Source organism: Ixodes scapularis, unplaced genomic scaffold, assembly GCF_016920785.2.
Source record: "Ixodes scapularis isolate PalLabHiFi unplaced genomic scaffold, ASM1692078v2 PGA_scaffold3__209_contigs__length_174095766, whole genome shotgun sequence".
Taxonomy (NCBI): Eukaryota; Metazoa; Arthropoda; class Arachnida; order Ixodida; family Ixodidae; genus Ixodes; species Ixodes scapularis.
Window position 1 is genome coordinate 119748685 of NW_024609868.1, and position 71105 is coordinate 119819789.

At 47.9% G+C, this 71105-nt stretch overlaps 1 protein-coding gene across 1 annotated transcript; it reads right to left on the reverse strand.

Moving 5' to 3' along the window:
* Window positions 1–28045: 28045 nt before the first annotated feature.
* On the reverse strand, window positions 28046–53939 carry LOC8034425 (PR domain zinc finger protein 8). The gene is made up of 3 exons (XM_029974617.3): window positions 53778–53939; window positions 34142–34394; window positions 28046–29536 (listed from the first exon to the last, which is right to left on the reverse strand). Exons 1-3 carry the CDS (start codon window positions 53937–53939, stop codon window positions 28632–28634), a joined length of 1320 nt encoding a protein of 439 aa, XP_029830477.3. The 3' UTR covers window positions 28046–28631.
* Window positions 53940–71105: the final 17166 nt, after the last annotated feature.

Below are 71105 nucleotides of genomic sequence, written 5' to 3' on the forward strand. Positions count from 1 at the left end.
AAAAGAATGTTTAAAAACATGTTGCATCATTTGCTTGGTACAAAAGTTCTGAGCGGTCAAAGTGGCGGTTGCGAGGCGTCTGGACTCCGCCGTTTTTCGCTTCAGCCCGGTAAGTTTCTTTTTTTTTTTTTTTTTTTGAGAAGTATTTTTTTGCCACAAGTAAAAAAATTATGTGTTGTAGCTTGCTGTAATAAAAACATATTTCCAGTTTTTTTTTAATTTTTTTTCTTGTGGTTGTTTACGTGCACTCATGAAAGTTTACGCTCCTTAATCGCGCTTGGACTTCGCATGTCTCGTTTATTAAAACTGCAGGAAACTGCAGAACGACGCCTCGGGTACAATGCTACAGGGCGCTTATGTTATGGCGAAGCCAAGGAGGAGGTTCCTTTACGTTTGCCAAGCGGTATACGTGATTCGCGGTCGCTGTCGCAGTCAGGAGCTAGTAAGACATTTGAGCTCACGTTTGCCGCGGGGCAAACGTACACCCCCCCCCCTTGGCTTGGCTCCGCCGTAACACAAGCGCCCCGTACCTTTGTACCCAAGGAGTCGTGCCTTTGTTCTCTACAATTCTAATAAACGAGTAAACGAAACTCGGGTATACTTCAGCCTAACTCCGGCTCGAACAGTTGTTCATGCGCTTCTTTCCTTACGTCTAAAAACGTAACGACGACCTAAATATGACGGCTCGTCAACGCCTCCCCTTGAAGAATATTTGGAGAATCCACAACTCTGGGCGCATCAAGGTGGATTTCTGCGACAGTTCAGCTAGACTCTTTTTGAATGCGCGGTGGCAGAGTTGGTGTCGGCGCGTCAGTGTCACTTGGACGTTTGTGTGTTTGTGCGTGTATGCCCATGGGAAGGGCACAGATGCAGAGCTTCACTGCGCGTGAACTTTGACTCTGCCGGGTTCGTGGCAACTGGTGTTGGTCGTCAGCGGGGGATCTCCTCGGTCGCTCGCAACAGAATTGTTAAACCTTTAAGCTTCAGTTGGTTTGGCGGCGCAGACGAAGCAACGGGAGAGCCGACAGACGTCGCCGTTGTGCACTCAATGCACGCAGCACATAGCTCAGAGGTTTTTGCGCCGATTACCTCCGCGTTCACAAGAAGAAGATACATTCCAACAGAAATTTTCACAGTGTGAAGCGTTTAGATGTTGAATTACTGCGGACGCTGCATGCTACTATACTTGCCCCCTTCTGTTCCTGATCTATATTAATGATCTCCACCTTAATATAGCTTCGTCTGTGCGCCTGTTCGCCGACGATTGTGTCAATTACCGACCCATTCTTTCATACCACGATCATCATGCTCTCCAGGAAGACCTTGAGTCTGTAATCCATTGGTGTGAAAAATGGCAGATGACGTTAAACTTCAGTAAATGTAGATCCCTATCATTTTCCCGCAGTTCGCGTGCCACACCATTTTCGCATTACCTCACTAACACTCAAGTAATAGCATGCTCATCTTATGAATACCTGGTTGTTCATCTCACCTCTGGTTAAAGATTAAAACAGCGCAAGGACACGGACAAGAACAAGAAGGTAGACAAACAAGGCGCTGACTTACAACTGAATTCATAATGGAACAGCGCGAATTTTTGCAAGGACAGAAGAAGGAACTGGACAGGACGAGCGCTGACTAACAACTGAAAGGTTTATTCTCAGGAAACCACGAAGAAAAACACATAACACGACTCTCTAATCACGATGGAAGTGCGCATGCGCCTCACAAAATTGGGTGCTATCAGTTACACAATGTTACATGCGTCATCCCCGATCTAAAAATTCGACCTCATTGTCCAGCAAAATCAAGGAAGCCTGACTCACGCAGGCTGACCCCTCCTTCTTTATTCTATGAGCTTCAACAATCTCTCGAGCTTTTTGGTCCCGGTGTTTATACAAAACAACGGATTTTTCCAGTAACGGAGTGCAGGCGCAGTCCCTGCAGTGTAACGCCAAGCGGGAGCTTGCCGTACCTGTTAAAGAACGACGGTGTTCCCGCAGGCGAATGTTGAGGCACCGCCCCGTTTGTCCGATGTATACCTTCCCGCAGGTGAAGGGTATCTTGTATACTACACCCAAGGTGCATGGCACGAACTCAATGCGGTGTTTTATGCCGCACGGGCTCTCCCCCTGTTTCTCTTCCTTGTTAACGCGCTTTTCCACTGCAGAGCAAATACTGCTTAGCTTGTTACGTGCCGAGAACACAACATCTACCCCGAACTTCGAGGCTGCTCTCTTAAAGCCGTGTGACATGTGGTGCACATACGGGATGACTGTGACCTGCTTTTTTACTTTTGTTGCTACTTTTCCCCGCGCCTCACCCTTAATGTTTTTCACTGTTGCTTCCGCCGCCGAGGCGATAACCGATTCCGGGAAACCGGCGTCTTCTAGTCTACCTACCTGGGCGGCAAGGCTTTGTCCCACTCTGTGGTAGCAAGACTTTGTTACTGCGGACAGGATACATGATTTTGCAATGCCTCTTTTGACGAGCTTGGAATGCCCCGATCTAAAATCAAGGAGATCAAGGCTAAAATCAAGGCTAAAAAGATTTTTAGATATGTCGAAGATTATTTAGTTTTCGTCGACAAAGGTAACTTTAGTCGGACCCTTGATTTCGCGCTAAAAACGTTCAAGGAGCAGGGTTTGGGCCTGAGGTTCACTTTTGAGACCCCAAAAGACCAGACAATCCAGTTTTTGGATCTGAGCGTAGATCTGAGCCAGAGCCACGTTTGTTGGTGGCATCATCCCAGGACCACCAAGAATCTCCTTGATTTTAGATCGGGGCATTCCAAGCTCGTCAAAAGAGGCATTGCAAAATCATGTATCCTGTCCGCAGTAACAAAGTCTTGCTACCACAGAGTGGGACAAAGCCTTGCCGCCCAGGTAGGTAGACTAGAAGACGCCGGTTTCCCGGAATCGGTTATCGCCTCGGCGGCGGAAGCAACAGTGAAAAACATTAAGGGTGAGGCGCGGGGAAAAGTAGCAACAAAAGTAAAAAAGCAGGTCACAGTCATCCCGTATGTGCACCACATGTCACACGGCTTTAAGAGAGCAGCCTCGAAGTTCGGGGTAGATGTTGTGTTCTCGGCACGTAACAAGCTAAGCAGTATTTGCTCTGCAGTGGAAAAGCGCGTTAACAAGGAAGAGAAACAGGGGGAGAGCCCGTCCGGCATAAAACAACGCATTGAGTTCGTGCCATGCACCTTGGGTGTAGTATACAAGATACCCTTCACCTGCGGGAAGGTATACATCGGACAAACGGGGCGGTGCCTCAACATTCGCCTGCGGGAACACCGTAGTTCTTTAACAGGTACGGCAAGCTCCCACTTGGCGTTACACTGCAGGGACTGCGCCTGCACCCCGTTACTGGAAAAAGCCGTTGTTTTGTATAAACACCGGGACCAAAAAGCTCGAGAGATTGTTGAAGCTCATAGAATAAAGAAGGAGGGGTCAGCCTGCGTGAGTCAGGCTTCCTTGATTTTGCTGGACAATGAGGTCGAATTTTTAGATCGGGGATGACGCATGTAACATTGTGTAACTGATAGCACCCAATTTTGTGAGGCGCATGCGCACTTCCATCGTGATTAGAGAGTCGTGTTATGTGTTTTTCTTCGTGGTTTCCTGAGAATAAACCTTTCAGTTGTTAGTCAGCGCTCGTCCTGTCCAGTTCCTTCTTCTGTCCTTGCAAAAATTCGCGCTGTTCCATTATGAATCCATACCAACTCGCCCAGTTATCCTGTTTACAACTGAAGTTTATTCGTTCCAACAGCGAGTATAAATACTGTATTGTCACAACAAACAAACATGAATAAAAAGCGTGACCTGGATGCCACGTGCTCACTAGCCATCGCTATGCACTGTCACTGTGTGTCTAAATAGGAACGTTCCTTATTTAGACACACAGTGACAGTGCATAGCGATGGCTAGTGAGCACGTGGCATCCAGGTCACGCAGTCCTACCTCGCAAATAATCTAGAATCCGTCCAAAACAGAGCCCTTTGTCTTATTTATAACAACTACTCCCCATATACCAGAATATCAGGATTACGCCCATCAGCTAACCTTCATTCACTTTCCCTTCGCCGCTGAGTGTGATACTCAGCGGCGAAGGGAAAGTGAATGAAGGTTAGCTGATGGGCGTAATCCTGATATTCTGGTATATGGGGAGTAGTTGTTTCGATGGAGGAGAGGAAGTCGTGATGACTTCCTCTCCTCCATCGAATTTTTTTATCGCAATAGCCGCCTCAAAATATTACTGCTATCCCCTTCCCATCGTATTTTCCCGCGTGTAGATCACCTATGTAAATTACGTCCAATTCGATCATCAACTGCTTCTCACCAGACTTCCACACTACCATTGGCCATCGAGCATTGGAATTCATTACCTCATAACATCGTTTCTATAAATAATACTACTAAATTTGTTGAAACCATTACCCTCTTCTTACCTAACCTACCTAGCTAGCTAGCTTAGTGTTATAATTGTGTTTGCTGTTCTATTTGTTTTTGTTATATTGCCACCCCCTTGTATAATCAGTATAATGCCCCACGGGCCCTCAAGGAAAATAAATGATGATGATGATGATCATTCCGTTCCATCGTCTCAATGGTCCGTGACCCGGGAGGGTCATGCTGTACTCTGGAGTTGTTGCCAGGCCGCCAGAGAGGTATAGGACGTGGTCGGCCGCATTCCTATTCCCCACTGAGTCTAGACGTGGCCTTACGGCCACTGGAGGTCCGCGTTTAGATAGAGGCTGTTACGAAGATGAAGGGATGCACTACGAGCGAGCGCTGGCTGCTAAGTTCGTCAATGGAGCAATCAAAATCGAAACCATGCCACTGTTCTCGATGGCCGAAGAGATCCCGTAATGCAACGCGCGCAGTGTTGAGTGCAGGGATGTTTGGGAGTAGTCCATTTAGCTTTGATTCGCCGGCAATAGGTCAAAATTTGGGTAACCGAAAGGCGACCTTAAGTTTGAGGAACATATACATGCAATTACATAAAATATCTATAGTAACGCAAGTTCACAAGAACGCTTATTATGACCACAAAGCGACGTTAAAAAGTCCAAGTTAATCATTTGAAAATAAAGTTGAGGGACCGTCCTTATTTCGAGTTTTCGCCCGTAAGTAGCGTACCGAATGGTTTTGACAAGACTGAGAGCCTTCTGCTCTTTATTTGCTTCGCTGCGGCGGGCCAGGCGTGCCGCATCACTTTTCGGAAGGTTTATTCCAGCCACTCCAGGGACGTCTAGCTCAACGAAGTCATTGGCACATCCAGTTGTTTCACGTTCTGTCGACCTGCGGTTGTACAACGAGACTCGATGCTTGAGCGGCCTCCCGTGCCGCTACACGCACCTGGCAGTCCCCGCATTCCTTCGCAGCACGTATGGCCCACTACCTCGATGCCAAGAAAAAGGAACGGAATGCTGTAAGTTTATTAAAAAATGAAAGACGTTTACAATCGTCAGTAATGCGAAATTAGAGCGCAGCTCTAGAGGAGGAGGAGGGGAGGGTACGGAGAGGAGGGTATGCCTCTCCTCCCCCTTCGTACCCTCCCCTCTTCCTCTCCTTCTCGCCTCCCATTTAGCGGCAAATTGTCACTAAATTTCCAGCTAAATTTAGAGGGGAAACTTTTCCGCTAAATTTAGCGACAAATTTAGCTAGAATTTCCCCGCTAAATTTAGCGGGTTACGTTTGCCCGCTAAATTTAGCGGGAAAATTGATGTCGCATGACCTCAACACAAATTCAGTTTCACCGCTAAATTTAGTGGGGAAACTGTGACGGTCCCATAATGCAACGCGCGCGGTTGCGCCGACGCCGACGCCGCTCAGCCTGAAAACGGGCGCCTAAAGGCCGGTTCACACATACAGCGGGGCGCTAAGTTAGCGCTACGTCAGCGCTCGATGGAGCACTATGTGGCGCTTCCTAGCGCGTGATGTAGCGCTCAGCACAAGGAGCGCTCTCACGCTCCTTGTGCCGGGCTTACTGCTACGGAATAGCGCGTGCACGGCGATCCCTTTGTTTTTCCTTTGGCATTGAAAGAAGAGGAAGTAAAAAAGCCGCTTTCCAAGCAAAGGGTCGGGCAGGCGATCCAGAGTCGTGGACTCTAAGCGACTAATTGATTGAGTGCGACCTCATCGCTTTCTATTCGATATGTGGGACCTTGGTTTCAAAGACACACAGTTTAAAATAATCGCCTTCGAAAGAGTTTTGTCTCGGTTCCTCAGCCTGAACAAGGTTCGCCGGGTATACCCGTCGGTATCTCGGTGGCGAAAGATTTCGCTTAAGCCATCCACACACATATGCACTAATCGCGTATGTAAGCACATTTGAGGGTGTGGCATTTCTATTTCAGTGTCTCACATGTCCGCCATGGTGCTGTTGATGCGCACCCAATGGACCTTTTCCGAGAAGCGTTCTGCGCACGCGCTAGCGCCCGATGCCAAGCGGCGGAAGTCGGAACGAAAAATCGAGGAAATTCGGAATGAGCTTGTGGATAAGCGAGTAGAACAGGTAATTGCAGCATATATATAATTGGGTTGCACAAAAAAAGAAAGTGGACGGAAGGAAAAAACACAACGATTGGGTGGACGCCACGGATGCCTATCTTTAAGCTCGCGTTGGGCACGCGCCGCAGCGCGGAGAGCGAAGAAACTGGTAGCGTAGCTCCCGGTATCGGTTGGTAGCGCAGGTAGGTCACTTCCTCGATTTTTAGTTCGTGCAGCCACCGCCTGGTGCCGTCGGTATGTGGAAAAGGTCCATTACAGGAACCGGAACCGCAGTGCACGCGCTAATCCGCAACACCGCGGTACAAAAAGCGCTACCGAAGCGCTAACACGGCGCTACTGAAGCGCTAACAAGGCGCTAATAGAGCGCTAACAAGGCGCTACTGGAGCGCTAACAAGGCGGTAATGGAGCGCTAACAATGCGCTACTGGAGCGCTATTCACGCGCTATATTAGAGCGAAGTCACGCGCTAGGAAGCGCTACATGAGCGCTCACGTAGCGCTAACTTAGCGCTCCGCTGTTGAAGAGGCCTTAAGACATTTGGTCATGCCACGCATGGACGGAATCTCATAATGAGGACGGGTTTTTCAATGTTACGTATTTAAGACATTTAAAAGGCGTATACCCAAGGCAGAGCCTTGGGGCCATTACCACTTAACCAGTCTATTACTGATACTTTAATGTTGAACGAATTTCCTTACTTGTACTTTATGCTGATGATACAAGTTTCTTTTCAGAGCACAGCTCTTAAGCCTGGTTCAGACAGTTGCGTTTGACTGCGTTTGACTGCGTTGCGGCTGCGAGAAACCAGGACATCCCTGCTGCTTATATCGCGTGCCAAGATGATTCCTTGAATTGGATTCCACGCCACATATGGGGCCCCGGACTAGGGGCTCCACCCGAGAGTTTGTCACACGTCGCTACAATAAAAGTTTATTCACTCACTCACGCCTCATACGAAGCACAGATGTGCCGGTGACTTGCTTTCGGTTCTCGACGCAACGCAGTCAAACGCACTAAAACGCAAGAGTCTGAACCGGCCTTTAGGTGCCCGTTTCCCCGTTTCGCGGCGTCGCCGTTGCCGTAGGCGTTTGCGTAGGCGTTTGCGTCGGCGTCGCCGTCGGCGTAACTGCCCCGCTCTATTTAGCGGGAAATTGAATTGGTGTTGAGGTCACGTTAGGTAAATTTTCCCGCTAAATCTAGCGGAGAAACTAATTCGTACATGGGTGACCCCACATGACTTCGTATCACGTTAGAATCAAAGCTGAGTTGGATGGCCACAATTCACGGTTGTCACGGGGTCATCATCAACGCCCGTTTTGGTACACGCACGTACCGAATGTTAAAACAAGTCATTTTTACATAATATATAATCAAATATAATATGGCCTGAGCTCTCACTTTGAGATACGCAACAGCGATTTTTTTTTTTGCAAACATAAGATGGGCCAGAAAATGTCTGAGATGTGAAGAGGCCTACAGAAGCCAGAGAAGCCAAATCAGCGCTGTCAGCTAAAGTCCCTGGATAAAATGCACGCTTGGCGTTTCTCACAATTACCGACAACTACGGTTTGCGAACGCGAAATATACGTAGCACGACAAAACGAGCGAGAGCATAGCCTCCTTTATACTCATAAAGCCTGACAGTTCGATGACATAGCCATGGAGCTCCCGGTCGCAGATTTAGAGCGCGAGGATCTGGTAGCGCAGATCATCTCTCGGGAGTGCGGTAGTGAGCGCACAGCTTTTGAGCGGCGAGGACCTGTAACACACTGTTTGCTATGGCTCGAGAGAAACCGATGCGACTGGCTGCTGATGTCGAGGTTACGGCGATTGCGGCCGCCGAGGGCTGTGGCGGAGGCTACGCCACAGTCCTCGGCGTTGTCTGGGTAGTTGTGTGCCCTATGGCGCATGGACCGGTGAAAACTCCAAGCAGGGGATACTGACCTTTCGACGGTGTTCCCGTGTATCAATATCTGTAATACATAATCAATCAGCCCCGGCAGTTTGCCCCACAATTTTGACCGTTACGGGTGGAATCAGCTGAACAATGAGAGAAGGAGAAACAGAAAAGACAACCTACCGCTGGACTACCAACTATTTTAATAAATCGTCCTCCTCTTCTACTAGTTCTTATGCGTACCCATTCCTTTTAGAGCGCAGCTCTTAGGGGCCCGTTTCCGGCTTGAACGACGTCGCCGTCGGCGTCGCCGCCGCCGTCGGCGTAACCGCGAGGTCGCGTGACTCCCCAAGGTCACGTGACCGCCTGAGGTCACGTGGCCCCCTGAGGTCACGTGACCCCCTAAGGTCATGTGGCCCCCCTGAGGTCACGTGACCCCCTGGGGCCACGTGACCCCCCTGGTCATGTGGACCCCCTAAAGTCATGTGACCCCCTGAACTCACTTGACCCCCTTAGGTCACGTGACCGCCTGAGGTCACGTTGTTCCCCTGAGGTCACGTGACCCCCTGAGGTCACGTGACCACCTTCCCCGAGGTCACGTGACCCCCCTGACGTCACACGACCCCCCTGAGGTCACGTGACCTAAAGGAGTCACCTATCCCTCAGTACGCTCCCATCCTCCTCCTCAAGAGCTGTGCTCCAACCGGCGTTACAGGGAATTGTAAATGGCTTTTTACTAATACTATTAGAGGGTCACGATGACGATGCGGATGCCGGTGACGTCATCGGGGACGTCACTGATGACGCCATCAGTGATGATGCCGATGACGATCCGGATGCCGGTGACGTCATCAGTGACGTCACTGATGACGCCATCAGTGGCGATGACGTCGACGGGGGGTTACGTGACCTCGGGGGGGGGGGGGGTATCCCCAGCTCACGCCTGAGGTCACGTGACCCCCAGGCGATTTCGGGGAGGGGGTCACGAAACCCCCGAGGTCACGTGACCCCCGTTCCTTTTTTAATCCTGAATCGTGCTGCCCTCTTGCTTCTATTTATACTGAGCCGTGAGGGTGCCCTGCAGAAGGAGCTTTTCTTGTTGTTGCAGGGTTATTGAGGCTCATTGTTCAGCTCATTGTACAGTAATGTAAAATAACCAACTATACTTCGTTTCAGCTTCGGTCCGAGCGCGGCCGATGTTATGAGCCGAAGGGCCAATCAAACAGCGAAACAGGCACAACGTCATGGCGTGCTCTCTGCAGTTGATAGGACCAGCCTATATTCGCCGTGTCTCTGTGCGTGCTCCTCCGCCGACCACTCCTATCAGGCACAGAGAGAACGCCATGACGCTGCGCTTTTTGCGCTGTTTGATTGGCCCTTCGGCTCATAACATCGGCCGCGCTCGGACCGAAGCTGAAACGGAGTATAGCTCAACTCATCCCTGTAGTAATTTTAAGCGCAAACAAGACAGACGAAACCGAAGCGGAGGAACGGGGAAGGGGTGGCGTTCCATTTACCCTCGGCATCAGGAGAAAAAAAAATGAAAGCCGTTTACAACTCCCTGTAACGCCGAATTAGATACTGATGATGTCACTGATGGCGTCATCAGTGATGATGACGATGATGATGCGGATGCCGGTGACGTCATCAGTGACGTCACTGATGACATCATCAGTGATGAGGATGACGATACGGATGCCGGTGACGTCATCGGTGACGTCACTAATGACGTCATCAGTGGCGATGACGATGCGGATGCCGGTGACGTCATCAGTGACGTCACAGATGACGTCATTAGTGGCGATGACGTCAAGCGGGGTCACGTGACTTCGGGGGGAGGGGGTCACGTGACCTTGGTAACCATCGTGACCCTCGTAACCCTTGTGAGGGGAACTCTCGTGACACCGTGAGGGTAACTCTCGTGACCCTCGTGATGGTAACTCTCATAACCCTCGTGAGGGTAACTCATAACCCTCGTGAGGGTAACCCTTTTGAGGGCAACTAACCTTCGTAACCCTCGTGAGGGTTACGAGGGTTAGTAACCCTCGTAGCCCCCGTGATCCTCGTGAGGGTAACCCTCGGGAGAGTAACCCTCGTAACCCTCACGAGGGTTACGAGGGTTACTCGCGGTTACGCCGACGGGGGGAGGGGGTCACGTGACCTTGGGGGGGGGGTGTCACGTGACTTAGGGGGGAGGGGGTCACGTGACCTCGGGGAGGGGGAGTCACGTAACCTCGAGGGAGGGGGGTCACGTGACCTCGGGGGGTCACGCGACTTGGGGAGTCACGTCACCCTGGGGTAGGGGTCACGCGGCCTTGGGGGTCACGTGACCTTGGGGTGACCTTGGGGGTCACGTGACCTTGGAGTGACCTTGGCTACGCCGACGGCGACGCCGCTCAGGCCGGAAACGGACGCCTAAGAGGTGCGCTCTAAAAGTATAGTGTGTTTCGGCGTCTCGCCGCAGCAGGGCGCCCGTTACATGACTCTCAACTTATCCGTCACCATGCTGCTCTACCTTTTTACTTCTGGCGGCCGCGTCATGTGACTTTCTGAGAAACTGTGTCTGTATAGAGGAGGCTATGGCGAGAGCCACACCGCAGTTTTTTTTTCAAATGCCGCTCCATAGCCGCGCACTTTAGTGTGCTGCGCCACCATTTGCTTCCAAGCGTCGCACGAGGCACGGGCTCGTGCATTGGCGTATTTGATGATCTGATGTCACTTGCAGGACAAATAAACACGTCAAAGGTGTGACTCTTCGGTGTGACCTAGGGACTCGCGGTGCGCGAGGTAACGTGGCACGTTCTTACCGCTAGATTGGCTGCATAGGTCGTGGCATCGGCCGCGCGGTCACTAATCGCGACGAGCGGCGGCGAGACACAGCATGTTGCCATGACAACATTACGTCATACATGCGTCGCCTCTCATTGGCTCTATTTTTCTGAGGGGGTGCAGCAGACAGAAATCGCGCACAGAACAAGCGGGATCCCTTCTGAACAAGGGAGTTTGGGCTTAAGTCATCTTTTTGTCCGCTAGCTAGTATCCTGTTCCTTTGCTTGAGAAATGTGAACCATGCTTTTTTGAAGACTTTGATACAATTGTGCCTGGCTAAAAGTTAAAACTATTTGATTGGTTAACTGACCAGGCGTTTGAGAGCAGGCCCTGGGGCTTTTTGAAGGAGGTGGTCGATACATTCGCCTTTCTCGAGGTTCGCTTTTCATTAGAAGATTTGTTTAGTGCCTCGCGGAAAGCATTGTCAGTAAGTGTTACGGAAAGCCTTTTTCCGATACCGATTTATCGCACCCTTTTTACCCTCGACCCAATCAGTGATGTGTTTAAGAGAGTGAAATGAATGGGCGTACCTCCATCAACGAAGATATTTTTCTTTAAAGGCCGACGACCAGACACGAGATTCTGCAAGGCAAAAGATCCTCCTCACACTGGTGGAGGAGGAAACACGCAACGGTGGACAGGGTAGAAGGGGGGAGAGGAGGGAGCAGGGGAAAAGTGGAAGGCGCCAACTGGTCGACGGTCTTTAAGTTACACGCGTTCACGTTACCTGTTAAGACGTATCGACAAGAAAAAGGAATATTTGTCCCCTGGACAGTAAGCCGTCGATTATGTAATAAACCGGAAACCATCCATCATTATTTTTTTTGTATACACGAACTCATCTCTGTTACGTCACGGCGCGGTGGTGGCGCGTCGGTCACACTTCCGGTCTGGGGCTGTGGGCAGAAGTCCCCATGCCAGACGTGTATTCCTGCGTTGTTTTGAAAGGAACCAGACAAAAACCTGTCTTTTCGTCAAAACGCCGCGACTGGGGCCGTACCAAAAGTGTGGAGAAAGGTTTGAAGGTTAGTTTGCACGAGCTCGGTTCGTCCGAGAATCTGGATATGTGCCGTGAAAAGGGAAAAGCAGACGCCGTCGGACTACGATTGCTTGGGCGGGAAGCACTTTGAATTGAATTCACGGATACTTCTGGTCATCAGATTTATTTGTTTTGTTCCAACATGAACGGCAGAAAACCGTCAAGTTGTGCGAACCACGTGCGGGCTATGTTCAGTGCGTCTTCAATTTCAAACGGCGGCCGGATCGTTCGAACTGTTGTCTGTTCTTTCAAACGTTTCTGCTTGTCGTCTGCTCTCTTAGACGACGCCGGCCCGTAGACCAAACGTTGGCGCGGTACTTGCGATAAGAAGTAAGTGCAGGCCTCAAAAGACAAAAGTTTGAAGGTTGGTAAGCAGGCTTGATGTAAACAGTAGATACAAGGAGATGTTGATCATTGCTACCAGTGACCATCACCGAGTTGTTATGCCTAATTCACATGGTCCGATTCTGCTTGCGATTTTCAGTATCAACGTCGACCATCTCAGCTACGGTTTACGCTTTTGCAGCCCGAGCGGCGTCGCGACTGAAAATTGCGAACGAAATCTCATCAAGCGAATCAGGTTGTAGCGTACATACTGCCGCGTCCACGCGGAATGAATCGCCACATGTCACATTATTCACGTGAAGTTTTGCGGTGTAACGAGCCTCAATAATTTCTCTGAGGCCGCTCAGGTAGTTAGACATCGCCAGGAAGACGTATAATCAACAACTCGAACGCGAAAAAGGGCAGGGGACTCACACGGACGCCGACCACATCGCATTCCAATGGTTTGTTTATGGGCGACGGCGAGCTTCTTGCCCACACCCCCATCGCGCATGCGCGGCGCCGGTGGCGTCCGCTAGGGGCGCTCCGGTTTGTTTGTAAACATTGGAACCCACCTCACCAAGTACCTGACGGAGACGTTTGCTCCTGAGGAGGTGTCCACACCACAAGGCCGACTTGCCCCGGATCAATCGGACTCCAACCAAGAGGGGGACATCGGCCGAGTGATGGTTGTGCGTGCACTGGCACGCTTGAAAGGGGCTACTTCCCAGGGATTGGACGGGGTCCCGGCGAGCGTTCTCAAGTCCTTGGGAAAAGATGCAGTGGAGCAGCTGGCGGATATTTTTGGAGCAATCTTAAGGGGAGAGGAACCTGTGCCCCAAGACTGGAGGGTCGGCCGCGTGGTTCTGATCCCGAAGAGAGGGGGCGACAAACAGTTCCTCAAGGATTATCGGCCCCTGACCGTGACCTCTACGGTATACCGCACCTTCGCCCACATTATCAAGGAACATATGGCAGCATGGGCTGAAGAGAACGAACTGCTCACCGAATTTCAGGGCGGATTTCGGAGGGGTCGAAGGTTGGAAGACAACCTGTTCACCCTCACGCAGTGTATTGAAATTGCCCGAAAACAGGAAAGAAGACTGCTGTGCTGCTTTCTAGATGTGGCAAAAGCATATGACAGTGTGCCGCACGCTCAACTCGTGCGACGTTTGGAGGAGCTCCACCTTCCTCATCGGTGGCTATCTGTCATACGGCGCCTATACTCACGCAATACAGTAATGACGCAACTGAAGGGAGTCGACTCAGAGCAAGTCACAGTGACGAGGGGTCTCCGACAGGGGTGCCCACTCTCCCCGCTTCTTTATATCCTGTATGTGTCAGGGTTGGAGGAACGCCTGATCCAGTCGGAGGTGGGTTTTTCCCTGACACACATGGAAGGAGGCGCAGAGGTGAGGTGGATGCTGCCGGGCCTCACCTATGCGGACGATATTGTATTGACGGCGGAGACGGTGGAGGACCTGCAGCGTTTAATATGTATATGTGAGACGGAGGCGGCTACGTTGGGCCTTCGTTTCAACTCCAAAAAGTCGGCAGTCCTTCAATTAGCCGGGTCCGATGAGGCTAAATTAAACGGTCTGGTGCTGAACGGCGAGCAAGCACAGGTACAGGAGTCGTACAAATACCTGGGAGTTGTACTGGCCAACAAGCCGGAGTACTGGTCCGATCATTACACCCACCTCCGACAGGCAGCCGTGCGAGGTACGAATGTACTCCGAAAACGTAATCTTTGGAGTTGCAATCGTTTTCTCGTGACTCGCGAACTCTGGAAGGCGGTTGTGGTGCCTGGACTAACCTTCGCCAACGCGGTTCTTTGTGTCCCTGGCACAGTGCGGGAAGTAATGGAACGTCGTCAACGAGAGGTCGGGAGGCAGGCTCTGGGCTGTCACGGAATGGTGGCCACCGAAGCGGTCCAGGGAGATCTTGGGTGGTCGTCGTTTGAGGCCAGGGAGGCGACCAGCAAGATAACCTACGACAGTCGTCTCCGTCTCATGGACCGCGGCCGGTGGGCCAAGAGACTCTTCGTCTACACGTATCTCACGGGAATACAGACTGGCTGGAGGAAGCGGCTGTATCAGTTAGAGAAGAAATACGGCTTCTTTTCAACCCCTGTAACTATTACATCAGACAGGAAGTGGGAAATGGAGATTCGAAACAGGGTGAGAGAGGAGGAGTCAGCTCGGTGGGCAGAAACGGCGAAGTCCAAGTCGACGCTATATATGTACAATCGATATAAGCACAACATTTCGGCAGAGACTAGGCTATACGACAACAGCCTGGGCAGCCGGCTCCTCTTTGAGTCACGCGCAGGAGGGCTGCGAACGCAGATGTATCGCCGTCGCTTCGACCAGACGGTGGAATCTGCAGCATGCCGTGTGTGTGGTCAGGCGGATGAGACAATTGAACACATTGTGCTGTCGTGCACCGGTCTGCAACCAGTTCAACCGGCGGAGTGTGGACAGGCAACCCGGGAGCTCGCACTGGCAGAGGCACTCGGCTTTAGGTCTGCTTCCAGCTCAGTGGCAGACTCTGCGGGTGGGACTAACGGCAACAACAACACCGACGCTACACCGAGAACCAACGGAGGGTGGCGTGAGCAGGTGGAAGCCACGAAGCGAAGATTAGAGAACTGGTGGATGCTAGTTCACCAACGGGGATAACCGAATTCCCACTGGCTAGGTTCCAAACTCTACGGGACCGCCCGATTCAAAAGGGAACAGCCTCAAACCATCATCATCATCATCATCATCAAACATGAATTGGTGTATATGGCAATGACGCGTTTCCTTCGCTTTCTTCCTTTTTCAGTAAATGAAATAGGTCCACACAATATGTTCGCGTTAATTGAACTTCATATTTTATGGAAATGCAGAATGATTGACTTACGCGCAGAAAAACCTCGCACAACATAGTCCCTACGTTTAGAACAAGTAGCGAAAGTAAGAAGTGTCCATGCATCTGAATTAATAGGTTTGAGTCATATGTCTCCAACTCCCAGATTTCTAAAAAAATGCAAACCGACCGTGACTAAGTGATCTAAGATAATAATGCAAGATAAAAAAAACAAAAACTCAATGGTTATTAAATAGTTCTCTCCCCCCCCCCCAAAAAAAAAGAGAACGATAAGCGTTAAAAACAAAATCAGACCCAATGAGTCCATTATCTCTCTCTCTATATATATTTCACTTCGTTCATTTGTGCACATAAGAAACCGATTGCTTACATTGGTGTACTTATTTGCTATGCATATTTTTATGTATGAAATATACTGTATATATATTATATATATATATGTATATATATATATATATATATATATATATATATATATATATATATATATATATATATATATAAGATCGGTGGCCGGGCACGTGCCACCGTTCGGAACGGTCGCAAGTTTGATGAGCTCCCGAGGAGCGTCTGCAACGGCTTTCACCGGCTGTGGTTCATCTACTGAAATATCCCAGGATTCCTAGCGAGTGGTTCTGCCGTCTCTGCCCACAGGTACCGAAGATTTGAACTTTGTATTTGCGCATTGTGACACCTTCGGACGCCCATACAAGATAGACGATTTTCGAACACACATGAAACGCCATGGCCTTCTACGAGATTTGATTGGGGCTGGCCAGTACCAAATGAACCATGTTTGACTCTTCACGTTTAAATCTACGACTGCGAAGAGGAAGCTTCTTGCGGCAAAAGAACTGGTCGTGGAAAAAAAAAAACGTTGTTTGCTCATCGACCCTGACGAATGCGAGGTCCGACTGCGACTGCACTGGACACCGATTCACATAAGCGACGACGCAGTACGGAGGGCCCTGGAGCCTTACGGGAAGGTGAACGAAGTGTTCCGGGACACGTGGAGGGTGGAAGGATTCCAGAATGTTCAGACGGCAACGAGATTTGTTAAAATGAACCTCAAGGAGGGCACAACAAAAGATCACCTCCCGCACCAGCTGGTTATGTTCGGCTGCAAGGTCCTGGTCGTCGTTCCAGGGAGGGCACCACTCTGCCTCCGATGCAAGTGGACAGGCCACATTCGCAGAGAGTGCCGAGTTCCCCACTGCGGCAAGTGAAATCGTTATGGCCACGAGCAAGAGGACTGCATTCGAACATATGCCACCGTGATGCTGCCTGCTCCCGGGGAAGACAACTCGTAGTTCTTCGTCGATGAAGAATTAAGAAGCTGAGAAAGGCGAAGGCGACCTTCGACACCCAGTCACCGCCGGTGACCCAAAGGTTACAGACGGACGACAAGAACACCTAGAACGGAAGAATGACACCACCTTGCCAAGTTGTCCAACTGGTCGTGAGAGAGACCCTGCATGAGTGGACGACACTTTGTCGTCTGATTGTCAAGCTGGTTGGGAAAAAATCTATCCCGGAAGAACGACACCATCTCATCTAGTCCTCTGGCCGGTCGAGAGGGAGACCTATCACGGGAGAGCGACACCATCTTGCCAAGTTACCTGGGAGCTGACAACACTACGGCTGGGAGCATCAGTCCGGACGTCGACGGCGCTGCCTCGGACCCCCCAAAGGGCCAGTCAACGAAGCCAGCTTGCATGAGCGATCACCATTCGGACATCACGTCCGAAGACGACCTGAAAATGAATGACGGCGCTTACCCCTCAAAGAGGCATTTGGACCTCGTAGAGGAGGGGCCTGACTGGACTCCAGTTCACGGGAGAAAGAAACGGTGCAAGCCTCGCCCTCCTCCAGGCAATGGACAAGAGCGAACCTTGTAGAAGGTGGTTACTTTCTGGTTACATTCAAACTGCGAACGCTTTAGGTTATGTATTTCGTAGTCTCTCTTTACTAGTGCCAGTTGCAAAGTTACGCTTGATGTAACTTCCATGTGAGGTTGTTTATATGTCGCTTTCCGATGCATGATTCCTACTCCAATCCCAATTTACAATATTTCCGACTAAAATAACTGGCCCTTCCACTAGAGGTTTAACATTTGGAACCCTCAACATTAGAGGACTAAACTCTACTCAAAAACAGTACTAGCTGCTATGTTTGCTCCACGAGGAGCAATTAGACTTTTTGGCCTCACAAGAAACAAAAATGGCGGAGGAAGATCAGGTGACGAGGGCGTTACAGCCTTTTCTTACCTCATACGAGGTATGCGTAACGCATACAGTTCGCACTGCAGGTGGTTGTTTTTTATTCCCGAAAAAGTCTGCTCCCCTTTCAGACGTAAGTGTCATTACCGATGACCAAGGGCGTTTTATTTTGTGTGACTTTAATTTGATGGAAGAGCAGTGGAGAGTAATTTGCATCTATGCCCCTTGTAAGGTTAATGATCGGGAGGCGTTCTTCCGAGGGATTTCACAATACATTAAATCTGATCGGACCACTATACTTCTAGGCGACTTTAATTGCACTTGTGAAGCAAGAGAGAGAACTCCATTCACGCGCGTAAGTGATTCTATAGTGCAAATGTCCTGAGTGGAATAATCGCTGAGAATAATTTGGAGATGTTTTTTACATTTCAAAAAGTACAAAGAAAATTCAGTTCACACATTTTCAGAAATCCTCTTACACACGCCTTGACCACATTTATTTTTCTAGCGACATTGCTAATAACATTGAATCTTATCACGTAAAACCTGTGTTCTTTAGGGACCACTGTCTCGTAAATGTTACAATTGGAGAAAACCAAACCCATAGTTCAAAGTTTAACTGGCGATTGTGGAAGTCGAACGCAGGCCTACTTAAAGACGACATTTGAAACTGCAGTGGACGATATCCTTGATAAAATTGTTGAGCAAAGCGGGATGTGCCCCTTAGAACGGTGGGAATGGTTCAAAGAGGAGGTTAAAATGTCAGCAATCTAAATATCAAGCACGCTCTAAGTTTTACGCCAGGGCAGAAGAGCGAAAACTGCAGCACAATTTACAGGCCCTGAGTGAAGCAGAATGTACTAACCCTGGCCAAAAAGTAAAAGACATGGAAAATATCAAAGCACAACTCGAACACTTTCGGAAAGCGCGATATGAAGGTGCTGTGGTCCGGGCAAGAACCCAAAGGTTTCTTTGCGGCGAACAACCTACCAAGCAAGCTTTGATAGCTGAAAAAATATATGCAATGTCCGAAGAAATAACCTAAATCGAGAGGAATGGCACCATCACCGCGGATAGCACAAACATCGAGGAGGCGTTTGTAGGACATTACGGACGGATATTTTCACTCACTTCAGGAAGGCACGATTGTGAAATGAAAGACCTCCTGTCTCTTATGCTGAGGCTAGTCGACAACACGCGGGAATGGCTGGAGGAACCCATCAGCGAGAAAGAGCAATAATCGACCTGCCCGGGGGTAAAACGCCAGGCCCTGACGGACTTTGTTCATCTTTTTACAAAAAATTCAAAAAGTTGGCTCTGTCCCATTTCGCTCGCTGTCATCGAAGAATCTTATAAGAGAAAAATATTGCCGCTGTCTTTCATGAGAGCTCACACGGTTCTAATTCCAAAGTCTGAGGATATCGCCAAGTTACGTCGTCTAGAGGGCTATAGGCCAATAAGTCCCTGCAATGTAGATTATAAAATATTTGTAAAAATTCTCAATAGAAGGATGCAGTATGTAATATGCCAATTGGTAGGCGATTATCAAACATGCGGTATAAAGGGTAGAATAATACAAACAAATATTCACGTAGCCAGAAGCATTCTAGACTGTTGTACCGATAGAGAAGATCAGATCGCCATGCTACAGATTGACCTCGAGAAGGCATTCGACCGTGTGCACCATAAATTCCTCTGGGCCATTTTGCAACATGTTAACAATGGATACGTTTTATATGACGGAGTGCGAATGGCATATCAGAACTGTTCCACACGACTGAGAGTAAACCGCAACGTAACTGAGAGCATTCCCGTACTGTCCTCAGTGGGACAGGGTTGCCCCCTCTCACCATTGTTGTTCGCACTTTATTTGAAACCTGTCTGTTTGAGCGTTGCGAACAACGCGAATGTACAAGATTTTCTGTTCAACGCGCTCGAGGTCAAGGTATTGGCGTACGCCGACGATGTTGCAGTTTTCTGCAACGATAAAAGAAGTGTGACCAACGCTATCGCATTGGTTAAACACTTTTTCGACGTTAGTGGTGCGGCTGTAAATCTAGAAAAATGCTACTGTTTTTGGCACGGCTCATGGGCTACAAAGCCATTGGAGTTCGGAGGAATTAAATGGGGCTTGACGCCTACAAAATACCTTGGTGTACCACTCCAGCATATGCACAATCCTGGTGTTTACTGGTCCGAAGCAACAGCCGAACCGGAACGGAAAGTATCACGCTGGCCGAACCGTGACTTGTCAATTTTTGCGAGTGCAACGGCCTGTAACATCTTCCTTGTCGCCAAGCTCATGTATGTGCTTCAAGTGTTGCAATGCACTCAAAGTAGTATGCAAAAAATCCATAGAATATGTGCTATGTTTATCTGGAAATCAAGCTGGGAACCGATGAGAAGAGATAAGTTTTTCCGTACATCCCTTTGGGGAGACTGGGCCTTGCACACCTGTTTGTACGAAAACTTGTGTCACGATTCCTTTTTCTACGAGACATCGAACAGCCATTTATGCGCACTGTCATTCAAACAAAATTGGCGTGGCACTTGCCCAAGTTTCTGGTCTCAAGCTGCGTGGAGCAACCATCCAAAATAGGAGGTTTTCTCAAGGAGGCTGTCGATACGTACAATTTTTTGTCAGTTCGCTTTTCCAGGGACTTTTCGTCATCTGTAAATAGGAAGGGCCTGTCCAATGCCCTGTAGGACATTCTTTTGCAGAGCCCTTGTATCGCGCAGTGCACAGACAAAGCCCTTGCCAGGATGTTCTTTGTCGTGTTAAAAAAATGGCGATCCCGCCGCGTGCAAAAAGTTTCTTTAAACTTCACACCTCGACCTTCCCAGTGAAAGCATGGCTTCACGAGAAAGAATTTTTTGTTCCTTGGACCACCAACCGTCTACTGTGTAAAACGCCTCAGATCATAAAGAATGTATTTATTTTTGTTAGGACGCCCTGTTGTTTTGGGACGTGTTACAAAGGACATTTAAAAAATGACTTAGAAATAACGTCACAATCAATTCGTTTTCTTCCAATTACTTCTCATGAACTTGTGCCGTACGACCTCATAATGCTAGTTGGTCTATACAGTATTTGGTGCTCCAGGATGGCAGTTAGAAACGCAGACCTTAACCCACGGCCAGTTGAAGCATACTTCGTGTAATTTGTAACACAAATACGCTGTACCTACATGAATCAAGATGACCTGCCTCCGTGGGTAAAGAAATCTGAAAAAAAAACTATGTGGAAACTGCAAACGTTCTTAATGATATGTGCTAAGCAAATGTACATGTAGCCTGAACATGCGGTTGGTAAATAAAACTGTTATAAAAAAAAAAAAAAAGATCTGTGGCCGAGTGGTTTAGCGCACACCACCTCGGAGCACGTGGAGCGAAAGCTCGCGCTGCAGAACTTAGGATCCTGGGTTCAATCCCCACCCTACCCGTTTCGATCTGGCTGAGCATCGTACCGGCGTGCTCCCGTGTATCACTACTGCGTTGTACATGTTAAAGACCTCAGGCTAGCGGCGGTACTGCACTGGCTAAATTGCGCATATACAGCTGAGGGACACGTCGCTCGTTGAAGGCAGACTAACTTCAAGGCTGTATAAACATACCCACAAACAATTTTTTTTTTCCACAGAGACTATTTTGTTGGCAAAAAGGCAAAATCGATCTCGGCAAAATCGACTCCGGCTGTGTCGAGCAACTCGTGCCTCAAGTAACCGTCCGTTCAAGCTCGTGAAAACATCACCAACAAACAAGGCTTTGTCTTGGGGCGTTTGCCGCTGCTGTCGACATCTCGTTGAACCCACTAAAAATAAACCTCGCTGAAACTTCCCCGTCGAATTTATCGACGCAAGCACGGAAGTATCAAGACATTTAGGCTTCCAGTTAGGCTCTTAAATTTAAGATAGGAGACTCCTGTAGTACGTACTACCATTCGTTTTGTCACTTTTATCACATAAGTAATTTTAAGTTTAAAATTGCTTCAAAATGCGCTTAAAGCAGTCAAAATGGTCATAATTCTGAATTTTAATAAAAATCTCCAGCTCCCTCAGGGGAAAATCAAAGAATCGTATGACCTTCGGTATGTCTCCATTATGAACCTAAAAAAAAATCAACACTCTGGTGCATTCCCAAACTCAGGTTTGTGTCGCGAAATTTGCCCATTGAGTGACGAGCGGGTGATTCTGAACGCTGCTCACTTTTCTAGAATTTACTCTGCGCCTGCCATTGCGCGCAGAAAAATATCACGTGGTTCATAGGTTATTAATGTCAAGGAATAATTCTAAGCTGTATGTACTGAAAGTACAAAATTTCTTGAACTGCCCCTTTAAGGTGCAGTACTTCGTATTAAAACGTTATGCAATGTGACACGTGGCTAAGAAGTTATGAAGGACTTCCCTCTAGACACATCTTCATGGGGGAGGGGGGGGGGCATAATTTTCTCTGGATATCGTCGCGCATACAATCTGACATTGAAATTCCTTCGCGTCTTCTAGATTATTCTACAGTGTGTCTCAAATAGCGGCCAGGCCCTTTAGATTGGTCGCAAAAATCGGTTCCTTAACCTATCGAACTACGAATCTGTGCAGCGTTGCACACAGCTGGTTCATTTTTTTTTAAATGAAAATTTCAAAGAGTGAACTTATCTGAGGAAAAAGTAAAAGGATAAAAAAATTTGAACTCGTATGGAAGCGAAGGCAGCGGTCTTCGAACAATAGGGCGCCCTGTTGTTTGAAGACCGGTGGCTTCGCTGCGTTTCCATAAGAGTTACGCATTTTTCTTTTTTTACTTTTTCCTCAGGTAAGCCCGCTCTTTGCGAATATTATTAACAAAAAATGCAGCACAGGTGGGCAACGCTGCGAAATTCGTAGCGCGATAGGTTAAAGGGATATTGAACCAAAGAATTTAGTGTCCATAATAAGTGGCGCATGTTCTTTGCACGAGCCAGCAGCCGCCGGTGTGTGCGAGCACACGCAACGAAAATGACGTCAAAGACCTCCATTCGCGCTTAAGAGATGCATGGGCTTCGGGCCAAAGGAGAATAAAGACAGGCTTTTCATCTCCACAAGTGAAAGCTTCGTGCTTGTTAGACCAATTAATTGCTTACCTTTTACACCAGGCACCACTGTGTAGATGAAAAACTTGTCTTTGTTCTCCTTTGGCCCGAAGCCCGTACATTTCACTGCCATCTTAACCGCGAATGGAGGTCTTTGACGTCATTATTGTTGCGTGTGCTCGCGCACACCGGCGGCTTCTGGCTCGTGGAAAGAACGTGTGCCACTTATTATGGACACTAAACTCCTTGGTTCAGTATCCCTTTAAGAAACCGATTTTTGCCGCCAATTTAAAGAGCCTGACTGCAATGTAAGATACCCTATACTAATACGCATTTCCTACCCCACTACACAGCGCCATTCCTACGCTGCGGAGGGGAAGAGGGAGGTGGGGGCGTGTTAGGGGGTAAACCGCTTACGCTCCCGCCCTCTCGCAGCCCTCTGTCATTGGTCGTGTGCACCGTGACGTCAAAATAACAGCTGCGCTCCATTGTTGACGCTCTCCTGAATGGCCTCACTACCAACACCAACAGAACCACAGGCAAGGTACGTGCCAGCCTATCGCTTCGATATAAAAGGATGCCTTGCCTCTAAAAACCATACCAATAAAAGCTATGCCCCGTTTCGCACTAAGCTATTTTTGAAACTTGGTAATGTCAGACCTATAGTAGGTATGTGGTTTTGTTTTACGCTCTTGAAGTTCGGCATCCTTGCGTGCCTATTGTTAGTATTTGATATGTGTGTGTTTTTCTGTTTAATCTGTGTTGTGATATGTACCATCGGAAGTTGCTGTTGGTGGGCGTCAATAAATAAACATACACAAAAACGTTAAAAGTCAGACCGCAGCCAACTTTGTGATCTGTTATAGCCAATCAATCCGTGCCGAAAAAATGCATTGTCACGGCTCTCGTTGTTTTTTATGCGTGTGCTATTCCTGGCTAGCTTTGGCCACGGTCGGATGAAGAATGACACAGACGTCTACCGAAGCGGAGGAAAACGACCCCTTCGATGTACTACGCTTCGAGACAATGCGGTGGAAAAGGAGAACGACTCCTTTCGCTTCCCTATTCAAGCCCGATAGGGAACTGCGACGTCGTTAGCGCAGCCCATCCGTGCAGATCGATGAGAACGAATCGGAGCGAGCATTTGCTCTTGCGTCCATCACTCGGGGAGTAACTGGGGAGAAGCTAATAAGGCTGCTCTCACGCTCAGTCAATATTCGGAAAGAGTTTTCTATTTTTATTTTTGGTATAGATGCACTAGATGGACGACGAGAATGAAAATTATGCTGCATCAGCAATGTCTCTCTTCGTTTTCGCCCGCTGTGAACGGCTGCAGATTATATCTTTTTCTTGTTTCTCTCTCTCTCTCTGTTGAGATTGTTTCGTCGTGATTGTTTTGAAATGTTGAATTTTCTTTAATATTTGTCGACGCGATATCATTCTGATCTGGGCGTGTTCTTTTTATTGGGTTGGTGCGTAACGACTTTGTTCCGAAGTTCCTTCATCCGTAGAGTTCTATTCCAGGGAGAGTAAATGAAATTGTTATAGCAAAGCAAAAAAAAAAAAAAAAAATCGGTTTTGTTTTGCACGTTTTTTTTTCTCTCTCTCGAGGATGTGACAGTCACACTAGTCAGGAAATGTTATTACCCCTTCTTTAAAAAGTCGTTCCCCAAAGGAATAATGGTATTAGATGTTCCCAGAGCGCCTTACACATTAAAACAATAACGCGAAGAAATTCATCAAATCATAGCCTTCTATTTATTGACTAAGCCTGCGAAATCGACGCGAAAACAGAAAACCCCCCGGAGCCGTAAAAAAGGGAGAACAAAAGAGACCGCACATCCTTAGTGCCATGGAATGCGCTGCGGACATTCTGCGAAACTGGGCGTGTATAAGAAGACATGTTCACAAACGTGTTGGGGTTTGTGCCGCAGCTAATAGAAGGGAGTTTTAGGGAACCGTTTTTGCACATCCGATACGATACGAACTGCGCATGCGCTAGCGCAGAAGACTCCCATATTCGCAGTTTGTACCGGACGGCCCATCGCACCGTAAGGGATGTGCGAAAACGGTTGCCTAAAACTCCCTTATGATAGGATTCTATAGCGCATTATTAATAGAATTCTAGATCGCATTTATGTACCGATAACTTTATTAAAAAAAGCATTTGTCAATAGCAATTTGGTTGAAATTCGAATAACAGATATTCAGTGCTTACCTGCAAATCCGTGGTGTCACTGAGGATCACTCACACTGGTAATGCAACCGTTGCGAGAATTCGTTTACCTAATGGAACAGGTCAACAGACAAACTGGTACCAACAACAATGATATTTATTGACTTTCAACCCTACGACAAATAAAGTCACCAGACTGACCCGGTACTCTCTGTACCCCCTCCTTCGGGAATAGGGCGACATATTGCAGGCCTCTGACGCCGCTACGATAAAAGCACACTCCCACATTCGTTCTTCTCAAAGTGAGCGTTGAAACTATGGCAAAAGCGAGAGAACCAGCTTTCCAGCGTTGTCGAAAGGCAGGGGTAAAAGAATCTCTCATGATACCAACAGAACAAATGAACGCCAACAGTTGAAAGCCACTCGTTAACAAAGGTAGGATATTGAATCCGGACTGCGGAGTTTGTGGCTGGCTACAAGGGGCATCCCTCACACCAGAATTTACAGATATAATACACATACAGAGTACTATTCACGTAAAGGTACAAAAATTAACGCTGATTTTTGTGAAGTAATAATACCGTCAGGGTCTGCTAGTGCTTGCTTTGAGCTCTCAGTGACAACGGGTACGTCTTGTAGTAATTTTCGGTTCTTGGTTTATATCGGGGGTCGGCAGCCTGGCACCCGCGAGGTAGTTTCATACGGCCGCCGTCACGACAACAGAGCCCCTTTCCCCCCCCCCCCCCCCCCCCCCCCCCCCCCTGCCGCTTCCTCAGTGCTCACACAGACTCGAGGACTGCATGACACCAAATGGGGCTAGATAGGAACAAGGAGCACTTCCCATTGACAGTGTCCTCATAGTTCGGTAGAGAACGTCTTCGATCACCCCCCCCCCCCCCCCCCCCCCCAACACACACACAGTTCTCGACTTGCCGTCTGCACTCCCCCCCTCCCCCCTTTATCGGCATCGTGACGACTCGGCCCGCCGCTGCAAAAGGTTACCGACCCTTGGTGTACATGAATATGTTGCATGCAGTGAGGTAGACAAGACATATCCACCTTTTAGGCAGTTAAACAATGTGAAGTGTTTAATTTTATAGAAATTTTTATACTCTGATAATTATTTTCTCAAAACTGTTTCATAAATACCTTTTAAAAGTTCATGCCACTGAGCACAGACCAGCTTGCGAATGTCAGTCAAGTTTGGTGGCTAAAGAGAATCTGCCACGCCTCAGTGGAGAACTGAGGATTCGTTTCGACCACCTCCCCAGGTGGTCAAAAGGAATCCTCAGCCCTCCTTTGTTACCCGAATCTCGGTGACGTGGTGCCTTCTCCGCAATAAGCCTGCGTCTGATTGCGCACACCGCGGCCGGGATTCGAATCCGTCACCTAGGGACATGTAGGCCGGTGCTTTGCCTGGGAACAACCCAGCCGGCTATTGCTGGTAAAGGTGGAATATTACAAGCCAGAAACTGCGACAAAGGATGTTAACGTCACTGAAGTATATACTGCAGGTACCTTACTTCTCAACATATTATTAGTACAAACGTTTTTCGTTTGTCATAGGATATTCCTTTTGCATTTAAAAGGAGTTAGTGTAACATTGCTAGAGCAATGCTTAAAAATTTCACTAGGTGAGTTCCGCTGAAGTGCTTGAGCCCCTTGGCGCAAAATTTCTGCTCACAACAGTGCCCAGACAATTTTATGGTTGTTTTGGCGGCGTAAATCCACAGAATTAACATGCTGAAGATATAAGGATAATTTGCTAGGCCAATGGTTTGTACACTGCATCTGGACATTTGGTTTTGGTAAAAGGGGGCCATGTATTACCAAGTCGCAGTCAGAGTAACACCGATACCTTTAAGCTGATGGCAAGGATAGGAGCACTGTTTTCCTGACATAGAAAACCCACAACTTCCAAAATTGATATTGTTGGTCATATTACATTTTTTTGTAAAATCATTATTTTCGCCTATTGTACGTTGCGTCCACCCACTTCGGAAAACCGTCACATGTGCATGCATCCTAGTTAAAGCGGATACACATATAAATAAAAAGATTCAATATGTTATACAGGTGACTTATAAAATTAAATACAAAATTGCTTGCTTTCCAATAAGCACTAAGTACAACTTCAATTATAACGACTACTAGATATATATTACACAAAAAATTGAAAAAAAAGAAACCAAGGAATTTAAGTGGGTTGGAATATGGATCTAAGTTCAACGTTATTGAAGTCATTGAGGTATTGGAAATTTTCTTTCGTTCAATGCCGATTGTTCTCACATTCGATTTCAATGACAGTGACTCTGGAAGCATAATCATCGCTCACAATTTGAAATTTTTTTTCTGTTACTCTATTATTTTGACCCAGGAAATTATACATTTATCTATAATAAACTTTGATACTTTCGGACTGCCGCAGCGACTTTCGGCAAGTGAGAACACTGGAATCTATCCTATTTTTTCAAACTTGATTTTCTCTAACTTAACTGAGTTCACTTTTGTTAAATTTTTTATACCTGTACTTTCACTGCATGGTGTATTGGTGTTAACATTGTTCAATGTCTCGCATCGTCTTGTCATTTTTGTTGCAATCATTTCAACGATGTTACGCTGTGTCCCTCCTACCAAGGCCAAGACTGGGCCAGGTAGTGGTAATAAATGAATAATAAATAAACTTTACCAGATAAGATGTCGTAAAACTAACAATACGGTGGTTTATATAACACGAATATAACACTTCACCTTCCGTGCGATGCTTTCCTAGTCAGGCGATGCCACGACCAATGTTACTGGATCCAGGGAAAGTAGCGCCATTGCCTTCCCCGCCTGCTAGCCAGACACAAAAGGATACTAACATACAAACGACGAAACCTCGCAAGGTGAATAATTGATTGGTCTCAGTTGCCATGGAAACCGCCACTTTGGTTCATTCAAATCTTCGAAGCTTCGAAAGGGTCGTTCTTAACCAGTCGCACCGAAATTGCTATGGAGCAGCGTCGTACTGAAAGCGTTCCTCGCCAATATAAAGGTCCTAGGCGCTGTGCTTGAAATCCATTTATTAATCATGCTGATTTACATTGATCTGTGTAAATTATATTATTTTCTTTTCGTAGTTAAAGACAGATTTTTTGTTTTAATGCCGCCAAGCACCAGCGCCGCAAGTGGTGGCGAAGCGAAGATGTGCGCTTGTTTCGCCGGTGTCGGGATAACAAAATCCTGCTATTCCAGAAACGTCTCTATAAAGCTACCCGTCACCAGCGAATTTGATTCGGCTCACCAAGAATGAGGAGGTCAAAAAGAAACTTCTCATTTCATGAACCAAAATAACGGCCATGGGGAGTTTGAAGATATCGTCCCAAGATCCAGTGACATTAGCCACGACCACCGTTCTTCCCTTAAAAGCCCTTTCAATATGCAGAACGCGTGTATACGAAACATTGCCGACTGTTACTTCTCCCTTATTCGTGACGACGAAGTCCTTTGCACAAATACCTCGAAATGCGAGAGTAACCACGGAAAGCGCATGAAAAGGCTACTACATCTTACATTAGAACGTTAGCTGACCCGAGAACCCTTGTGGAAGGGGGAACGTCTTGTCACAGGCCCAGAAAGCAGGTACGCTGCAGTTTTTGTCAATACAACTTCACAACACACCACACGTCATGACGACTTGGAGAGCGACAGAAGTCACTGGTGCGAAGTCATGTGCCTGGTGAGGTGATGCCTCTCGCGGAAACTCTCGTGGCAAATGTGACAGCGCAGTTTGTCCTCCCGCCTTTTCTTAGCGGGATCAGTCTCACGCTTGTGGTGCGACCTCATGTGGTATACCAGGTCGCTAGTCATCCGGAAGCTGGTCTGACACTTGGCGCACCAGTTCTGCGATGGGAGCGAGAGTGCTGCTAGAGACGGCGGGAGATAAGGCAGCACGGGATAGCTACAGGACGTCGGAAGAAACCTCCTGGCCGCCGCAGCCGCAGCCGCGGCAGCGGCCGCTGCAGCGCTCGTCGCAGACGCCTTGTCGATGAGCTCTTCCTCGAGCTTTGAGTCCAAGAGCGATCCAAAGACAGGAAGCAACGGGAACTGACCGCAGATGGGACTTGAAGAGGGCAGTGAATAAGGGAAGGCGAACGGAAAGCCGCCGGCGATGGGAGACAATCCAGGAGACCTGTCCGTCTTGTCCACTTTCTTGAAGGCGCTCGAAGCCGGCGCGTTGTCTTCGTCCGACTTGCGCTTCTTGGTTGGCCGCTTGAAGGATAGGTCATCTGGCAGGGACGACGAGGACGAATAGTCGAGAGCGGGAGACTTGGAGGAGTCCAGAGACACCCGCGCGGGGTTGCCTTTGAGGTCCAGGCTGGTGTCCGTCAGCGAGGCGATGTCGAAGCCCTTCACCCTCCTGGGCTCCGGTGTCAGGGCCGGCTTTCTGTTGGACCCGGGCTCGGCGCTCAGGTCGGGGCTCAATTCGGGACTAGGAGGCAGCAGCGAGGCGGCGGCGTGGTGCCGCGCTGGGCAGCGGTACATGAGGTGGGAGATGACTGGATGCGGATGTGAAAACAGGTCGCTGCACAGCGGACAGCGGTAGGTCTTTTCTCCCGCTGAAAAACAAAAACAAAAACAAAAAAAAACACAATTAGTTATGTGCTTTTTTGCTTTGCTTTTCTCAGGCAGCACTGTGTAATCGTCTCAGCTGTGCAGTCGCTTCCGACATCACAAGCGAAAATAGGCAACATTTGCTACCATTCGCCAAAACACGTTGCTGCGATTCCTTCCCAAATCTGTAGTACCGGCGGCACAATTGGCTGCTTTCATTGACCATTTGGCAACAGTTAAATGGCATACGACTGTAATAACTAGGAAACAGTTGACTCACTGTTTAAAGTATGTTACCCCCTCTCTCTTCTTCCTCCCTATTTTTGCAATACACTAATTTCCACCGAATTCCAGTCATATGACCAAGCGAGCGTTTGAGCGAGATTTCCACCTAAGTGAAAACGTTATGAGCACGTGACTGGCCGCGAGCAGCCAAAACATTCCGTTTTGCTTCCGTTTGGAGGAATTGAATAGGGTATTTTGAAATACTAAGGTGCAACCTACAGTCACAGCCACAATTAATGCGAGGGTGGATGAACGATCCTCAACTTCTTCGTATACTGAGAGCATCATGAATCAATGGTCGTGATGACGTATGCGTTTTGCCAGTCAAGAGCGGCAGAGAGCGAGATACGATAATACTGAAAAAGCGCAGGCAAGCCGGTGAACTAACTACATAACGGAAAATCCGAGACTGGGAACAGACAAGAAATTACGTACGGGCCGAGTGAAGCCGAGTTTGTGTGATTGCCAGTTTTGTTATCTATTCCCAGTCTTCTTTTTTTTTTTTATTATGAAGCGAGATAAGGTGCGGAGGTTGACATGGCTGCCGCCCCATAACGTCGCCGGTACCAAACGGTCGACAATCCTGTGTTCATATTTATACGAATCGCTACTCTAATTTTGATCTGATTACGCGCATCGGTGAGCGAGCGCGTGCGTGGCCGAGACTATCTCACTTGTTCGTTAAGCAACTCGTTTCTCGGTTTATTTTTCTAGGAGATCGAGAGCACCTATTCATACGCACGTTCATCCCAACCAATTTGTCCCCTCACTTGCCGTCATTCCTTGTCTCGTCACATGGTGGTCAGCCAAATAGGCTTGTTGGATACCAGAAAGAGGTTGTTGACACAGTTTATTTTTCATCTGCCCGTTTTTCTTTAGACTACCTGTCTGTTGTGAGCAAGAAAACGCTAGCACGTGACTTGGTGATGAGCCTGTTCCCGACACCACTTTATAGAGCTGTCATTTGTCCCGGTGGCCACGATGTGTTAAAGCGGGTCAAGGGAATGTGTGTTCCTCCATCCGTTAAATCTTTCTTTTTTAAACTGCACACCAACACTCTGCCCGTTAAGGCATGGCTCAGGGAAAAAGGAATCTATGTGCCATGGTCGGTTGACTGTCTTGTATGTAAACAACCAGAAACCATCGAACACGTTTTTATTTTTTGCTGGGATGCAGTTTTTTTTGGGACGTCCTCCAACGCACACTGAAGAAACAGTTGTGCATTAGCCCATCCGGCATTCGCTTCTTGAACGTAACGAATGACAATGGTGTTCCATTTGATTTGGTTATGTTGCTTGGGTTGTGTAGCATATGGAGGTCGCGCATAGCGGTCCGCCACGCCGACCCCAATGCTAAAGAAGTGAGATATTACTTTTTCAGCCTCATTAGGCGAGTAGAAAGTGTTCTTTCAAACCGTGAGCCGAAGCCCGACTGGCTAGGCATTTGTGAGCCTCTCCTTAAGATGAGAGGTTTTTAATGTGCTCTACAAAAAGTGTTGTAGACCATTTTTAACGTTTTGACTGTTTAAATTTTGCCTCTGCAATAAAAAAAAAATAAAAAAAAAGCGCGTGCGTGGCCGAGTGGTTACCGCGCTTGAATTTTGTGCGGAGGCAAGGGTTCGATTCCTGGGAATTGTGCGTCTTTTATTTGTTCTTTCATTTTAATTTTCTAGTAAATTTAAGAACCCTGTTAGGCTTGTTCGAGGTACGAATGTTCGACGCGCCGAACTTTCTACTCCGATTGTTCTAGAAGCCAACGCGTGTACATAAGAAGATCCGCGCGCGAGCCGCAGTCAGTCTCGCTCCGGCGTTCGATCCGTCGGTTTCGCCGCCATCGACGCCTGCGACGCTAGCCTTTTTTTAATTTCGTTTTAGGCACAAGTTCGCGCCATGAAACGTTTAGTTTGCTTCAGTTTTTTCGTCTCATCAATTGTGACAAATTCATGACAATATTACGTGTAGTATAAACCCAACATAGCAGGTTCTGGAACACGCTCTAACAAATTTAAAGGCTCCTGTTGCGTGCAAAGTTGAGAATATTAACGATCCTGTTTCGATGAACTTAGGACAAATGTCCATCTGAATCGGCATAATTGAAAATAAGTATAAACCTACTTAAGACTTCTAGATTGTACGCTATAGCTCTAGGCAATACTGTCTGGTGAACGCCTCGATAATATTGTAAAAAGAAAAGAAATAATTAATCAAAGAGGCATTAGGTACGACAGCGCACTTTTCAAGTATCAACACAGAACGTTAATCGCACGCTCCACGCACGAGCGTCACCTCACCATCAGTTAGGTAGGTTACAGTATACATGCGAGATAGCGTTTCATAGAGGGAATCGAATGGCTGATAACATCAATGTACTACATTTTTTTCGTTGGTCTGCGTGTTCGTGATTTTATATTAAAATTCAGTCGCAATTCAGCGCTTGCAGTTGGTTTGCTTCTCCTAGTTCTCGTTCTAGCGCGCTGTTTTTTTTTCACTTTTAGCATTTTCAGATTGTTTAAACTTGTTAGATTAGTGGAAGGTCGGTTGTCGAAAATGAAGGAAATGGCAACTGGGCTTTGCTTTCTCTTCCAAAGTTGTTGGCGTTTTTTTTTGTTTTTTTTTTTTGTTTCTTGGTGGGGGGAGGGGGGAAGGGGGTTTGTTTGCGATTTTCGTGTGCTCAGCCTCTACCAGCTAGAAAACGAGGCCCGCGCGTTACGTCCCTATTGGTAAATTCCAGGCCCGCCCCAACCGGGGAACGCACTGAAGCTCGGCAAGGGTATACAGCAAGGCGGCAGACGCATGCATCTTGGTGTCGTCGTCTGCTAACAGTGCACGGCCGGCGCTGCGTGTACCCACTATTAGCGCCGAAATGTTTCGGTGGTGCCCCCTTACGGTTTTTATCCGTGACGTCACGACCAGGATTTGCCTCGCCCTGACGTCACGGGTTGTTACTCCGGCTACTTACCAACAGTTGCAATGGCAAGTTTAATGGTGCGTTTAAAGAAAAGAAAAACACTGTGGAAGCTAAGGGTCATCGCATTTCGAAACTAGCACCATCAAAGTTGACAGTCTGAAAATGCTCTAATGCCCATGGTTTGGCCAATCGTGGAAATCTGACCGCATGCGACGCTTTTGGTCGCGCACGTTGCTATACCATTCAGCTGACTCGCAGGGTGTCTAGCGACCGGGAAAACCAGGAAAATCGGAAATTGTCTGGGGAATTTTAATAGCCGGGAAACATCAGGGAGCTGTCAGGGAAATTGTCAAAAAGCGAGCCCAGTCAGGGAAAATAAGTCGGAAACACCATTGAGTGCATTGAGCAGACTTGAGAGCTTGGGGGCAGAAAAATAGGCTATAAATTCTGCTTAGAGCGTATCGCGGGCTCTGCTCACTCGATGTAGAGTGTGCTACCCGATGGAAAGGGAACAGCCGACAAATCCAATCCAAGCCTTGGATTGGATTGTAGTCGCAACACTAGGCTAGATCCAGTTAGAGCTACAAGATTTAGTAACAAATGGTAAAGCCGCAGACCCCAATCCACGCCTTAAGCCGAAACTTTCTGAAAGTGTGAATCTAGCGGCCATGCTGCCATCCGGTTATTGAAGTGCGCGGTTGAGCGTCGTGTTTTCATCGTGTTTCCGAAAGTGTCCTTTTCACTGACCATGTCGGCGGCAAGAAAGTGCTAATTTAATTGGGATTAGACGAACCAGAATATTTCGGAATATGTAAGCTGGATTAAGCCCGTGCAAAATGATCCTCCCAATGTTCAATGCCCTGTGTTGTAATGGTCTTATATATTTAACCGCCTTTACAGTGGTCAGAGAATTTCACCTGAAATTGTCAGGGAAAACCTGGAAGAGTCAGGGAATTCCAACATAATCATTTGCTAGACATCCTGGCTGAGACCAGAAGCTCCGCCTTCAGCGCGAGCTTTCTGCCCCCGCTAACGCAAGTGTAAACGCGCAGGCACGCGCGACCGAAGCACCGAGGAAGCCAGCGAACTCGCGCTGAAGGCGGAACTTGTAGTATCAGCTTAAGAGTGAACGGGGTATATAATAGTCATCGACGAGGTGAGAACGCCAGGGAAGAGCTCCAGCTGTCACGCCTCCAGCGCGAGCTTGCTACCTTCGACAACGCTTAGGCGTGTCGTGCTCCTCGAACGCCCAGCCAAAGCACGGCGGAGGGCATGAAACGCGTGATGAAGGACGAGCGTTCGAAAAAAGAAGCGCCCTGCCGTTCTCATTTAGTGATGACGTTAGACAAGGACAGGCTGCAATCCTCGTATTTTTTGATGGTATTGACTCGGCAGCATGTCAGACGTTGTCTTCTCACCGTGGCCGGTCCTCGAGGAAGGTGGGATGCTGGGCAGGCGCAGCAGGTCGGCCAGTTCCCTGCCGAACCAGGCGAGGAGCGGTTCTCCCGCCTGCAGACTCCGGGTGGCCCTGAGCTGGATCTGTCCTCCGTGGGCCACCACCTCCACGTTCTGCTCCTGGGAGTCACGGGCCGGAGGCAGCTGGCATAGCCAGCGGCCGCGCTCCTCTTCGCCCTCGCGAGGCTCGGAACCGCCGCGCCACGCCGTCAGAGCCTGCGCAGATTACGGAATGAAGAGCATTAAGCGGACATTTTCTTCTAAAATCAGGGCCGTTCGAGGTGAAAATGCACTTAGCGCGGGCCCCCAGGAAAGAAAGGCCGAGTCACTCAGCTGTGAACACCAGTAGAAAAAGACAGTAGCGCGCACAATGAACAGATCCATTCGCGGAAATAGGCAATGGCGCAAGAACCCCGATAAATAAAGAGTTTTAGTAGACCATGTTTATTTTCCGCTCCGCTCTGACGACGCTAAACTGCGCATGCGATGCCCGCTACGTCGGAATGAAGAGCGGAGGTTCAAAAACGCATTTTAGTAGACCGCTATTTTTTTTTCTTTAGCGTAAGAGTGTTTTGAACGCGTTCGGAAAAACCGTGTGCAGAGCCCAACAACTAGACGTTCATAATATAAACAAGGATAGCAAGACACCTGCACAATGAATCCTCAGTGTTCTCAAGAAAAAGGACTTTTACTAGCGAGATTAAGCTGGCGAGACATCGAATTTCTGATTGTTGGACATTGCAAACGTGGTAGAGAAATCTTTTATGAGGCAATCTCGTTTCCAGAAGAAGGACCTGGCTGCTCTGCAAGCGGGCCTCCAAATCCCAGCAACCGTCAAATTGACGCAGGGCGTTGCTGTACCCGGTGACGAGACGCTTTACATTGAACCGTCTGTTCAACCTTGAGTGAGTGTTTCGGCGGCTCTCGTCGGTGTTCTCCAGTTTTGTGAACTTCATCGTGAGTCACATCAACGAGAGATTCGGCCACCTGCTCGCTGACATGAACATAGGTGGTTGACCCTCGCGAAATTGGAGTTGTGCTCACAGGTGAGGCCCTGCATGGTTTGTGTAAATGTCGCGTTTCCATTATCTCTCTTTGGTAAAAAGTTACTCTTCTTGATACGCCGATAATATAGGTCTGTGACTTTTGTTCCGGCACGAAAAAAAACAAGGTGTACATGGTCAGTGCCAGGACAAGTCACGACGAGCGTGTTTGTAATCTGTGAGTCTTCTATTCTCTACTTTACGCTCTATTAGCGGCGAAATGTTTTGGTGGCGCCCTCCTATGGTTCCCCTTTGTGACGTCATTACCTTGCGAACAACAAGATCGATGGTGTTTGTAAATAGCACGGTGGAAGCCTGAAATCATTGCGCTCTCAAAGCAACACTGCCAACACCGTCGAAACTAAAGTTCTTTCATTCCTCTTATTTCCGTCGATGGCATACCCTTTCCGACGTCATAGTCAGCTTTTGGGCCAATCGTGGAAGGCCGACCACAGCGACGCTTTCGGTCGCGCACGTCGCCAATAGGAAGTATCGTCAAAACCGCGATAAGGGGGATCGGTGGCCGAGTCATTCCATTTTCGAACGCACGAGCGCAAGGAGGTGTAATCATGAGCTCCGAAGGAGCGGCGATAACGGCCCTCGCCGGCCGCGGTGATACTGTTTTTCCTGGCTCAAGTGAGTACAGGTTTTTGCTGCCCCAGCTTCCATCAGGTGATTCAATGAAGAAAGTGGTCGTCCTTCACTGCGACATGGCCGGAAGGCCATACAGGATTGAGGATTTCCGGCAACCGCTCGACGAACTAGGGGTCCTCAGGGAGGTGGCCGGAATTGGGGCGTACCAGATATCCCATGTCTGGCTGCTTGACCTGAGGACCGACGCGGCCAAGCTCAAGCTGGTGAACGCAGGGCGGCTCGCTGTCAAAGGACGCACCTGCATCGTCGTGGACCCTTCCAGGCAAGAGGTGCGCATCAAGTTGCACTGGGTGGCGTTCGACGTGTCGAACGACACCATTCGCAAGGCTTTCTCGGAGTACGGCGAGGTGAAGGACGTTGCGTCCGATCGCTGGAAGGTGCCGGGCTTCGAGGGAGCCGAGTCTACCACCCGGATAGTGCGGCTGGTACTCCGGGAGGGTGTCAACCTTGACCGCCTCCCCCATCAGCTGCGCTTAGGAGGCGGCTTGGTATTGGTCGTCGTGCCTGGGAGGGCCCCAGTATGCCTCCGGTGCCGTAGGACGGGGCATATCCGTCGAGACTGCCGGGCTCCCAGGTGCTCCGAGTGCCGCGCCTATGGCCACGAGCGTGACGACTGTGTCCGCTCCTACGCCCGAGCCGTGGGACGAGGAGTCAACGAAGACCACGTCGACGACATGATGGACGAGGAAGAGGCGGAGAGAGCGGCCGCTCCCGTGAAAACCCAGGCCGAACAAGCCAAGAGCGACGACGCTTCCGGCACTTCCTCTGAAGTGAGCAACCCCGTGCTGCCGGACAAGCCGTCGACTACGGCTCCTGCAGATCCACCTGCAGTCGAGCGCTCGACGGTACCTCCAACAGGGAGCGCCGGCGGCGAAGCTGGTGCTTCGCCATTGCCAGACGAGGTCTCCATCACACCAGAGATGGACGTCGAGCTGGGCACTGCGAAGCGTTGGTTCGAAGACGTCACGGACACGACTGGTCAGGAACTTCGGCTGCGTCAGCTCGAGCGCAGGTGGAGAATGGTGTCGGGCGGGAGCGGAGTGGATGGCCACCAGCGGTCCGGCGCAGACCGCGGAGGACCACGCGACAAACTGTCGCAGTGAACGGCAGTGTAGGCGGGTTGGCCCTCACTAACCCATGGTCTCCTTACAAAGTCCTGTCCGAATAGCGACCCTTAATGTCCGAGGCCTCTCAGATCGCAGGAGGCAGAGGCAACTCTGCCGTCTAGCCGTCGAACAGGACCTCGACATCATCGCTGTGCAGGAGACCAAGGTCGAGAGTGAGGACCAGACCAACTTCATGGTTAGACCTTTTTCAGCGCGTTACGAAGTGTGTGTTAGTCACGCGGTTGGGTCGTCGGCGGGCTGTTTGTTGTTAGTGCGCCAGAGTTTGGGTGCAACAGTCGAGGCGGTGACGACGTGTGATTCAGGGCGCTTTGTTGTATGTGATTTTTCTCTTTCATCGTATGATTGGAGGGTCATTTGTGTGTACCCCTCCAATAGGGTTGATGAGCGGCGGGAGTTTTTTGATTTCATGCATCAGTATTGCAAAAGTGATCGCCTTATTATTTTTCTTGGCGATTTCAATTGCGTCTGCTCTGCTGGGGACAAGTCCAGCTCAACGCCCTATCGCGATTTAAGCACCGAGAGCCTTCTGAGGTTAATCAACGAGTCCGGCTTTGATGACGTTGGGGAATGTTTGAGGAATGGCCGCGAAATCCAGTACACCCATTTCCAAGGGTCGAGTCACGCCCGTCTAGATCGAGCGTACGTTTCTTTAGATTTGATACCATTATGTTTTGAATATCGCGTGCACCCTGTTTCCTTTAGTGACCACTGTCTAGTTTCCTTTTGTATGCGTAGTAAATCCCAAGCCAGGAAAGCCTTCAGCTGGGAATTATGGAAATTGAACGCGAAACTGTTGGAGGATGACGTTTTCACTGCCCAAGTGCAGGCCGCGGTTGAAACACTGGAGAGCCAGAAAAAATTAGGGTATGGTGTGAGATGGGAGCTTTTTAAGCAGGAAATAAAAATGAAAGCGTTAGAGCGTGCAGGCGTACTTAAAAGCACTGAAAGAAGCAACGAAATGTTATTGCGTAATAATTTACGGATACTGCTAAAGGAAGAGACTAAAATGCTTGGGGCATACAAAGACGATATTTCTTGTGTGAAAGATAAACTCGAGATTCTAGATCGGGAACGATATTGTGGGGCGATTGTTAGAGCCAGAGCCGAAAGATGGTCAACAGGCGAAGCGCCAACTAAGCGTGCGCTGAGCCTTGAGAAAAGATATGCTCGGCGTAACGAGATAACGGGGGTAGAAAGGAACGGATCAGTTACAACCGATAAGGAAGAAATCGAACTCGCATTTTTTGAATATTACAGTAGATTATTTGCGTCCTGTCCAGTAGATGTCCAGCTTTTTAAAGATGAATTTTTGGGTTTTATGCCGCGCATAGATGACGAAACGAAAGAATTACTAGAATCGACCATCAGCGTAGAGGAAGTGGTCTTTGCAATAGAAGCCCTAAACCCGGGAAAGTCCCCTGGCCCAGACGGCCTAAGTGCAGTTTTTTTTAAGACTCGGAAGCACGAAATTGCCGCAGTCCTAACCAAGGTATTCAATGAAGCATATGATTTGAATATGTTGCCTCCATCTTTTATGTCGTCGCACACAGTGTTAATTCCCAAAACAGATGATGCAGTTAGGTTGCAGCACGTCACAGCGTATCGTCCGATCAGTCTGACTAATGTCGACTACAAAATTTTAATGAAGATCTTAGCAAGGAGATTGCAATCTGTAATATCAGAAATAGTGGGGCCCTATCAAACTTGCGGTATTAAAGGAAGGACTATTTGCACCAACATCCATAAAGCACGCAGTGTTCTGGAGTGTTGCGACGCAATGCGTACTTGCGTTGCGATGCTCTAGGTAGATTTGGAAAAGGCTTTTGATCGCGTGCCTCACGACCTGCTTTTAACCATTCTCGATCATGTAAACGTCGGCGCTGTTATCCGGGAAGGTGTCAGCATGGCGTACAACGGTTGCTCGACGAGACTTATGGTGAACAAGTCGGTCGGAAAACGTATAAAAGTGAATCGATCCGTCCGCCAAGGGTGTCCCTTGTCACCACTTCTTTTTTGCATTTACATAGAATCCCTTTGCATTAGTATTTTTAAAAACAGTACTATCAGTGGTTTTCAGCTTCATGCAACAGAAGTTAAAGTGTTAGCGTATGCTGATGATATTGCAGTGTTTTGTTCCAACCGCGAGAGTATTGTTCAAGTCGTTCACACGCTTAAACGTTATTGCGAAGTCAGTGGCAGCTCTGTTAACTGGGCCAAGTGCCTGGGATTTTGGCATGGAGAGTGGAGCTCTACTCCTTGTTCGTTTGCCAACATGCAGTGGGTGACCACCCCCGTAAAATATTTGGGAGTGCCTCTAGAAAATTGTCGCGATAGCGAGCCCTATTGGCGACGGCAGGTGGTGGAGCTTCGCGAAAGAGTAGAAAAAAGTCGGAGGTATGATCTGTCTATTTTTGCACGGGCCACAGTTTGCAATTTGTTTTTTGTCAGCAAACTGTGGTACGTTCTACAAGTTTTGCATTGTTCGCGTGTAAATGTGCAGAAATTGCACCGGGTATTTGCAGTGTTTATTTGGGGTTCCACGTGGGAGCGATCGAGTAGGACGAATCTTTTCCGGCGCGTACGCAATGGGGGGCGTAGTCTGAGGCATTTGTTTTTACGTCAGGTTGTTAATCGGTTCATGTATTTTCGGGACATAGGTGACCCCTTTTTTCGCACCGTTTGTCAAGTGAGAATTGCAAGCAGGTTGCCTGAGTTGATTGTTTCCACGTCTTCGATGTCGGGTGGTATTCATGGATATTTAAAGGAAGTCGTTGCCTCATGTAAATTTCTGTTATCTCGTTTTTCAGTTGAGTATTTGAGTGAGGTTACTCGGAAAAGATTGTATAAGGCTGTGTGCGATACTGTGTTTCCTGTACCTCTATACAGAGCCTTATACTGTGCAGGCCCAGGGCAAGATGTCTTTAAGCGCGTTAAGCGTATGGTGGTGCCCGCAGGCACCAAGACTTTCTTCTTTACATTACATTCAGGTACACTGCCGGTCAAGACATGGCTAAACGAGAGGGGATTTTTTGTACCGTGGGGGGATCACTGCTTTTTATGCAAGAAGCCAGAGACGGTCGAACACGTGTTTCTTGAGTGCTGGGATGGGGTCTTCTTCTGGGACGTCCTCCAACGTACCCTGAAGAAGGACCTGCCCCTGGATGCGCATGGAATCCGTTATCTATCGGTTAAAAACGAGGAAGGTTTTCCCTTTGACCTGGTTATGCTGCTGGGTCTGCACAGTATTTGGAAGTCCCGAATGGCTGTACACAACGCTGACAATAATGTACGGGAGGCGCGGGAATATTTCCGTGAAAGTGTATCTCTGTTAGTTGAAGTCAACAGAGCACAGAAGTGCGAGCCTGAGTGGCTTCCGCGCATTGAGGCACTTTTGTCCATGAAACAATTTTAGCCTCCGACGCCAGTCACTTCGGACTGGTTTAGTTTAGCCTTGCCCTGCTTCCTATGGTTTGAGCGATATGCCTGCCTATTTGACAATGTCAACAAATTCGGCAATAAAAAAAAAAAAAAAGGATTGGTGGCCGAGTGGGCTGAAGCGCACACCCAGCTCGACGCGCGTGGAGCGAACGCTCGCGCTGCAGAACCCAGGGATCCTGGGTTCGAGCCCCATTCCTGCCCGTTTCGATCTGGATGAGCATCATACCGGCCCGGTGCGGTCGTGTATCACTACTGCGTGGTGCACGTTGAAGACCCCAGGCTAGCGGTTGTACTGCACTGGCTAAATTGCTCATCTACAGCATGTGACTCGTCGCAACTCTAATGGCTGACCAACTACACGCTGTATAAATATCCCCATAACCTAATTTCCCCACCGCGAATGCGTAGCACGCTCTCAGTTGGAGCGTGCTTAGCGGAGTTAGCCTGCACTCCGCTTCACAAGTTGCGGAGTGCACTGCCCTCAGCGTCCTTAGCGATCGCTTACATCCGGAAGATGGCTGCTCTTACTCAGTACACGTTGACAATTTTCACGCTGACCTCAACCTGAAAGAGGCGGAATAAAGAAGCAAAGTGTACGCCCCAGGCGTGAAGAGTTAACCATTCCATTTGACTTCTATGTAAAACAAAACAGATTAATCAAACAAAGGGAACGAACGTCATTTTGCAACCAGCACTGGGTCGGTAAAGTTGCCGCCTTTTTGTGGACCTTCTATGGCTATGCAGTCAGAGGTACGGAAGCGCCTGCTTGAACGACAATTAAACCTGTGCACGCGCCCTCTTGTCGAAAATGCCACTGAAAGTTGTCCACGAGCATAGCGCGCGCCAGCCGCACCAAGAAAACCGTTCCTCTCAACATTATTTAATCACATTCGCGCGAAATTTTTAAATTGTATAGCTTTCCTCCGGAAATGTTCGCCTTGACTTTTTTTGGTAGATTTAAAAGATAACAGAGACTCGAATACACCTGTTTTAAACGTGTATGCCATGCTGCCACTAATTTTCGAGGCCGCCTTAATTTGGATAAGCATCTAGGGAGCAAAAAAGCTGCGTCATTGTTTGTCGCGGATGCGAGTCTAAATGTATTGGACACGAATTCTGGGTCATTGCTGGATATGAACTCGTTCTAATCACAAGTCTCACAGTAAAAGCGACGTCCAAAACATGGTGGCCGCCAATATTACCTGATGGTTTTTTGAAAATATATATAAAAAACGGTCGAAAGAATATTTCACGTCAAGTGCTTGTGTGGTGAAAACCACACAGGCATAAACAACACAAAATTTAGCAACCACACTGCTGGGCTTTAGAGCAACAACGGTAGATTAAAACGCTTTTTATGAGTTTTGTTCTGAATTCCGGCGTAGCGGGCGGGCCTCGCATGTACAATTCGACGGCACCAGAGCTAGCTAAATCTTTTTTTTTATTTACACTACACACTCTTTACAAGCATACCATGAAAATTCATTTTATTTTTTATGAGTAACAAGTCCAATTTCGCATATATTGGTGGTGCTTAAATCTTGCCATGTTGTAAGAGTGCCTTTTTGAGTTCTTTATTAGGCCGTCAAAGGCAGGGGAGCGCTCTTTGACAACTGTTGGGGTTTCGCTGACCGCACTGCCCGCCCATATGATGTCCATAAAAAAACAGAAGCCATACTTTTTTGTTCAAAAGAGGGTGCATGCTGTAAAGTAACCAGGCAGTGATATGCGCAAACGGCATAGTTTGTCAGCTGTACGGACCCTATCGGAGACCATGGGCGTAATACAGCGAGGTGGAACATGTTTTTTTGTTGTTGTTTTGTTGGCTCAATATTTAAGTGTCCAAGCTGTTCGCAGTAAATCATATCCAAGTTTTTGCACTCAGCGAAATACTTGTCCAACTAAACTGCAATGCATCAAGAAGTATTTCAATAAAACAACATTTACTAACAACGCTCATATGTGCGTGTGACTATCGCATCTATAGTCAGATGCAACCCAAGAACAATCTTTTAGCTCCACCCACAAGCGCATTGCGCCCATCTGAAGTGCCTCCGCCGTCGAGAAAGTAGTTCGCTAGCAACGTTGCTTTTTCTTCCTCCAGGAAACGTGTCTTAAACTACTACAATATTTATTTAATTCATTCAGGACATTTAAATAAGTTAGAATACGTTTTTGTCAACGAAATAGCTGTTTAGTAAAGAAAGAAAGTCATGTCCAATGTACCGTCTTCCCAATTCATTTTCTGTCCAAGATACTGTCTAACATACCGTCTAACATACCCCTCAGCAGTGCTAAGCCTCGCGCCCGCTTCGAAATTTTCGTTGGCGATAGCGTCGCTGGATTCTCACGTTGTCGCGCAAAACCTGCTGCAAACGCAAGCCGATACCATTAAGATTTTGTGGCGTAACCTCGGGCACGTAAAACACGGTGCAAAAAAGCAGAATAATTGTCACGAGAAACTAGCGTCGCGTTGCTAAGGCCAGCAGCCATGTTGAGGTTTTTTTTATTTTTCAAAAGGATCGCGATTGGTCCACAGAATCGTGACGTCATGAAAACGATTGGCTGGCGTTTCTCGGCGTAGGATTACATTTTCCTCTGAGAGGCATTTCCGGTTTTTTCTTAGCTTGCAACCGACTATAATCAAAGTGTTACTGTTGGCGCCAGCATTATAAAATTAGCCTGTATCGCGCGGCCTTTCATTGCACTTATAAAAACACCGTAGCACGAGTGAGGTTAGAGATAGGTAGAAGCTCGAGCCGGAAAACGCACTTAAAGAAGAAAACCCCCAAAAGAAGTGTAGTGAAGCAAAATGTTTTCATGTCATCCCACAAGCAGATACGTATACTGCGCGCCACTGTTAACACGAATACGATAAAGGCGCTTTTATTTTCAGTTCATTTATTTGATAGCAGTTGAGCGCGCTCAACTTTTGTTGCTCAGATTAGTGCCCCAAACGAGCGCTTTCATCTACACGAATAGGTTGATTGCAGACCCTCGAAATAAGGATGAAAAAACAAACAAAAAACAAACATGATATTGATTGTTCGCGCTAACGGTGTCGCGCAGTGTGCATAAACACCAACGTACCCTACACAAAGCGAAGTATACGAAAAAAAAAACAAAAAAAAACAAAAAACAAACCTAATCTTATTAAGAAAAAAAAAAAAAAAAGAAGATATGAATGGAGCACTCACGTTCGCTAATTTGCAGTGTCTAGATGCCTGAAGTAACCTAACCAAATATCTGCCCGTTCGCGGATTGCTCGCATAGCAAAATCGCGCCCGCTGGCTTCGACAAGGCAGCACCTGTTCCCACCGTTCAGGGGCCACGAAAGAATTGTGGCCAGCGCTTTCCCGAAGCAGCCAGAGGTGCTCGATTACCGTGAACCGTTTTCTGGACGACGCCGTTTCAAACGAAGCGCGCGAAGTCATCTTAGTGCAGCGAGGTTAATACTGGCCAAGCGCGATTCCAAGCAGGCATCCAAGTGCAAGCTCCCATTTCGAATTCCCTTCCGGAAAAACGGCTTCTACTGAAACTTTACTGAGAGTGGAAAATGCTTCCTAAAACGGCAAGGAAAGCGGAGCTGTCGCTCCCCGCTCAAATCCCAGAGCGGACTGCGCATGCGCAATGGCGAGTCCGCTTTCCATGGAGCGGAGTGAGAGAGCGAAAAACGGTCTAGTAAAACGCTCTATTGTACCCCACACTACAGCCGGTCAACGTTCTGAGAGTTTTGAAACTTTAATGTTTTGTCGCAGAATAGCGCCACGGTGCTAGAATTGAGGACCACAAATCAACCACGTGACAATAAACAAAAATGTACGCAATATTTATGCCTAGACGAAATTTAGGTGGAGGTAGCCCGCTCTGGGCACTGCCCAGGACCGTAGCGCTACGGTACATTTTTCGGCTCATATTGGCATTGGGATAATATTGACGTGTCGAATGTTCGTACTACAACTGTTTCTCGGTGCCGCAATATATTTTTATTCGGTGTTTTTAGAAGCATACTATAATATAGGTAGATAGAGTCAATATTGTTTTCAAAATTTTCACGAGATCGTGTTTTCCGCTTTGGTTTCAAACGATAACAAACATGGCCGCCAGCGTTTGCGGAGACCGGTTTCACACACCACGTAGCTCTCTGAGCTCGCCTGTTTTTATGAGCGCGAGTCGTTTCGCGCTTACCGAGCTGTTTATAAGAAGATATTCTCAACCGACGTAGAGTTTGAATCAAACCGTCGCAAGTGCACACCTTCGGAAGCGCTGTGCGGGTGCTTGTTTTCGTAGCGGGACTGGCGGAAGCATAGCGTCCCACGTCAACTACCTTGCTTGATATGGCTCGATCGTTCATTTGCGCAATTTGATGCTGAATAAATGTGTTGGTTCTCGTAAAATCGGCTCCGCTACAGAGTATCGTGCAGCCGTCGTGATCATGACCATGGTTTTAATACTAAGAGGTAACCTACACACGTAATAATTTGCGAGCCATTTGGCTGGAAGAAATCGCGTGTTGCCTCACATCAGGTTCCTTCAGTTATGCTTGCGTCATTTCGCGTCAGAATCCTTGCTAAACATATTTTCTAGCCATATGATGCCCAGAAACAGCCTCGCTTTAGTTGTTTCCCTTGTCGTTTTACCTGAACCTATGTCCCGCATAAAGTGGCCAACGCTAACTTTTAGCCTAGATTAGCCACTCTGTTTTTCTTTTCTAATATTTCCCTCTCTTCTGTACACACATGCCCGTTAAAAAGAAAAAAAAAGAAAAACTCCATTAATGCTGGTAGCGAAGTAGTTGTAAGGACGAGCAGTCACAGAGTCCTCGCCTACGAAGAAACCCGCCGAAGTTAACCGGCGGCAGAAGAGCGAGCTCGTTAACGACAACACTGGGCGTTGACACGGGAGCGACGGCTGGTTCAGCTTTCCCTTCTCGCTAATCTATTCAAGAGCCGGGGCCAAGCCGCATCAAAGCCAAAGTGAGCGAAATTAAATGGCGGGCACAAAGGAGGCCGGAGAAGGGCCGGAAGGAAACAAAAGGACCAAGCGAGTCCCCGTAGCGATACGGAAGCACATCCGGTGGAGTGTCGACTGCATTACTCGTCGCTCCTTTGATTCGCGCCAGCGTTTGGACTGTATCTCCGCCCCCTGTCGGCAACTGCGCGCATCCTTTCCCTCGCTGCTTTCGATTACGCTCATTATTTTGATTCCGATAATGGCCACAGCCATAAAGGGCAGCTCCGTTGCGTGCGCCGATAGACCCCGGCTTTCCCAACCCTTTGCTTCCTTTGTGGCGCCGTTCTTCCCTCTCCTATTATTTCTTACTCTATGGTGATCGGGGGGAGACCTGTTTCTATGTGCGTGGCGTTCGACGAGTCGCCTTTCTGTTCTTTTTTCTTATCCGCCTTTTTACCCCCCCTTCCCCCGTTTGGACAGTTTCGCCGACGGACGATATTGACTATTCTTTCCTTCTTATTTCCATACCCAACAGTTGATGCTGCGGTCGATCGGGGGTGTTCTGAGCGGGTTTTCGAGCATGTTGTAGTTTCGGTTTTAGATTCTTCTTCCTACCATCCAGTCCCTTTAAAATATTTCCCTTTTTTTTTGTTTTTTTGCTTATTGGCTTTGCTGTTTTGAAAAGTATAACTTCAACGCCATCGCCTTTTTGTATGCCGCCGGGTATCTTCTTGATGCTCCCGGTTCCATTCTTCTTTCGCGGGCCTGCTTATCGGTCGTCTGCTCTTTGTGGGCCAGGGGATGTGGCAAAGTCGTTTTTGTTTCTTTGGACGGTGACAATTAGTGCCTTGCGCTGTCGTCGTTACCACCCACGGCCTGGTGTTCGCTTTTTGCCTTTTGTTTTATCGCAGAAGGCGATGAAAGCTGGCGATAATCGTCCGCTCGTGAACGCCCCCGAGCGCGATACAATGACGTCCTTAATTAGCGGGTCTGACAAGGACTTGTTTGTTTACATATGTCGCTAAGCAGACCCGCGCTCTCTAATTAGGAGGGGTGGAGAGGTGCTCGAGCTTCGAGGAGGCTCCCTTCCTTTGTTCTCCGAAGGTTCGATGCGGGCGTATGGTGTGTGTCGCTTGTTTACACCGCGTCGATATACTGCCGCTTTTTCTCGCTCGCTACTCTGCGCTGCGTTACCTCGGGTCTGGGTGGGTGAAACGCGCTGCCTATGCTTTGGGGCTTTTTTCTCGCGAGCAGTTTTCTGCAGCACCCCAACATTCTCCAAGAAAGCCTGCAACGGGTGTTTGATTATTTTTAAATTAGCATCACTTACTCAAACAGTGGTACGCGAGACACTGGGAATAAAAGAAAAACGGTATGCTCGAACTATGCGGGTTATTTGAAACGCAAACAGTGAAAGTAATTGGAGCTGTAGTTAGCATTGAAAGTGTTACCCATTGAAAAAGACATGCAAATACCGTTAACATTCTTTCTAATATATCTAGTATCAGTTACTCGGAAGAGTAATGGATTAAAGTTACTTTGAGCATATATCATTGTATGAGCGCTACATAGGGTTACAGTGATTGACAACCGTCCACACTAGTACACCGCAGACGAAATAAGGGAGCGGAAGAACGACATTCATGCTTTCACATTCACAACTCATAAGAAGTGCTTAAGTGTCCTCGAATATTTTTCTAACTGGTTAATCGGCTGAATTTGAAACCGGGTAAACCATGGGAAATATAAAACCGAAAAACTTTCATTTTACGTTGTTTCTTAGCACCGTTTTTCTTATTTCTAGAACGCAAACGCTGTCCTGTTCGTCGGCAGGAAACTTACAAATAAGAACAACTAGTCACGGTTAGGACAGGGCTGGTGCTGTCAGGGTTCAGTTCTTTTTTTCTCGCTCCTCTGGCGTCGACGGCCGCGCTACACGGAGCCAGTCAAGGCGACGATTGGAAACACATTTTCTATAACCCGTCGTTGAAGTCGGCTTGATGACGATGTCAACCCTCTCAAAGCCGCTGATATTTTCTATGGGCTAGCAGCGCGTCGTGTCGCTCAGTGGCGACGGACCACGGTGTAGACTGGCTGGCGGAAAAAGCCTCGGCGTGTCTCCATCGCTCAACAGCCTACGCGAGGAATGGCGAACTGCACTGACAATCGCACACTTCTATGATACCGAAGTAGTGTCGGTCGTTAAGAAAATGATGTATTTATTGTGAGCAAGAAACTCGATTGCTCATAGTCATGTCGAAGAACACCAAGAAACTCCTTCCGCTGTGACTTCGCCGGAGGAATAATAATCTTTGAGTATCTTTCGACTGCACCCAAATGTAGATGTTTATCTCAATCAGAAGATGCACATTGCAGCCCCTATCAGGAAAAGAAAATCTTAATAGAGAAAAAATGCGTTTTTGTTCTTTTCGGGCGTTATTAACGCGACTGACTAATCGATTAATTAATCGATTAAGGGGTGCCGATTAACTGGGTTAAAATTTTTAATCGATGCCCAGCCTTACTAATCACCTCTCGTAGACTCGCGTTAAAAATGATCTGAGCAACACCAGATTCATAAACTGAAAGTCAAATTAAATGGGAAGAAAAATAAATGAATATCATTTTCGCGTTGTTTTGTTGAAGGACAGTCCATATTTGCCCCCTTGTTTCTTCAGGAAGCCAGTGAAAGTAGAAAGAAAGCGACTCAAGCAGTTAGGGCGTTTATTCCGTCCACTGCGAGCGACCTTCGAAGAAGTCCAGATGCACGTGGACCACATTCCGAGGCACTCTGTTACTCCACAAGCAAGCCGAGCCACTGAGCCGCTCTCATGCGAATTGCAGCGTAGTTCACCAGGGCTGAAGCTGATTGTGCCGCTCATGCCACTCCTGCCATTTCCACCCGCGCAGCAACAACAACAACAACAAAAATCTAACTGGCAGGATATGACTCAGGCCCGACTGTTTGGCGCACAATCCAATTTCCTCGAGTTACACGCGTCCACCGTCAAGATATGACAATAATCTTTAAAGGGGAAGGAGTATTTAGTTCCAAGCTCTCACCCGGATCAATAGTGGAGCATGAGACATGTTTGGTGAATACGGGAATGTCTAGACATTCGAAACTGGGCTCGGTGTCATGCTGAGCATGTCCTTTTAGTAGCAACAAACGACGCGATGTACATGTAACACGCATGTAAAGAGGGTGCGCATATTATTTTTTATAGATATTTTTTATTATACTGCGCCGACTTCCTGCGCAACTCTTCTTTATTGCTTCTTTTAGGACACAAAAAGTCGCTAGAAGATCTAAGGCTAGCTGAAGATCTATCCACACAACCATTTCGAATCAGCATTCAACAGCGTCACTGCCGTTTTTCGTCTGTTTGCGTCAGATGACACGGTCTTATGCGCAGCGGCGCTTGCTCACTCGCCATTGATTACTGCTGATCTAGCAGTGTTGGGTAAAGTACAGCACATCTAAAAAGAGTTTGAAGCAAAGTGCAAAGCAGATGAGAGGTTATGTACTTCAATTAAAGTAGTAAGTAGACCGGGAGCAATGTGCTTGAAGTATAATGCTACGGTATGAATACAGTGCACTTTCAAAGTAAAGTACAAGTTTACTTTTTCACACATTCTTTAATAATTCCCTTTCATTCCCTTATACCAGGGGTCGGCCACCTTTTCGCTGCAGTGGGCCAAACTGCCGCGAAACGGGGGCGGAGCGGGTGGCATAGGAAACCGGGGCCCGGGGGGGGGGGGGGGGGGTGGGCGGTGATCACTTTCTGAACATGAACGATATGACGCACAGCCTTGCCCTGTGCGGCACGCTGCATCTTGCGAGTCTCTCGGGGCCCAGCTTCCGCCTCCATAATTTTCAAGGTTACACAGCTCTTATTCCAATATCCAAAAATCCAGACACACTAAACGCCGTCAGTCCAACTGCTTTCTGTAATGGTGGCGCGCACGGTTTATGCTAAAATCTGACCAGTCGCTTGGCCAGAATTTACATACTAAGCCTCCGTGTGTGATAGAAACTGTTCGAATTGGCAACGGTACAAAGCCGTAATTCCGAACAGTTTATGCTGGACAGGATGATCTTAATTATTGATTCTCAATGATTCACCTTGGTGCACAACAACTGCGGATAGATGATACATACATATACCGTGCATTGAAAACTAACTCCCTGGTGTGCTCTTGCAGAATTAATACGTCCGAGTACGAGGTTTGCACCCAACTATATTTCTTTCTCCATTAGTCCTTAAAAGTACGTGTGTGTGTGTGTGTGGGGGGGGGGGGGGGGGGGGAGCTTTCTGGTAGCGTGCTAGGGGCCGTACCATCTGACCTCGTGGGCCGGCTCCGGCCCGCGGGCTGCCGGTTGCCGACCCCTGCCTTATGCCGTTTTTTTTTTTTTTTATGCTTATATGCGTTGCCGAGGGGTAATCAGGCGTGCATCGGTTGTTTTCGGAAATGACAACGAATATTGGATAAAGTCAAGTGGCCGTAGAGTAGTTGTTTGACTCTCACTGACGAACTATTCAACAATCAATTCATATAACACTTATTTGTATCGGTCTTATAGCCGCCATTGTTTCACTCAGAGACATGATCAAATGGCTTCTTAAAGGACGATATCGCGTTTTCACATAACGATAGGCCATTGTTTTCACTAGAGTTTAGTGAGCACTTATTTTTGGACTCAGAAGTGTTGTTTAGTACTAGTAAAGCTAAGGACGTCAGGTGTGGTCCTTGAAAGAGCTCATTTTCATCGAAACGAAATTCGGGGAATACACCCTGAGGTTGGGCGTTGTACTTTCTTTGGAAAGCACGAAAGAAATATTTTAATTAAACCGCACACACCTAGAGAATATACATCAAGTAAAGTATGTTTTCGAAACCTACTTGGGGTAGTATTTTAAGTAAAATTTAGTTAAAATACTTCCCAACACTGTAATCTAGTAACTCTTCCTTGAAACCAAGGATGCACTTCTGCCGGTTTGGCAACTTAATAAACTTTGCCTGCATTTTATTTTTTTACAGAAATGTATTTCTGTTTGAGAGCACTGATGGCAAACATTGTTGGAAAACGCCTTTGTCTGTTTTCTTGGCTATATCGTTGCTCGATGAGAGCTCGGACAATCATGCATAGGTGGGATATCGTGGGAAGTTTACCTAATGCGCGACACGGCTAGCTTACCAAGTTTGACGAAGGAAAGTCTGGATGATAACGCAGCAGACACGACTCTGATTTAGTTCTTTCCACGCGGTCTGTTGAAGTTCAATTGATGCACAGTTCAGTGTTGGTTTATTTAGTGTCTGTTGTGGGTGGTTTCTTGTAAAAATAATATAAATAGACTAACGGATATATATACAGCAATGAGCACCATGTCCACGGAGATTACGAGCGCATACCAGACACCAGTTTTTGTACAAAACCAAAAACCCGATTGAATGTCAATGTTGATTCGCTGTATGAGACGATAGTGTAGGCGAGGTACTCCTGAAAAAAACATGGCCGCCATAATCTAACCAAGAAGTTCGTGCATGCGTGTGCGTCAACGCGCGTCGTGCTTGCATGTCGTGCTAGCGTCAATGCGCGTCAATGCACGTCAATGCGCGTCAATGCGCGTCAATGCGCGTCAATACGCGTCGTGCTTTCGCGTGTGCTGCAATGCGCATCGTGCATTGCCACATGCGATTCAAAGGCTTTTTAGTGTTATCACGCGTTGTTCGTACACTCGCTGAAACTTGGAATTCTCCAACCGCGAGTGACTAGAACCGTTTGGTAGGCTCACTAAAGCTCTCAGCTCTTGGTGACAGGCGTGACCCTGGCATGCTGCGTTGCTCTGTGGGGGATTGGACGGAAGCAGATCGCTCTCTGTTAGGTAACACGTCAAGAGGTAGTGACGACTGGTGATCCTGACTGAACGCTATACATGACTTCCGGGTTACGTCGTCCACCATGGTCATTCCTTCTCGTTCTTGCCCAAAACTAAATTTGAGTCTGCAGCAGTTATTCGTGTTCAGTGGCAAGGCCCACTATGTCCGCCGACGTGATGTCAACGTCAACCAGGTATAATACATCCTCACTGATAAAGCTGTAATTAGTATCACATAATGCACCGTAAAAAAAGAAAAACAAAACATGATACAAACCTTTTAATAGTCACAGGCATGAACACGCAAAGCGCGCGAGAGCTCTTTACGTCCGCTTGCCTCCAGTCTCTAGAAACGGCAGTCTAGCATTGATAACTGAACACTGGATATTTCAGTTTAAGTTACTTATTCGTGGAATGTATTTCCCAAAACTCACGGCCCTTTTCGGGAACCAAGTTAGGTCGTAAACATGAAATGCTTTCGTGATTGACGTCGCACGCCTTAACGACGAGCGAGAGACGTGCTCACATGGGACTCCAAAGCGTGGCCCTGACAAAAGGTCACGACGCAGCTGGACTATACTAAATGGTATTAACCAAGCAGCGTCAAAAACGCAAGTCACTTGATCTTTTCTGTTTATGCTTAATTCAGCGATGATAGAGCACGGACATAAACACGACGAACACCATGATGGTGCCCTTTTGACGCTGTCTGATTTGTCCCACTAGCTCGTTGAATCTGCTGCGTCTGGACTTAGGTGAAACGAATTATGGAGACGCGAAATCAACTTTGCCGCTTGCCGACTCTATAGAAGTTGCCGTTATAAAAAGTGAACGACGCTTACAACTTCCTTCAATGCCGAATTAGAGCGCAGCTCTTGAGGAGAAGGAGGGGAGGGTACGGAGGGGACGGTATGCCTCTCCTCCTTCCTCCTCATCTACTTCTTCCCCGCTCCTCGTCTCTTCCCCCTTTTCTCTTTCTCCTCCCTCCTCCTGGTCCTCCCTCTTCCTCCTCTCTCTTTATCCTCCTCCTCCATCTTCCTCCCCCTCCTCCCTCCCGCGCGGTGCATTATGCAAAACGTCCCATAATGCTACGCGCGCGTCACCGCGGTGCATTGTGGCACGTTTCCCATAATGCACCACGCGGTTACGCCGACGGCGATACTTCACGCCGACGCGTTACGGCTACGCCGACGGCGACACGTCGCGAAAAGGCGTTACGTCGACGGCGACGCCGACGCCGCTCAGGCCGGAAACAGGCGCCTAAGAGCTGCGCTCTAAAACCGCTTTTAAATGTGTATGTTTTTTACGCCGAGGCTGAGGTCACCATAGTCGCTTACAAAATGAGAACGTCAGGAGGCTCCTCCAGATGTCCCCCCTTGAGTTCAGCGAACGGTGTAAGATATACAGGGTGTCACAAAAGAAAATTTACACGGTCTTTTTTACCGCAAAAAGAAACTAAGCATCGCCGAACGCTCATTCTCCGCCCAAAGGTAGAGCTAGAGGTCACAACCAGATGCCAAAGTTTCAACCCGATACAATAACTTAATCAAAAGTTATAAATAATTTTCTGAAAATTCCAATGGGAAAATGGCGGCCGACGGAGTTTTCAAACACATGGGGCTCTATGGCAGCAGAAACCGAAAACGGGCAAAAATGGGCTCCATTTTCCCATTGAAATTTTCAGAAAATTATTTATAACTTTTGATTAAGGTATCGGATCGGGCTGAAACTTTGGCATCTGGTTGTGACCTCTAGCTCTACCTTTGGGCGGAAAATGAGCGTTCGGGGATGCCTACTTTATTTTTGCGGCAAAAAAGACCGTGTAAATTTTCATTTGTGACACCCTGTATACTCTTTCGGTGTGGACATTGGCGCGAGAAACAATCAGACGCGACCGACTAGATAAAGTTAAAGTCTTCTCACGAGCGCATGCGCGCCCCGAACAGCCAGCGGCGAACTAGCGTCGCTCGGTGGCGAAACTACGCAACTGCGAAAAAAAAAAAACGTAAATGCAACATCTAGTTGCCATGGCATCTCTCGTGCAGCCGTCACACATCCTTGAGCAAGGGGCTCGTGCTCGACTGATACCATGGCAACGAGATATTTTATTTATGTTTTCTTTTTTTTTTTATAGTTGCGTCGTTTCGCCTGCGAGCGACGCTAGTTCGCCGAGGGCTGTTAGGCACGGGCCTGCACTCGTGAGAGGACACTATCTGGTCGCTCCGCGTCGGGCAGAAACCTCGCCTAAATAGTATATCTTACATCGTGGTTCAGCCTGAGCTTCTGACCTTTAATAAAGCTTGAACGTATCGTGCACTTGGAGCGTGCGCACGCCGAGGACGGTAAACAACGCGCCCTTGCTGGGTGGGGGCTGGGCGTCTCAAAGAGTCGCCCTGGCCGTTTTACCCTGTCAGTGAGTATGAAGTAAGAAAGCATGTCCCGTTTTAATAGAAACCACAAAGGCATGCTCCGAGACGCACGCGTTGTCCCGTTGTCTCCTACCTTGACGGTGGACTGGGAGGTGGGCGCCGGGTCATCGGTGCACCTCCAGGCGAGCGCGGCCAGAGGGTCGACTCCTCCGAGTCCCAGGGCCGGCACGGGCCCCAGGCTGTCCCCCGGCGAGAGCGGTTCCCCGGCCACCAGGCACACGCGCCGATCGCCCATGGGAGCCCGGGCTCGGACGCCGGACCTCGACGACGCCTGCGGGGCACGGGCCGAAAGGACACCTCTTCAGCACTGTATGACTAATCTATTCGGAACGTTCGTGACGTATTGGCAAAGATATCGGGTTGTCCTTGGCAAGGGTGCGCATTTATTCGGGTTGTTTCTTACAGAGCTGGGTATTTGCCCAGCACAACGCCTGTGGACCAATTTCTCTACGTCATCTTACTCAACTGAATGAGCGGGGACAATCATTGGTCGAAAGTTCTGCGTCCATGTTTGAATGAGACATGTGTTCAATTAGTGCTTCACTGGCCGAACTTGAACCTCAGTCGAACGCTGACGGAGTGTTCGGCTACGTCAGCTGAACGCTGTGTCAGAAACACGAGCAAATGATGCATGTTGTAGTCCCCGTGGGTTTAGTTTTAAAGCGATATTAAAGCGATAGCTTTACGGGAGACTCTTTGCGGAAATTTTGAGCTTGCGGGTCCTCGTCTCCGCTATGGGAAAACCCCTTCTTCCCTCTTGGCGCGAGGAGAGGGAGGTCCGGTTTTCCAGTCGGCCGCGAAGCGCGGACCCAGCAGAGAGGGGAGCTTCGGCGTCCCTCCCGCCAGTAACGACACGACGAAGAGAGAGCCTTTCTGTCGTCTGCTTCAAACACTTGTTTTCAAGCATTCCTTGCATTCCACGAAATCCCACCTTGGCAGTATCCAGTTGCTACGCGTGTTGTTGGATAGTTTTAGAAACTTGCACCGCGCTTACCCACTTACTTTACGGATCACCGAGTCCCCGTGGCGGTCGTCAGTGGCATCCATGGCACCAAACACAACGGCTATGATAATTTCCCATGTCGCACCTCCGTCCTCGAATACGTGAAGGCACCATTCCACCCGCATTGCGCGACCGTGCTACAGCTTTAGCTTTCATTTTTAACTTTACCACAAAGGGCGCGACTGTAGTATTTCCTCCCTGATAGGGGCGCAGTGGCGCCTATCAAAATGGCTGTAATATGGATGATCGACGTGAATAGCAGCACGAGGTTAGGTAACTGACACCTCAGCAATCATAATTTTACCAAATATGGGCGGTATTAGGGCCTTACGTTATTGTTGTGATATCAAGAATTAGGGTGTGCGGAGACATCTTCATTGTGAGGCCGATTGTCCACGAACTAGGGAGCGCAATGTTTTCACTGCGGCATCACCATCACTGAGAGTTGCGAAAAGACCATTGCAGCAATCGCCTTCTAGTATGCTTCCATCTTTGTCTGCTGTGCCGTAAGACGCGTTATGAGAATGCGCACTAGCTCTCTTCTAAGGAATATCAGACGTCGCACATGAGTCTACAGTACAGTGGATTGGCATTATTTTTACCAGGATGATAAGTGCTGGAAATACGTATACTCAGGGGCAGGATGCAGAAGCTCTGCCTCCAGCACGCGCCCGATGCATTTTGTCGGCATTTTACTGCGCGTGCGCCAAAGTCGTACTAGAGGCAGAAAGCTTACGCTAGAAACAGAGTACCTACTCAGCCCTCTTATGGTTTCCGTTCGTGATGTCACGACCAGCATTTTCCTCGCCGTGACGTCATAAGTTGCTATCTTTGACTACATATCATCTGTTTCGAGCTACGAGTTCGATAGTATGTGTAAAGATAACAATGGAAACATGAAGTCATCGCACTCTTAAACCAACATCGTCAGAGGTGACAACCCAATCCCTGCATGCAACACTGCGCTCGTTGCATGACGGGATCCCTTCGGCCATCGATCTCTGCCACATCTCACATCACTCGCCTTACGCCACGTGCCGCTGCGGAACAAGCCTTTAGTGAATTCTTTTAACTTTAGTTGTTTATTGATTTTTGACTGGCAGCGAACATGCACAATGGTCTCCGATATAATTGTTTAATCGAAAAAATCGAATATCTCATCCAAGTTACCTCACGAAGAATGTAATTTGAAATTAAGCTGAGAAAGCATTTTATACTCAAGTCGAAAGCATACCTCTTTTCCCGAAATTTTGAATTAGATTCGACCTTGTTTAGTCGTTAACATACTTCAGAGTTTTCACCCGGGATAGTTCGAAAATTTAGACATCAAATCTAGGCCGCATAAAATCACATCTGTTGAATAATTTGTGCAGTTCGCGGTTATTTAAGACAGATTCAACTCCTATAAAAATATAAGATGGTTCAGCTGGTCACATTTCGTGCGCCGCAAAAGACGGGAAAAAATTCAATGATTCTCCAAACAAAAAGCAAAAAAAAAAAAAGAAAAATTGTCTGTCGTCAGAAAAGAGGGTCCCTCTTCTGGAGTATGATGCGGGAAAGACGGTGGCGTGCAAAAATGGGGAGCTTTGCCCGTAAGGGAGAACCGTCGTTAAGGATAATCGGCTCGCCTTTTATCTCTTCACGGCTCTCTCTAAAAAAAAAAAAAACTGTAGAAAGTATATATGCTTTTTAGCATCCTCATCGACTATTCCAAAAGCGAGTTTTCTATTTTAAAGCCACGATAAGGGGAACAAAATCCTGTCGGTGCTATCTCGGCTATTTGAACCGCCTGCACTCTCCGCGTTTTAGACCTCATTTCTCGTCCCTCTTATCTGCCTTCAAAATCGCGCCGAATCAAGAAATCCAATAATTAATTTCGGGGAATGAGAATGGGGTCATTTTTTGACGTTTAAAAGAAAGAATACAAAAAAAAAAAAGCTTTTCCGCACCAAGCTGCGAACGTAGATAAAATAAGATTTGTGTTGATCGCAAACGACAGTTTTCGGGGACCGCACGAGATCCTATTTTCGCAGCCCGAGAGGAGATACCGTTCTCCGCCGACGGAGGGTAGTAATTTTACCAAGAACGAAGAGCCCTATACAACGTCGAAATCGCGGTCTAAAATCGATCATTCTTGAAAGCTGTGCCCGTCACAGCGTAGGTATGTTAGGGAAGGCGGCAGCGCGTAGCACAGCGCCATCTACAAAAAAAAAGAAAAAAAAAAGGTTGCTTGGGAGAGCATGATAGCCCCACGGGGCCTTGAGATGGCGCTCCGGTCGCTTTCTTCTTTTTCTTCCAGCCCGTACATCTAGCTGTCAAGGCAGCTCCTCTCTCTTTTGCTCCTGTTTTCGTGGTGCCGCTACTTCCAACGGACCTTTTTGTGTGCATGTGCATGGCTGTCTTCGCTTCCGACTTCGCAGTATAGAAGGGGGTCTTTCGCCGAAGGAAGGAGGCAACAAAGGACGGAGTGGGAAGGAACCTTTCGCGATGATTGGAAGAACCACCGAGCCCCATCCCACAATAGCAGACTTCCCGGTTTTTGTTCTCCCTTTGACGGGAGCCGACAAGTCGCTGCTCTTGTGGACTCGATGACCGTCAAGAGAGAGAGAGAGAGAGAGAGAGAGGGTGTGTGCGGAGCACGTCGGCAGATTGTGACACTCTGGCGCTTCGCTTAGTTTTAGTTGATGCGGCTTCTCCCAGGAGGAGACACTATTTTCCCCCTTTTGGGGTCTACGTGTTGGTTTTTTACAGGCCGAGAAGAGACGGTGCTTGCCGAAGGGACAAGGACGTCGTTGAGGGGAGCAATATCGCTAATCGCTTTCGGTCGGCTGGCTAAGAAGACGTGGTTAACGAGTGGCGGCGGTGGTATCGTCGACGGTGACGGGAAACCGTGCGTACGGTCGGCTGGTTACGGTTCACTCGGGGTCCACTTCTACGCAAGGCAGTTTGATGATGCGCCATTATGGGCGTGTTGTCGGCCACAAAAAGGGTAGGCTCGATAAGAAGACCGGAGACACGCTGCGATGGAAGAAGCATCGAAACGCCGCGAACGTTCTGGAGGTATATGACCGAACTAGGGACGCGGTTTGGTGGTAAACCACGTTTACGGCGGTGCTAGAGAAGTCGATCGTTGTTCGGTTGTTTACAGCGTGGATGTCAGACACGACAGAAATTGAGCTTCCTTTTTATCTGAGATCTCTTGGGAAGGGGTTGGTTTTATATATTTGGTTTCGTATATTTCGTATATATATATATATTTGGTTTCGTTTCTTTCTACCAATCATTTTTCCGGAGGTTGTGTCAAGTACTGGATTGTAACATAGTGGTTTAAGAAACCCAGTTTGAACAACAGCGAAAATAGGAAGTAACTTTAGGCAAAAGAGATTTCATCTGAGGAATTGTAATCTGCCTAGCTGCAGAAAACACGAGAGATTGACCCGATAAAAAAAACTTACGAAGGAAATACATACACCCCCACTGTCTACATGTGAGGTCATTCTTTTATATGAAATATTTTAGTAATAAACAGAGATAGAGAAATAAAAACACGATGAAAATATAAATAAGCGCGACTATCCATCCATATGTACAAAAGTGTCATCTGTTATAATGTATTTGTGGGAAGCGTTCCAAGGCACTTAAAATTCGCCCAATAGATTTTTTTTACAACGATACGGAATTTTCTTTGCAAGGAGTCCACAAGACACACACACACACACACACACACACACACACACGCACACGCACACGCACACACACACACACACACACACACACACACACACACACATTTGATTTAAAAACTGTCTACAGAAGCGAATAATCTACACACAGCAGAAAACCGTTCGGGTTCCCGTCCAATAAAAATGAAATCCAAACAACAAAAAGTACTTTACTTTCTATGTTGAAATGGCGTCACAGCCGAGCTGCCCACTTTTATTCTCCTTCGGCAGCGCAAAGAGAATATATAATGCCAAAAAGAGGGCAGAATTGCATTTTTTTTTCTTCTTGCCTCGACAAAGTTTACCCTTTTCCATTTCGCCAGCGAAGCACTCCGCGCCTCTCTCGTCCGAATTCCCTGCAACGCAGGGGGCGCAAGTGTCGTCCCTTCTTTTCCGCGCCCTTTCCTCGGAGGAGCGCTCGTCTGCGAAGCGTCGCTGTCATGTTGCTTCCCGTCGCTCACTTGTTTGCTGCGCATCTCTGAACTCTTTCTCTATCCCTCGCTGTCCCTTTCTTTTTCTTTCTTTCTTTCGCCGGTGGGCGAGCTAGTCTGTGGTGGCGTGTAAACACAAATAACGGAAGAGGGTCAAATGGTGTCCGCCCGGCGCCGACCGCCAGTTCCAATTCATTCCGCAGCTGCTTCGGGTTCCGGCCGCCAGAGGCGCCCGAGTCGCTCTCCTCGTCGTCTGCGTAATCGTCGTATGCTTGCAGTTTCTTGCTTTCGCTTTCGGTTTCACCCGCTGTCTGCTAGAAAGGGCGGAACGATGCTCGCCTCTTCTAATGTTTTCTTTTTTTTTTTTGCGTTGAGGTAATCATTTTTTGTTTTATTTTTTTACATCTCTGGCCTCGCTCGCTTTTGTCCTCGATTTTTATTTGCCCGTCGGGGGTGGGCGTACTTTATATCTGACCAAGAACGGTTTGGCCCTCTGCGCGTTTGTTGTTTGCGTTGCCGTTGCTCAAGTGTTTTCGTCTTCGCGTCGGTCAACGTATGCAAGACCATCAGTCAGAGCAGGAAAACGGGCCGGCTTAGTTTCTAAACCCGAAAAAATAATGTTACAAAAAAAAAAAGAAATCTGGAAATAATAAACTAAAAACTGTTTGGTGAGTGTTTTTTTTTTAACGTTTTGTGGTTTTTTGCGGCTTATGTTTCATTCATATATTTCGGGTTTCGAGAGTTATACCGAAACACGAAACGCGAATAAACTTTTTGCAGCTTTTTCTGGGCATTTTCCATTTCAATAAGATTCCACGAAACGTTTTTTTTTTTTTTCGTTGGACAAAATGCTTTTCTGTGAAGGTGAAGTTTTGTTTGGAATTTGGAGTTGTTTTATATTCCTAATTTTTTTTTCTGGTGAACGTGCCACTCATGCACAAAAACAAAGACATCAGAGTTCGAATATGACAAGTGTTGTTGCGTTCCTTTTCACACGGCAGCAAAAGTTAGATAGCGAAAGTATAGAAACATCCTAACCTGCTGTCTTACATCCTCCGCTCGCTATTAGCTTTAACGGTAAGCAATTAATGCTTTTCAATTCAGCCGGGTACTCAACAATGCTCCTACGGTAGCGAGCATCTAGAAAATTGTTTATCACTCCCGATTGGTCAAAATGCCCTCATGTATCTTTTGTTCTTCTGGAAGCACTTCGTTTCATGGGACGGCGGCTTTTGTAAACCTTTATAATTGCTCGTTACTTCTGCATTCATCGTTTCTTTTTTTTTTTTTGTAGTTACTACTGGTTATTGAAAACGTCACTCGGGCTTCGTTATCTAAAATCCCAGTTACACCGCTCGCACGCCATACAAAAAGACGCGCAATTCCGCTGCAGACATGTACGACCTAATTATGTGCGCACAGGCCTCAATCCTTTTTAATGCCTGTTCGCTTTATACACATCTATCTTTCCGGCATGTCTAAATAAAAGTTATGCCTGACAAATGTGACAAAACCATAAAAAAAAAACACGCTTGAGACAGTGTTTGATGACGGTATTTTGTACGAGTTAGTAGGAATGTGACCGCCGCTTAAAAGTCAGGCTTCAGATATGAGCGTTCCTGGTGCGTTATAAAATCGTTCAAACCTCGTGGAGCGTTGAGCAAGCCTATCGGCGCTCAGTGGGCACAAGCGCACGGGTACCCATAACTTTAGCTTTCGTTGCGAATAAACGTTGTCCCCAATTATGCGGAGAGAAAATCGTCTGCTTCTAGCGCAGGAGTTGCAGACGCCGAGCCCTGACTGACTTTGATCGAAAGGATAGTGGGAAGACCTGCATGCTATAGATGCCTTCGGGTCTACCCCCTATCCTTTCAATCAAAGCCAATAAGAGCTCCACGTCTTTCTGACGCAATTAAAACCCCTGCAATAGAAGCAGACAAACTTGTGCTCCGCATTGTTAATTGTTTCTATGATTCACCCAGCGAGCGGCAGACGTGGAGACGTGGCTGTGGTCAAGCGGCCGCAAATGGTACTAAATACAGTGTGACCAACCCGGAACCATTCCATACCTAAGGCATTCCCGAATATATTGCATTTTTACTATGTGTTTTTATTTTAAGACACGCTAATCTGAAGATTTTAAGCTTAAGCGCATCGCTATGTCAATTCAGTTTTTGGAAATTTCTAAGGAAACTTAGTTTTCTTCCGACTACTAATCAAGTTCTAGTTACTCCTTTTTAACTATAGTCGCGGTTAAAATTTAAGTGCATTTAGATTGTAGCTTTACTCATTAAACGTTTTTTGTTTTTATTTTATTTTATTAGTTAGGACGGGAAATTACGACGCTTTCTTCGACATTGCGCCACAGCATCCTCACCCTTCAAATCTGTGGTAATGTTTTCCCACATCAAGAGTGCGTCCACGGCGAAGACAGCTTCAGAGGGCACCGCGTAGCAGTTTCTCGCTGGGGCGCCAGTCCACTGAAAACTTATCAAAACTGCGAGGATCAGATACCAGAGTCATCATTCGCATTTAAACTACCCCCCCCCCCCCCCCCCCCCCCCCCCCCGAACAAGACTTCATTCGTAATCAGGGGTTCCACCTCTATGAGGCATCCCAGGGAGCCTTGTTTCATCCTTGAGCGGGGATTTCGAAATCGTTCGAGGAATTAGCCCTTTCGCGGTGAAGAGGGTAAGGGCGAGGTGGGGGGCTTTGCTCGTCTCGCCCGAACGCATTGGAACCCGAGGAACCGGCACGCATGATCTTGATGGGATTAGGGCCCGAGGGACGGGATTTGGCGGGCAGACGAATGCTTCCACGGCTGTGGACGGGGATGTGCGGCGGGATCGCGAAGATGTTCTCACTGCCGCCCGGGAACGGATTCGGAAGGATGAACGTCCGGACCGCTGCGAAGACGACTGCGGCAGCCGCATCGGTAAAGCGCATCGGGAGCTGGAGGGGCTTTGCGCTGCCTCGCGTGCCGACGCAAGCGGCTCTGGCGAGGGTGTCTCCCCGTGAGGTAGGCCGCCAAGTTCGAGGATGGTCGTCACCATAGTCTGGCGACCTGGTAGGGCAGTCGTTAGTCTTTCCTAGTAGTAGGAAACTCGAGAAATTAGGCAGTGCAGTAGGTCGTGTGAAAGTATCTCATTTTAGTGTTGGGCATCCTCATCTCAACTCAAGCACAAACTCTAAGCTGATTGTTTTGTTTTTTTACAAAAACAAACAAACTTTAATGTTACATATAGTGTGGTCCTTTCTTAAAAGAAGAAAGAACAAGCCTGACAACTTTTTGTTTTGTTTTCAAGTTCTTTACTATTAAAGGGATACGGAATCGAAACTTGAAGTATAGAGAAAACATAAAAAAAATGAGTTCAATATGATCCGCTAAGCCTGTAATGAATAATCGCACGGTCGTATTTTGAGCAGATGGGTATATTTTATGCTCTAAATGCCGCGATTTTGGCGAGCGCTTCAAAATCAGCCATGGAGGAGCGCGATGCATCTCGGGAGATCCGGCAGACGTCTTGACGTCATCATGCCTCGGACGACCAAGCGTACCGTAGTGACGAGTTTTGCCACTTGGAGGCGTCAACGCGTTACAATCTCGCTTTGTCGAAGTACCCAAGGGCTGTAGATATCGCGGGGCCAGCACGCGCACCAAACCTGAGAACAACCGAAGCACGCGTTTGCACGTCGCGCGAGAGCTGAAACCAAGGTGGCTCACTTCGTTTTGGCTCTTTCCACCAAGACGCCTCGGTATTGCGTTCAGGCCTAGGCAATCTATACCAGTGAGCGGACATACCGCTGCGGCGCTGCTTTCAGAGGCATGTTGTCGTCACGACATTCCATTGAAGCTTCATAACCAACTACCAGGTGGTTTCTGATTATCGTTTAATTCACTTTAAAATATGTTTTCTCGCGTTTTCTAGCGCAATATTTATGTTTCTGTGGTTGTGCTGCTACCTGCGTCGTGTTGAAACAAAGAAATGAGCTCCAGAATTTGGTTTCCGTACCCCTTTAAAGCTACAGAGACAAAGACTGGCTTTTTTCCAGTCTGCCGGGTCGTTTTGCGTTGCAGCAAAAAGTCGCTTTTTTATTTTCTCACTTCTTAAAGTGCGGCGGAAGGACCTTATTGCCGACGCTCTCAAAGTAAAATAAATACCGCTTAATGACATAAATCTTTATTATAAAAGACAAGAGAGACGAATCGCGCTCTCCTCTGGGTATTCCCAAACACCGACATTGCCCACATGACCACGTGACTGTTTCTCTGCCATCTATCGCCGTCGGAGATGGTTAAAAGACGGGTGAAGTTCTCTTGGCGGTATAATTTTACAGCAAGCCGAATCCCACCCACATTCTCTAACCCAAGGGAACGGCCGATTATCGTTAGTAGTCAAACGGTACGGTCTCCAATCTAATGAAAGACTCATTTGCACTGAATTCGCTTACGTCAGAGATAGACTGTCTTGGAGAGTAAATAAATGAAGCTCTGTTCTAGCCTCCCTGATCTATATATATAAAAAAATGTGCCTGTAAGGATAACCGAGCCTTAACGGTCTTGGACGTTTTTATGTTGTTTGGTTTGTTGGCATGGGGTCCTTCCTCGCGAACCTTCTAGCCGCGCGTCTTTCAAGTACGTTTTTTTTAAATTTATTTTATAGCGGAGCTGTTAAGGGCTTGGTTCTCCAGGACCGTGTCCGTGTATGTCGACACAAACCTACCTGGACAGCTACCGCCATCTATAAGCGACGGCGGCAAGCAGACAACCAGTATGGTTTCCGCCATCGCTCGTAGATGGCGGCAACCTTTCCAGCTGTTATAGACGAAGATATAGTTGGACGCGTTGGTGGGAATTCGTCGTAAGAAACAGCGCGAAAGACAGACGACGACGAAGAAGAAGCACACCGTGTATCGAGTACAGCTCCGCTGGTCTTCCTTCTTCACGAGAGTGGAAAGGCTTAACGTTTTTTTTTAGCGGCGGGGGTTGTAATGGGTTAGCGGGCCTTCTCTGGGCCGATCGGGTTTAAGCAGAGGCGCCGAGGTAGCTTCGATAACCATGCAGCGGACCACACGGTTATCGTAGGAGTTACCTTTACACCTGGGTAAACAACGCACTGATCCATGGCGGACTTGACGAATATCGGTGACGGCTGTTGGCATGTTTGTGTTTGGTCAACTCCTGCCTGAGGGCAAGGAGGTTGGAGCTCTCGAAAGGCCGTGGCCGGGCGAGACAGGGCGATTTTCGACTGGGACCTTGACCCCATAACGATTTCACCGGGAATCCCCTATTTTTTACACAGAAATCAGATACGTACATGGTTTGTAACAAACGTATTCGCGTAAATTTAGTGTAAATAAGCTGTTTACACTGTGCGATTACGAAGCCCCAGTCGGGCATTTCTCCGATTCAGTGCCGAAGACCTCACCGACCGTCGAACCGCCCAGCACTGCGGGTCACAAGTAAAGAACCATGTTTGCTGTGCCTGTGAACAAAGCGTGCTTAGCACCGCCGCATAAAATGCCTGGGGAAGTAATTTTTCATACTGCGGGAGCCCGTACAATTGAAATGCGCGTCATCATTGAAATTGACCCCTAATCGCATTTTTCCGTAAATATTCGATTACCCATTTCCAAAAACAAAGGACTTCAATTTTGTGCATTTCGATATATACATCCCTAGGATATCCCAAACGGGAATCCCAAGGATACATCGCGGGTCCGCGTTGGCCGGGACAGCTTCTCGCATGGCACTTCCGCGGCAACGAGAAGCACTCAATAACCATATTCTCCGGTTCCTCGTCTATTCAGCGCCGCCCCGCAGACTCTCTGAAACGCCATCATCCGCACTCATCCGAGTCCTGCTCCCGTCCCTTTCCCAACCGCTGAATCACCCCCGCAAATTACATTACGCTACCAAAACAACAAACACACGCCGTCAAAGAAAGAAAACTACACCACGAAAAAAAAAGAAAAAAGGAAAAAGGAAAGAGATTCGCTACGCAGACAGTGTGGGGTCAGAGGAGCGGGTGCAAGCGAGGACAGGCGACGAGAGCGCCACCGTCTTCCCCTGGCGGCCGGCGTCCGAATCTCGGTGGCGAAGAAGACGAAGCCGCCTTCCGCTCGCTCTTGTCGCGGAGGCGCCTGCTATTTGAAATTCACATGAGGCAATTCGGGGGGCGTCTGCTACGCCTTTGGCGTCCATCTTGGCCCGTCTTGCGGGGGCCCTTCTGCGGCTCCATCGGCGAGTCTGTCCGCCCGGGAACAAACTGTTTTCCTCTGCCGCCTTATTTATCCTGCGGGGGCAGATCTTCCCTTCCTTCCCTCTTTGCTCTTGGTCGTTTTGCTTCGCCGGTCGAGCGGGCTGTCGACTGGCCGTGCGGCCAGCATTTTCTTCTTTTGGCAATCGCCATGATGGAAGTCTCCCCTCGGGCGTTCCTTCTGATTGAAGCCGAAAGAGGAGTCCGGGGTGTCTCGCTTTGGATCTGCCATCGATGTCGTTGTTTTTTTTCTCGTCAGGGTGCTGTTCAGATTTCGAGTTGTAGCTGGTTTCTTGCGCGAGACGATAAAACATAATAATGTATAAAGCTGCAGTGCTCAACAATCGGTTAGGCGCTAAGCTAACTAATTGAGGTCAGCGTAATTTGGATTTTCCCTCTACTGGTCCATCCTTGCAATCCCTAAAAGCCGGGGTGTCCACGTTGTTCGTATATCATACGAAAGACTGTCTGAGATGGAGATCCGGACGCGAGTCACCGCGACATCCGTGCTTTGAATGCCGCTTTGTAATTAGTTCAAGGGGGTAACTTGGCCCGCGGCATTCGAACCACGGATATTGTGCTGACTCGTGTTTAAAGACTGTCTTTTGCATGATGTACGAACAGTGTGACCCAGGCTCTAGGCCCGCTTTAGTCAAGGTAACTTTCCCAGCAATTTTATTATTTCCGACGAATTGTTCCCTAGCTAATGCAGTTGCTGGGAAAAATTGCCTCGTCTGAAGCGGGTCCGCTTCAGACGGGGCATGGAGCTAGTGTCGTAAGAAAGCCGGAGTCGGTGGCGTGACAAAAAATCCTGATTGGTCGATAGGGTCATGACATCACAGCCACATGACATCGCGCAAGAATTTCAAACAACCCACAACGCTCACGTGAAGTCACGTGTGGAATGAAAGTGATTGAAACATGGCATGTAATTCGAATCAAAGGTCGCTGTATGTCTCAAATGATTTCACTTTATAAAGCAATTTACTTGCCTTACAGAAAAGTTTGAAGAATTTTAGGCAGGGTTCGAACCCACGACCCTACGGTTGCGAGTCAGACACGCAACTGGTTGGGCCACGCAACACACGCTTCCGCGGCGAGTCAGAAGGAGGTGCGAACGGGGTCCGGTAACGCTATCGCGTTATCGGAGTCCTCCAAGATTTTCCAGCAATTTCGGGAATGCTGGCGGGTTGTTCCTTAGCTTTGCCTAGACCCTCGCGCTGTAACATGAATTGCTGGGAGTGGGTCCGGTTCGAAACGAGGCGAGCATCTCGGACCACTCGGAGGCGTTTGAAGTGGCATCATGCCAATCAGGACGCGATATTTTCAGGTAAGACCCCTGTGTTGATAAGGATGACAGCTAATGGCAGGGTTTAACTTGGATCTGGTTTAAAGTGCATTGTTTCTCTGACTAAATTGTTTCAGGGAGACAAGTTAGTGTTTTGAACGCCATTTATAGATATAGAAACATGTTTTAACGCGTGTGTGTGTGAATAGTATAAGGAAATTAAAATTTAATGATGATTATGTCAAATTGTAGCGATTTGGCGGATGCGTGTCTACCACTGATGTCGATTGTAGTACATCAGTGCTGTGTACGCGGGTCGTCATGTTGCAGTTGTTGCGACGTGAAGTCGCCGAGAAAATTGCCGGATCTGAAGCGGGACTCAGCAGAACCCTACGTAAAAGATATCTAAGTATGTTAATTCAAGCGGGTAGCGGCAACCGCAGTACCTACAGCAAATCAACATATGGCCTTGTCGAACTGATCTATGTACCTGGTACTTCTTAAATTTTTTATACCGCGACCTAAACAACAGCATATGGCGTCAGGAGAATCATATCTGGATTAAAGAGGCGTGCTAACCAGATTCGGCGAGAAGGCCCGATGCTGAAAACCTGGGCCACGCGCTTGAAGTCGTTCTGTGCAAGTGCGTTCGTTTATGCTAGAACTAAAACAGCCAAGACAGACATGTCACGTGGGCGGCATTTCTTAAATTTTGCTATTCGTCTTCAACAAGACTACACCTGGATAACAAATTGATAGAGCGTTCATAAAACGACACTAAAGTATGTTTTCTTCTCTTTTTGAGAGTTCAGCTTTTAGGCGCTTGTATCCGCGTATGGTGGCGTCGCCGTCGCCGTCGGCGTAACCGCCCCACTAAATTTAGAGGAAAATTGAACTTTTGTTGAGGTCACGTGACGTCAATTTTACCGCTTAATCTAGCGGAGAAATTCAATTTGTTCATGGGTGACGTGACACGAAGTCATGTGACGTCATTTTTTCCGCTAAATTTAGCGGGGACACTGAATTGGTGTTGAGGTCACGTGGCGTCAATTTTCTAGATAAACTTAGCGGGGAAACTGGGAGGAGGTGAGAGAGTGGAGGAGGAGCAGGGAAGGGTACGGTGGAGGTTTTCGTAAACGTCTTTCATTTTTTTTTGGCTGAAGAATAGTAAAAAGGTTAAATCGAAACACTGAAATTTTAATTGGAATACGAGCTATAACTCTGACGCTATTACAGTGTTCATGAATATTGCTGTCATTCATCATGGTTGGCAGAACTTCAAATACTTCTAGAACTGTCCATGGGATGATGATGATAATGGAAACGTTGTTTATTTACACGAAGAGGAGTATGCTCCGATTCTAGACTGTGAAATAACATGCGCAAATGACTAACAAGAGAAGAAGGGGACAGGACAGAGCGCTTACTTACAACTGTCAATTTAATAGAGCATGTAGAGAAAAGCAAGTCGGAAGTGAAAAAGGCGAAAAGAAAGATAGAAATAAACTCTCAGCTGCCACTAGACAACATATTTAGCTTTAGAATAGAAATAAGAAGTTTTAAGGCAATATTTTTATGACAATATAGTTGTAATGACATGGAGGATGAGAGAATCATATCCCATGTCGGCTCCCCGAGGAGAAGAAGCTGCGCTCTACAGTCCATGCCAGGCGTCATGAGCACTTGATTTACCGGTAGGGGAGGGAATCGGTGGCCGAGAGGGCTAGCGCACAGCAGCTCGGAGGACATGGAGCGAAAGCTCGCGCTGCAGAACCCAGGGATCCTGGGCTCAGTCCCCGCTCCTGCCTGTTTCGATCTGGATGAGCATCGTACCGGCGTGCGGTCGTGTATCAGGACTGCGTGGTGCACGTTAAAGACCCCAGGCTAGCGGTTGTACTGCACTGGCTAAATTGCTCATCTACAGTGGGTAACAATGTCGCCATGTTCTGACAGACTAACCTCCTGCTTTGTAAACAGTTAACGACTAATTTGACTTTGATTTTTGCCACCGCTAGGCTCTGAACACACAGGCAGCGAGGGGACCATGTCCTAATCTAAAAAGAGAGTACATTTCACGTAAGAATATTTTATCAAAACAAAAAAAAAAACAAAAAAAGAAAGAAAACAGCTTCTTCGTTTTTTAATCATTTGCGCTAGCTAATTCACAGTCTAAATGTTCCAACAACTAAGGGGGATCGGTGGCCGAGTGGGCTAAAGCGCACACCCAGCTCGACGCGCGTGGAGCGAAAGCTCGCGCTGCAGAACCCAGGGATCCTGGGTTCGAGCCCCACCCCTGCCCGTTTCGATCTGGATGAGCATCGTACCGGCGTGCGGTCGTGTATCACTACTGCGTGGTGCACGTTAAAGACCCCAGGCTAGCGGCTGTACCGCACTGGCTAAATTGCTCATCTACAGTGGGTAACAATGTCGCCATGTTCTGGCAGACTAAACTCCTGCTGTATAAACAACTAACGACTAATTTGTTTTTTGTTTTCCAACAACTAGCCCCCCCCCCCCCCAAATTGATCTGGATACTCCGATCCCACCGTTGCTTACGTGCGTCTAGTAGCGAACAATGAAGCTTTTATTGAAATGAATTTCCCAGAATAAGCAGCATCTTTTTTTTAGTGGCTCGTCCGCTCGTGGGATTGGCTGCCAATCCACGGGCTGCCAACTCCCTCTTCGCAGACTCTCTCTTCGCACCACGGCAAAGACGGAGGCTTTCTTCTCTTTCTTTGAAAGTTTTGAAAAAACTTTCAAAAAATTTTGAAACTTTTGAAAAAGAAGAAGTTTGCGGCGGGGACGAACGTTTTCCACGAAGGCTCCGCATCTCGCACCGAACGACGCGAAAATTTTCCTGTTTTCCGGAAAAGACTGATACCACGGAAGGAAGGAGGACGAGAGGAAAAGAAGGATAATACGGAAACGTGAGTGGGTCGCATATTACCGGCAATATCGACATTTTAGAGACAAGCCTACCCCCACGCGGGGATGGCATGGAGATGGACGAGACGGCCGCCGATGGCGAGAAAAGAATAGGCGGAATACCCGAGAGGGGTTGGAATTACATTATTAGAAAAAAGGATAAGAAAGTCAGCTCGTCCACCAGCGATGTCAAAAACAACATGGGGTCAACCGAGGAGCAGAAGCCAAAAAGGAGGAGATTCGGACCGATGCCGGGAGACGAGATAAAAATTACTGTTAGACCCGAAAAGGGTCTGAAACTCGGAGACACCAGAGAAGGATCCGTAGGCAAGGCACTAATTAAGGCCATCCGAAGAAACCATGCCCTCCGAGATGAGGAAATCACAACAAGAATATTGAAAGGTACCAACGCCATAATAGTCAGCACGAAAAGGGAAGACATCGCGAAAGCGGTGACAGAAATCGAAGAACTTGAGATCGAAGGGAAGAAGCACAGCTTCAAAGCTAAAGTCATCATGGAGGACACGGTAAAAGGAGTGGTATACAGAGTCTCTAAAGAGTTTACAGACGAAGAACTGGGAGAAAACTTCAGTGTAAGGGGCAAGTACGCCGACATTGAAATAATAGAAGCCAGAAGAATCAGGGATACGGAAGTTGTGGTCCTCACTTTTAGCGGGGACCGTTTGCCAAACCAAGTGTGCTTATACGGGCAAATGGCACACGTGTGGGAATACAGGCCGGTGAAGCAAGTATGTTTCGTCTGCATGAAGCCGGGACACAGGAGTGACGTATGCCCCACGCCAGACGCAAAGGGGTGCCGAAATTGCGGCCGAACGCACGCGGAAGGCGAAGAGAATTGCAGGGCAAGATGCGCATTCTGCGAAGGGGAACACCCCACCGGGGACAAGGAGTGCAAAAAGCGATACAAAGAACCGAAGAAAAAGGTGCAGCCCAAAACTACTGATACACTGACCGACGTCAGCAAAAAGAAGGCGTGGGCGGAGGCGCAGAGCAACATAGAAGACTTCCCTACGCTGAGGTGGGTTACTGGGCAAGCCAACTACCCCACAATAGAGGGAGAGAAATCGGACAAGCAGAAAATTTCCGAGATGGAGGAGACAATTAGAGAGCTAAAGAAGGTGGCAGAGATACAAAGGGAACAATTTCAGAGAACAATGGAGATACAAAGGGAACAATTCCATAAAATGGAGGAGCAAAACGCCAAGATGGCGGAAACCATTAAAAGACTGGAAGGAAACTCTTGGAGACAAGAAGAGAAGCACAAGAAAGAACTGGAGACTGTCCGAAGACGGTGTGAAAACAAAACGGACGAGCCGAAAACTCAGCCGAAGCCGGCAGAGGCACCGAAAAAGACGCCCAAGGAAAGAAAGGGTCCGCTCGAGGAAAGAAAGGAGCAACTAGACAACAAATTCGAGAACAAGTTTGAGCTACTAGAAAGCAAATTCGAGCAACTGGAAAACAAATTCGAGCAAAGATTCGCTAAAATTGAACAGATGCTCGCAAGTTTACTGGACGGGGCGGCGGGCCCGCCTAGGAGGAAATGTGCAAAGGACGGCTACGAAAGCGATGTCAGCTGCGTGAGCAACGAAGGAGCCAAAGCAGAGGCAAAGCAACCGTATGGAAGGTAGGCTTCTGATATGGCAGTGGAATTGCAGAGCCTACCGAGGAAAACGAAGCAATTTTACATTTTATCTACAGGACGAAGTGGAAAAACCGCACCTAATCTTGCTGCAAGAACCGAATTCAGAAGC

Coding starts and splice junctions, on each gene's coding strand:
- LOC8034425 (XM_029974617.3), bottom strand. CDS start 53,939: ATGGGCGATCGGCGCGTGTGCCTGGTGGCCGGGGAACCGCTCTCGCCG. Junction 34,395..53,777: donor CCTCCCAGTCCACCGTCAAG/GTAGGAGACAAC, acceptor TAATCTGCGCAG/GCTCTGACGGCGTGGCGCGG. Junction 29,537..34,141: donor TTCCTCGAGGACCGGCCACG/GTGAGAAGACAA, acceptor TTTGTTTTTCAG/CGGGAGAAAAGACCTACCGC.